The 72,089-nt window shown below is 38.0% G+C and overlaps 1 protein-coding gene across 1 annotated transcript; it reads left to right on the forward strand.

Moving 5' to 3' along the window:
- Positions 1–27,608: 27,608 nt before the first annotated feature.
- On the forward strand, positions 27,609–35,783 carry SLC10A2 (solute carrier family 10 member 2). Its single transcript, XM_053935752.1, has 6 exons — positions 27,609–28,030; positions 31,060–31,178; positions 32,312–32,400; positions 34,480–34,655; positions 35,230–35,387; positions 35,659–35,783. Exons 1-6 carry the CDS (start codon positions 27,609–27,611, stop codon positions 35,781–35,783), a joined length of 1,089 nt encoding a protein of 362 aa, XP_053791727.1.
- Positions 35,784–72,089: the final 36,306 nt, after the last annotated feature.

Raw genomic sequence — 72,089 nt, forward strand, 5'->3', positions numbered from 1 at the left:
CAAAAAAAATTAGTTTAACAAAATAAAAGTTTTTTCAATTTATATATACTTTAGAAAGTAACAAAAAATCTGAAAATTAAATATGGAATCTTTTTATTCAAAACCTTGCAAAGAATTTACATTTCTTTTAAATCTATAAAACCAGAGATGTATTTCAGTCCCTCCATTCCTTTGCTGTTTGAATTTGCTTCTTTTTGGTTTTAGTTCAGCAAAATGTTTTCTTTATGAGGGGAAAACTTCTCCTAGCTTTGCAAATTATATCTAGGTTTGAGTAGAGGAGAGCTATTTCTATTGATTTTGTAGGTACAGTGAGTTATAATATTGGACTGACTGTCAGCACAAATTTACTTCTACTGTGAAATACAGACTAAAACCGCTTAAGAACCAAATACCTCATATTCTCTTCATCCCATATTTCGGTAAAGGCAAGGAGGAGACAGAAGAGTATCACAGGTGGTATTTAGTCCAAAGAAATATTCCAAAGGTTGTTTATCATGGACTCTAAAAGTATATTTTAATTATAAGCATTTGTTAATATCCTCAAAGGTTTCTGCCATGACTTTGGTGTTCATATTTTTTGCAGCATCTAGTAGTCTGGTGTGTGTATGTTGTAATGAAAAATCAACCACAGCACCATGGCTTTACTCTACAAGAATACCTGTTCTACCTCTTACTGCTACAGCTGTGAACTGCAAGATATTAAGAGCAATCTCTCTTGAATTTCTAGTTCCTTATTCTCTTACACTTTAAAAGCCATGAACCAAATACATTTTCTCCTAGATCTTTCAGGCTTTTTTTTTCTCAATCTGACATTGCAATAGAGATAAATTAAAAAACAGAATATACAGTTTTAACTCTAATTTCCATTTTATTTGTTTGACGTTTGTGATTGGCCTTTTAATAAAAACACTCTTTAGAGTATCAATGAGTAGAGTCACCTTTATTAAGCATCCATATCCATTCTGTTCCATCATGGTTTTCAGACTTCATAAGAGGGAAGAAAAAAATATTCTCCCAGCCAAGAAAATTGTTGATGGGAAAGAGTTATGTTAATGTATATTATTCAAATGCCTCCACAGACCTTCAAAAGTGTTTTTCATGAAAGTGCTAACATTTCTGAATTAGAAATAGAGAATTAGGGACTCAATGTTCTCCCACATTGTTTCAGTTCAGAAAGAAAAGACTTCAGGTTATTCATGTGGATTCTGAAGATCAGTTTTAACAACTGTCTTTAGGCAAAATAAAGTTAAAAATTTAAGAGTAAGATGCGTAAGGCCCATTTTTTGCCCAAGAGTTATAAATTGCTTTAGTGATTCTGTTCCTTCAGTGAGGACTGAAAAACCCACTTAGGTCATTGGAGCAGTAGGATGACCACTTGCTTAGTAGCCAAGACCTTCTTTTCACATAATATTTGCTACTCTGAAAGAACATTTGAAGTTAATTAATCCTTCCATTTCCCTGATAATCACTCATTAAACCTGTCCTGATAATAATAATTTATGAGGTTTGTTATATAACTCACCTTGAAGGATTGCAAGAAGTGAAAATCACATGAGATTTCATGCTGCAGTGGCCGCTGATAGAAATTTGTAACATCTGGGCTGTCTTGGATCCTCACTTCTTAATTCTTTGAACAGGCTGCTAACATAAGACCCATATGCCTGTGAGCATGCTTCACATCTGTAATTGATGTCCTGCTGTCTACTGGAACACTCTTCTGTACCCATAAGATATTAAGATGAATGCTGCACTGATCTCCAGGAGAAAAAAATAAAAGTCAAAAATCTGTAATTTCTTCAGCAGCAAGAAAGCAGTTAAAATTACTATGCAGTAGCACACACTAGGTTTAGTTTGAACACGATTTTTCTATTTAGGTAGGAAAGAGAGCCATTAAAAACACATCAGAAGTTGTGATCAAAACCTTAAGGACAACATAAAAGGTAGGTAAGATATAATTAAGAAATTTTCCCAAATCTTTCGGTTTTGTGTATGGAAAATTGTACATTTTCCATGCATCTGCCAGTCTCATTAACACTGTACTTTCCAATAACAAAGTAAACTGTAATCAAAATTGACTTCAAATGGTCCAAACTCTTGGCCTTCCACCACAGTCAAAAACAGATCCTATGGAGAATCTGACAGAATTTGCACATGGAGCTTTCTCTCATTATGGGCACAAAAAACAGTGGCATAAAAAGATCCCATCTTTACAGGTATGATTTGAAACTCCAGTTTGTCTTCCTTGTCTTTATTTCCTAGAAAATGGTTGTCACAGTTATGAAATTAAAATTCAGTGTTTCAGTGTTCATTTTAATACAAATATACTATTTTATAGGTTTTAAAGCTTTGGTTTGGTTTTTCTTTGTTTGTTTGGTTTTTTTTTTTGTTGCTGTTGTTTTTTGGTTTTTGTTTGGTTTTTTGTTTGTTTTGTTTTGTTTTGTTTTGTTTTGTTTTATTGTGGAAACCACTTTGCGTATCTTATATACCCTATTCCCCTGCAGGTACATCAAGAAACTTTTACAGGTCTCCTGCTGTGCATAAGCAAGTAGTAAAATAAAAAGCACTAATGTAAACAGAGCATACAGGCAAACTTATGAAGAGCATAGGTGAACAGCACTGAACTCCAGTTAAGACAAGAGTTGACAGGGAACACAGTTGCTTTATTTTACAAATTATCTTACAAAATTAATCTTAAAAAATATTAAACTTAAATTCTGAACCCATTTCTACAAGAATCAAAGAACATCAGGAGAAATCTGCCTTTTAACAGCCACACAATTTCATGGCCAGAGTTTACAAACACTTTCATCCACAACAAAACAAAAATTAACAAAACAAATCACTGCCTTTCTGCATGTGCATCTTCCTGTTTTCTCCGGCACCGCTAATGAAAGCCTAATGGAACTATTAAGCCTTTTTAAAGCCATAAAAGCCATTAAGCCCCAAACATTACAGATAGGATACTCTAACACACTCATCTAAAAATTAATGTTAAATATGTTTTAATAAAATTATGTCAAGGTCTATCCATCTAATTTTACATATCCAGCCTTGGAGCCTGTTTTAGTAGATGGAAGTCTCGGGCTTTTAAAGAGCCCTCTTAAAATTTTGGCAGCCTGTGACTTGGAGTCATTCCATCCAACTCCAGACACCCAAGTGATGCACTGAAGTTGAAAATACAGTTATTTTAAGTTCTCTCTAGCATCCATGGTGTAAGTTGGTCTCTTCCAGATGTCCATTCAGATTTTCTATGCCCTGGATATTTTGTCTTTGTTTTGCCTACCAACAAGAAAATATTAGTAATTTAAGAGACCTTTATGATTGCAGCAGCACAGGAGGTCCATTTATGTTCCAAAGAGTCGACATTCTGGAAATTTTTGTTTCACTGAGCACTTTTGAAATTAATTATGTCCTCAGATTGAGCCAAGATAGGATCACTAAACCTGGTTGGTTATTGGTTATAAGAAAACACAGTCTACTAATAGAAAAATAAGGATAAGCATAAGTGTAAGCATAAGAATAAGAGGATGGTAAGTCCAGACAACTTTGCCCATAGGTAGGGCACTTGGAACAGCAACATTTTCCCCAGGAGCAGGAGAAAGAAGCCAGTCAGTACAGCTGGGGCTTTGAAACCACAGAGGCTATGGACATATCAACACAGAAGTAAAGTTTGAGGCAAAAAGCCTGAAGCAAATCACACTGTGACAGCTGCATCCAAACTTCACCTTGCGCTTCTGAGAGCATGAGAGAACATGCTGTGCATCAAGAGGAAGAGTACTTTCAAGCATGACAAATATAGCTGCCATTTGTTCAGGAGTCTACTGGCTACTGCTGCACTAAGATTACACTTCTGCTGGAGGTGTCCCCATCTCTTTAAAACACAAACAGCTAAACTTGCTGAGGATTAATTTTGATGTGTGTGTATATCCACTTAAAAGCTTGACAGGTAGGTCAAGAAGCCCAAAGGCAGGTAGTTCAAGCACAAAAGGAGGGAGATGTGCTTTACTGGCAGAGGAATCCCGTTTTAATTCTGCAGGTAGAGGCTGGGGCAAACAGTGCAAGCTCCAAGACTTAGAAGTCATCTATAAGAGAGAAAATTGAAACCACTCCAAAATGAAAAATGGGAAAAAAAAAAAAAAAAAAAAAAAAAAAAAAAAAAAAAGCATTAGGGTATTTTTAAGCCTTTAAAAGCATGAGAGAAGGCACTCAGTAAGAACCACTACAGCAAAGTGCTTGTGAGGCTGAGGCTTCTGGAAATGAGACACTTAGCCTACCAGGGTCTCTGAGAAGGCAGAATTGAACCTGAAGCAAAGCAAAGGCTTTCAGATGGCAGGCACCATTTCTGTAGCACATAATGCTCAAATCCTCCACACCCAAGTGTTCAGGGCTGCCTGAAGCACCTGAGAAAAGGAAAAGCTAATGCAGACACCTGATTAGGTTAGAATGTCCTCCAGGCTGCATATGAAAACTAACAAAATCTGAATGTATGTGATCTAATTATGAGGACACAGAAAACAAGCAGAGAGAAATAAAATTCAACAGACAGTGGGTGATCCAAAACTAAAGATTAATGACTTCTCTTCCTTAAGGATACAAAATCCAAGCATAAAAATACAGTTATATGAGCACAAATCCTCCCTGTGGTTTAAAAGTTTCTGTAGCCTTCCAGAATCTTATAACTTTAGAACTTTTCTAAAAGTGGAATCGCATAGAAACATTAAGTATACTTATATTCATATGTATTTTGAAAGGCCTTAATTGCTTTATCAAGTTCACTCCTAAAAGTCCTTGAAGAAATTTGATCAAACTTAAAAATCAACTTTTAGGCAGGACAGAATATGAAGGAGAAAAAGCAAGTTCACATAGCTATGATTTAAGACAATTATTGTACCTGCAAAATCTCTTTAAATAGCGATCACTTAGGTAACCATAACTATCCACACTCCACAGGAAAAAAATTCCCTAAAATTCTAAGAGATAAGATAAACAACCTTTAAAAACTTTTATGGTAGGACAGCTATTAGGATAAATAGGGTCAAGGTTGCCTCTGTTTAGCAATGCTTCTGCATCAGTAAGAGGGACAATATCTGCATCACTCAAACAGCTTCTTATAGAAAAGCTTGCCTCTGGTCCACACCAAATACTAGAGTCAAATGAAGCCAGCAAGACATTAATAAAAAAATAAATATTAATACTGTAATATAATGAGCTCATCATTCATTGTTCTATACTTACTGTTAAGAATGTAGATTGTGATTAATTAATCTACCTTAATCAAGCAGTTACAGTGATTCATAGAATTTCCAGTATAAAAATCATGTTTCATGCAAATCTATGTCAATTATATAAAATTACATAGTTTGCTAATTTAATTCAACAAAATCTAGGAACAATTATGAAACTGCCTTCAGCAAGTGACTAAAAAAGTTATATATGAGCTAGGAATGAATGAGCTACAATCAAACATGAAACATCTTTTAGATTCAATATTCAAGCACTCTCGTCCTCTGTAAACAAAGCTTTCCAGACTTAAATCTGGAAGACTTATGAAGGAGTCACAGAACAGAGCAACAGAAATCCTATAAGTGCATTTTGAGCAAGAACAGGATGGGTTACATCTTCCCTTCCTTCTTATTCTCTTTTTTCTCTTTTTTTTTTTTTTTCTACCAAAATGTACAGTCCTTTTGTACTCATAATTTAGTTTAAAATATATTAACCTCATTAGCTACAGTTAGAATGTTTCTCTATATTCTTGTGAGGCATGTACATTCAGAGGGTTTTCCTTCTCTAATAAAAAAAAAATCAAAACTAAAAATATATTCTTGCACGGGGAAAAGAATCAAAAGAAAAAAGGCCATTTCATGGTTACAATCAATGCCTCAACACAGGGTAAAAGTACCTGAGAAAGATTAGGTGTCCTTTGGGAGACATTTCCTGCAGAGCATCCACAATTCAATGCTCCTCTTCCACCACAACAAGCAGTTTGCAAGTTTTGTCAAAGTAGCAATACTCTGGAATTACTTCTCCCACCTCAAGCTCCCAAGCATTAATGTGTTATTTTCCTTACTAGAGATAGGGTTCCCCATGACCAAGAAAAATGCTGAAAAGATGCTGGACAAAATCTGCTTGATGCAAAGCAGATCAAAAATACCTACATTTACAAAGTCCATTGTAAAAGCAGGGATAACTGGTCTTGTCTTCCTGGGTGCACCCTGAGCTAAAAGATAACACTTAGGTAATAAAAAGAGACTAAAAAAATAGGATTTGACAAAATTCCATTTTGGGATGTAGTAGTTGACAGGCTCCTACAGATATAGATCTTCTGCTGGGGCAGCCACCTTTCCCAGGCCCTCTGAAACAAAACAGCAAGGTGCTGCTTCCCCCCGCCCCCGCCAGCTGTCATCTCAGCCTCTCTGCCTCTCTCCCTCTGGAATTAGGTATTCAGCAAAGCACCATGGGTGATAAATTTACAGTGAAGTCCTGGACTCTCTCTTTTGTCATAGTTAGGTTAATCTACAAGCCATATATGACAAAAAGAACAAAAACAGTCATAGCAGTTAATGTGATAAATCACTGTTCAAATCAGCAGGCCACTGGTAGTGGCCCTCCCAGTATTGCACTGGTAATGGGTCAGAATCTTGTCTCTGGAATGCAGCTAATGAACGTGATTAATGGCAGAAGGGTGTGACATACCGGGCATTCATTTTTCCTTAACTTTACAGTGTTAAGCAGTTTTACTCGCATCCTCAAAATGATAGATACACCTAATCAGTACTAGTAGAAGTCCCATTAAGTTCTCATTAAACTTCTATATCCTGTGTATAACCTTGAACAATGCATTAGACACTAATGAGTGCATTCTCCTTTCACTGTGCACTCCACTTCCAGAGCCATGAGTGTGGTGTAAATACCCACACAGAGATGGTTGGAGTGGGTTTTCTCTGCAAGCCTCAGAATAATTTCTTTGACTAGAGGAAGGGACAGTCTTAACACTAGCTGTACAGACAGTCTGTGTGTATTTGTTTGCATTGCACTTGAGCCCTAAAGCAGGCCAGGACTTCGCTATATTACATGTTGTAAAGCACACTCAGAGGACACCAGAACTAAGCATAAGCTAAAAATAGCAACACTACAATAGTCAGACTCCAGTTCTTTTATTGATAGGCTAGGTGCAAAATTGAAAGATGGCATGGGGGTGTTTTTTATACCACTCTTAAAATTACTTAGTACCTCTGTTAAGGCTATAATTAGTTATATGGTGTAATTTCAAGCAGCAATACACCAGCAGGCAAATAAAAATAAGTATTTTGCAAGCTGTTTCTCATCAAAAAAATGATAGTGTTAATGTTATGAAGCATCAGGAATGACTGAGAAATCTCAGTGCTGTCCAAAATAATGAGGTCAAGTTGGTAGATAGGGATTTCAGCAGTGATCTGGTGAATTATGTGCTCAAGAGCTCATGGAAAGCCTTATGGATTGCATTAAGTCAGTAAGTTGTGTTTCATTGAGCCACAGTGCTTGGGAAAACATTAATAACAGCTTTCCTGTTTTATTCTATGAAGAATTTCATTTTAATATAGACCATGAGACTGGCTTTCTTTTATTTTCTTTTTTGAAAATTTATACCCAAGTTTAAAAAATAACAAGGAAAGAATAACTTGTGTTCAAATGTATCACTTAAATCAGTTCAACAAAGCCATTAAGTATATTCTTAGATAAAAATGTATTCTGTTTAGAGAGGCAGTTTGAAATCTAATCACAGACTAGCAGTCAGCATTCACTTCAGTCAGTCCAGAGAGGCATTCACATCTCATGGTGATTCATACCATACACTGAGTAACCTTTCCCTTTCCAGAGGATAAAGGGGAGTTTAGCCCGACAGGTAAGCTAAGAAAATTGAAAAACTTCTTCAACATAGGTCTGGAAAGGTCTGGAAAGCAGCTGGAGGAGGATCACAAAATTTCAGGTGTTTAAACTAAATGGCGCTAATTAGGAAGTTGCTATTCTTCATTTACATTTACAATATCTTCATCTGGAATATGAGAACTAGCTGTATTTCTCTTCTAGCAGTAAACGAACTTTAGAAAGTGAGAGTGACTTCTACAATTAATTGCCAGTTGAAATATTTTGAGTACTTTCAAAAAGACATTTATCATTGCAAGAAAAAAGCTATATATAGTATATGGAACAGCAAAAGGTATTACGGGCAAAGCCAAAAGCCCTACTGCAGTGTTAAACAGGTGAACAAAAGAACAGTATCATATGGGAATATATCACTATCACAATCTGCATTTTTATATATATTTATATCACTATCTGCATTTTTTTCTGAAATACCTTTATTCCAGTTTGTCTTGAAACCATAACTTCTGAAATGTTCCTTCCTTCCTTCCTTCCTTCCTTCCTTCCTTCCTTCCTTCCTTCCTTCCTTCCTTCCTTCCTTCCTTCCTTCCTTCCTTCCTTCCTTCCTTCCTTCCTTCCTTCCTTCCTTCCTTCCTTCCTTCCTTCCTTCCTTCCTTCCTTCCTTCCTTCCTTCCTTCCTTCCTTCCTTCCTTCCTTCCTTCCTTCCTTCCTTCCTTCCTTCCTTCCTTCCTTCCTTCCTTCCTTCCTTCCTTCCTTCCTTCCTTCCTTCCTTCCTTCCTTCCTTCCTTCCTTCCTTCCTTCCTTCCTTCCTCCTTTGCTCCCTCCCTCCCTTGCTCCCTCTCTCCCTTCCTTCCTTGTCCCAAAAACCCTTCTGTGACTTTTCAGCCACATTTATGTCTCTTAAAGATGATTCTTGTCCATCAGAGATAACAGAAGCCTATTACTTTTTAAACCCAAGGAGATAATATATTGTCTACACAACACATTTCAATGTAACTTATCTGATTTTCACAGTGGACCATATGTACATTTTGACAACAAAGATTTATGATCATGACTTTCAATTTAATATAGCTATTCCATAAGATGACCTTCATTGAGCTAATAGAGAGTTAGGAGTAATTTTGGTTTGCATAATTCAATTTGCAATTCAGATTAAGAATGGAGCCTTTGCATGTTTTATATTTTTCTAACTCTTCTCTTTTTCTACCTTTACTGTAGCATATTTTTACTTCCACCACAGATTCAGTGTGATACTTTACATTATCTACAATTCTGAAAAAAAATACTAATGCTTTCAGGCTGAGTGTTAAATGGGTTTGGTATTTTATGTAGACCTATAGTATTTCTTGGATAGCTTCTCATTTTTCTTCAGCATTGTTAGAGAAATGTTTGTTTGTGCTCATCCACGGTTTATTGGAGAAATTGTATTACTGTGCTTCTGTGAATAATGTTGCCCAGCTTTGAATATGCTTTATTCTGTGCAGATAGATTCTGTGGACTTGAATTGTCTGAATGCATAATATACATATATATATATATATGTATGTATATATAAATGTATATATATATACATATACTTCACATGAATTAATTCATTCTAGAGCTAACTCTAACCAAGACCACAGGCTGATTTTGTACAAGTGAGTCATATCAGTTTTTTTGCCAAGCTTTGCCATTCCCCAGATGCTGAGCTGTGGTATGGACTAGCCCACAAAACCAGAGAGCAGCTACAGACAAAAGTGATGCTGATTCTTTTCTCCGCCAAAATATTATAATTCATATAATTCTTGCTTTTAAAAATTACCTTATTTATTTAAGTTCCTAATGACTTTTACATAAGTAAGATAAGTTAAAGTTATGAACTCTATCCCAAATGAGTTCTATTACAAAGGTCTTTGTTGGGTGCAAATTAGGCCTACATTCATCCCAGGCTTCATTTTGGTAGGCTGTAATCAGTGCAGTTACAGATAGAATACCGGTAACTAAGCACAAATCTCTAGCCTAAGTTATCTAGAAGGAGACCTTCCTTTCCTTAGGGGCTTATGATCTGAATCCACTGTCTCCTCTTCCCACTGCCTGGAATGAGCAGTCTGACATGATGCATGTGGTAAGTGCAAAAAGAAGTGGTAAAAACCTTGCTGTGAACCATCTCCTAAAAGTGCTCAAGTACTTTGCTTTCAGTAGGTGAGAGTCCCTTCTGTTATACTTCTCTTGCTCACAGTGAAGGAAAGCTAGGAAACATGAATAACAATAGTCTGTTTCTGTGCCTCGGTCAGCCTGCACAAAGCATCTGTTCTACTTTAATATACTACAACCATAGAAATGAAAAGGTGTGAATAATACATATTAATTGTGATTTGAAGTGGAAAATTAAAATAAGATGGGATACATTTAACAAGGATGACTTCTTTCATATGCACTTTTCGATTACATAGTACTCTGCAACAAAGTCACAAAACACAAAGTATTGTGTTAATGGACTGCTTAGACGCCTCTAGGACAGACAACTGCAATGTTAATCTCCTTTGTTTTGATAGCAGTGTTACTTATTTTAATATTCAAGCACAAGTACCATTTCAGGCATTTAAAAGCTGTTTTAAATAACTATTTGAAGAGAGCTAGAGACTAGAGACATATAGGAACATTTGAGTTCAGGTCTAATCCTGCTGCAGCGCATTCAGGCAGCAGAGTCAAGGAGACAGCAGCTGTGGCTTTCCAAGAGCATTCTCTGTCTTAACTCTGTTACAGAGAGATCTCAGGAGCAAATAAACCCTTTTTCAGGCAAAAGCACTCTCTAGGACTTGTTTCATCCTGAGCTAAAGATCTAAAGAGATGAGCTGGATCTTACTCTGAAATTACTTAATTTTTGTTTGTGTTTATGAGTTAAGCTAGTGATGGCTCATCACTCACAACTATGTTAAGGTCCTAATCACGCTGTATATGAATTCAGGACAAATGAATTCTACATACATTCAAGAGCAAGTTTAACAATAACAAGCAGTTAGAAGAAAAACAAATATCAGGGAAATCTGGCAGCAAGCCATGAGGTAGCTGAAAGTCAAATGGAAATGTACTTTACTTTCAAAATACAGGAAAATAATCTTTAAATCTGTAGTGACAAAAAGAACAAAAGTTTAGCTGAGTAGTCATAAGTAAAAACTTTAAACACACAAGTACAACCGGAGAAGCCTTGTACATATGAGCAGATTTTGGATAAATTAAAATAGTTTATAGGCATCTTCATCTCCAGTGAAATATCATTGCTTTGGCTTGTTACCTGCTTATAGTACTGTATAAATCATCGGAGATTAAAATCAATAGAGGTACATAAATGAAGATGCACTAGCAATTAAGTGGATGGCTGAATAGGTCTGCCTGGGACTGAGTCCAAAACAGACTGCTTGGAGTTTTACTTCACTCAGAAATTTAGTTGATTCATTTGGGCAGCTAAGCAAAAGTTACCCAAAATAAAACTAAACCCATCCTTATTAATTTCCCAAGCATATGCTCCCTCAGCACCCCTCCCCTGTGTTAGCTGGAAGGAATCCTGAAAGCCTCTGTGCTATTGAGCTGAATGAGAGCAGAAAGACAAGTAGAGACTGCAGGTGGAAGTGTTTCTCAATCCTATCTCACCCCTCCACAGAGAGAGGGTTTTAAAAGTTTTATCAGCATACAGTGATAGCCCAAAATTCCTGACAGGATACCTGGAAAGGAGAGCATTAATTTGGGGCATTTCTAAATTACAATAAATAACAACAATAATAAGGACTTCTCAGCATGAAAACTTCTATTTAAAAAGCCGAAACAAACCAAAACCAACCCAGAAATCTGTGAGAAAAAAATTCAGAGATTTAGGGTATTTCTGTGCCAAATTTAAACAGTCTTTAGCAAACCCTTCTCAAGAATGTGGCTCCAATGGTAACTCTGAAATAATGCCAGATACACCTCATGGCTGATGGGAAGTAAAATTACTATTTCAATATAGGCATTGCAATGTCACAGGCATTAAACAACTTTCTAGGCTGAAATATATGTATTTTAACTCATATCAAAAACTGTTGGAGCAGACAATATCCACACACTTTTGAAGAAAAGGAAAATTTAAAGGTCTCTGTTTCTTGCATCAATGTTAGAAAAATTTAGAGACTTAAGCTGTATCATCAACCAGACAGTTTCAACATTGGTATTTTTCACTGTTTCAAGTTTCTGTAGGAAATCTCTGTGCTGATTAGTAAATAAAAGCTGAATCTGTCCAGGAACGTGGTAACCACTGGCCTGTGCAATACTACATAACTTGTACGAAACAACATGCATCCAGTTCACTGTACACATTTGTGTTATAAAGCAATTTTCACCAAATAAGTATTTTTAAAAAGGGGCATAAACCACCATGTCTTTAAGTGTAGTAACTGAACAGAGCTGCAGCAAAATCCAGTTCTCTCCTTTGTCAAATTTAACAATAGAAGGAACATCCATTTATTTCTTCTCAGCAAGCAGGTCTTAAAAACTGATCATGTTGCCAAGGATTTTCTGTGATGGGATGTCACAAATTATTTTCACATGGAAATCAGACAGCCTAATTCAAAGGCACTACAAAAGAAATCTATAAGGAAGTGGAACAAAAATAAAAGTAGCCAAATAATTCCATGACCAAGACAAATTCAAAAACAAAGAAGAAAGTTTTGCATTCCAGTCTTCTAATTTGTAACACAACATAGAGAAATTACAGTAGCACTCCTGCATTTAGCAAATGAGAAATGTCAAAACAAGGAAGGCACTAAATCCATATAGGAGCATGACAAATTGATTTTGAAATCATGTTTTCTGCAATCAGATGTTGTTTCCATGATTGATTGTTTCAAAATTTTATACGCGTGCAACGTCTTAGGCTTATGTTTTTGAGAAGGACAAAGCAATTCAGCAATTCAAGAGAGCACTTGACATAAATTTGCATTAGTTTTTCTTTTTGTCATCATTACCAAAATTATGATACTTCATGGAGCCAGACAGAATTGTTAATAGACCTAAATTGTTATTTGCCAGGTTGCTTTATGCTTTTGATTTCTCTTGCAAATAAATGGATTTTTTTTCCAACTGGTTATCTATTCCATAATTGATACCTCTGAGAGCAATATTGCTTTCTTTATTTGTTATGACTGGCAGCTGTTTGACAGTCTTTTAACATATTGTTGGATAATAGAATAGAAACCAAAAAAGTAAAACTTCTACCTTCCATAAAACTAAGTTGCCTTTCATGTGTCCTTCAGCTCTTAAATTCAGTCATTTTATATAAGGAGAGCAGTCAAGTGTAAATGTGTAGGACTATGAGGTTAATTCTTCAGTAATAAGAACTGTAAGAACAGAAAATATCAATGGAATATTTTTTACAGTTAGACATTCCTAATCTATACAGAAGAAAAAATTAAAAATCAGTAACATAATTCACACCATAACAAAAGTCAAGATGAAGTGTCCAGTCACTATGCAGATTTGGCCACAAGCAAATATTTACAAAATTAGCATAATGTTGCAGAAATAATGGAGTTCAAAAATTGAAAACCAGATTGAATAATTTCCCTGAAACTTTTTTCATAGCACTTGGAATCAAAATTATCGTATGCAGAAACTGATGCCAGAAATTAAATGGAAACACATTCTCCAGGAATCCCTCTTTCATCTCAGAGTCCATAGTATAAGCATGTTTTTCTAACACTTTAAATTTCACCAGGATGTAAGACAAAGGGATAGAACTGTAGAGAGCAGTAATACAGTGTGGGAAAATTTCAGAAGAGAGTGATATTTTTTATTTGGATTCAAGACAGTATTACAGTTTTACCTCCATAACAAAATGTTGATTTGGTATTAGAAGTGACACAAAAAACCAACTAGCTTCTGCAAAGCTGTATAGCACTGGTGATGAGAGGGTTCTTGTTTGTGCCCTTGGGAGGTGTCACTTTCATGCACTGCTGAACACCTTGGAGGAGTGTGGAGGTGGAGTACTGGGATGAGAAGTTCCAAAAGGTCAGTATCCCTAATTTTCCAGAAAACCATCTTTTCTCACAAGACAAAAGGTTTAGGTTTTTTAACAACCAAAAGGCATGATCAGTTAAATTCACTTTTACTCATTTCATTTCCTGAACTAAAATTTTGAGACAATGATTTAGAAGTCTCTGGTGAACAGGCAGACTCTTCTTGCTGTACCAGATGGGAAGGGAAAGTATCTAGGCTAGAAGTTAGACAGAAAACAGCACCCCACACAGTTTAAAAATAACTTTTAAGTGCTTAGAACTAACTGACTATTAGGTTCATAAATAACATCAATGGGACAAAAGTAATAAAAAATAAAAAGGACAAACACCCACTTGGACAGACCACAAAAACCAAGAGCTACTAGCTTATCTATGTCAGTATACAAGATGCAACAAATAGCCTCCAGATAAGATCTCCTTAGTTTCCTTCTCCTCCTCCACAACTCGGTGACACCGGTCACACAACGCCTTCACACTGCCTCTGGTGCCCACATAATCCAAGATGAAAAAAGCCCTAGCCAAGCTTTTACATTTTCTATTTCTACAAATTCCATTTCCTTGTAAAGTAGTTATCTTGAACTAATTGGTTTCCTGATCATCATCCACAGTTGCAAAAATGTGGATTTGTGATTCTCTCAGGAGGTAAAGTGCTTTGAGACACAGATGACTTTGCCACAGAGCAGTGGTTTCAGTCTGACATTGGGTCGGTGAACTGCTTTGGAGATTGAAAGAAGCTACTTGAACAAGATAAACTACTAGATAATGTTGCCATTACCTTTTTATGACAAGTGTAAAAGAAGGCTGCTAAAGTGTTTATCTTTTTCAGCCTAAGCATTTGCTTAGGATGTCTTCCTTCCTACAGCTGACAACTTTCTAAATTTTATCACAAGACCAGTTGGCTGCTTTTGGTGTCACATGTCTCTTACCACAAGATATGAATGTAATATGTTCAAGTGGTCCAGACTTACAGCCTAGTTATCCCAGTCACAGAAAATGTACAACCACCATGCGGATTTAACAAAATATTATTGAACCTGCCATTAAAGACTGCAATGTAATCTGCAAGTTATACCTATGGACGTTTGGCCAACACATTTTACCAACAGACTCAATGTTGGTAAACGAAAACCTGGAATTTCTACATGTTAGAAGTGTTCATCTGGATACATATAGAGTCCTACCACATGTGCCCCCACAAGGTCTAAGCCTCCTGGGGCAGTCAGGAGGCCTTGAGATTGAACAGTGTCTCTTTCACTGTGTTGTTTGATTTCCATTTCTTGCTGTCCAGTATTGCTCAATGTGAAAACTAAATGTCAAACTATTCCTGGTAATCAGCTGCACCTTTAGGTTTGATGGGCTGTTGCAGACGTCATGGTGCTTAATTCAAACATCATTTAATCAGGACATTTGTGTCACTTACAGTGATTACAGGGGCCAATAATAATAAATATATATTCGAAAGCGAAATAAGTGATCTTGCCCTGCCCTAGAAGTAATTAAGTACTGTATTGCCAAGTTTCAAAATAGGTAATGGATAATTACCTATGGGAATGCTGTTTACTTATCCTTACCTACAATTTAGCAGATTAAGTCTGAGTCTCCTAAGGTTGACGGTGCCAATATATTAACAAATGCTTTTTATTTTCTTCCCCTAGTTTGTGAATATTTCCACTCTCCATATAAGTTCCTTGCACAGCTTTGGTCTAAGTAGTTTCTCACACAGGTAAAGGCTGAGCACACCCATGGTTTGAGCTGAACAGGGTAACAGATCATTAACAGCTCTCCTCAGTTATTGCCCTTCCATACGCTCCATGTAACTTTCTGAGGAATTTAAAGTCTATTTCTTTAATTTCTTGTAAGCTAATCAGGCTAGGTTGAAGGCACAAGGCCATCACAGTTCTGAAAGTTTAACAGCAATTTGGAAAAATTAACAGACCTGCAAGTCTGAACTTTGTAAAAAGATCTAGTGTTACTGCTGAAATCAGAAAAACAAAGGGGCTTCAGGGGTCTGAGTAAAACATGAGCAAGCACTAAGCATCAGAAGGTATGGATAATGACAAGCTAATAGGGAGCTTTTCAATATACTCCATTCTTTAACCTGAGGTAAAAATTACTCTCCCTGGAGACATATTCCTGAATAATGACAGCATGGATAGACATACCGATTTAAGTTGAAGAATCAATGAATGTGGTATGAACTGGCTGTTCATACTAAAGTGTCTGCACTGGAGAAGGAAGTCTCAAGCCAGAAGAAATAACTAACTGAATCAGATTATTTTATTTTAAAAATGTTTGCTGTTACTTGTGTAGGGTAAAAAGTATTTACAAAAGGAAATCCTGGGCATTATCAGTTTATTTATCTTGCTTACTCTTTATGCTCTCCTTCAAGCCTAAAAAGGAAAGCTTCCACATCTCTTGAGAAAACCCCTCTGTAATTATCTTCTCCTGGTCAGTTCAACTTCACCAATATTTTCATTGGTAACTCCTCAGCTCTAGCTGGATCTTACCCACTGTGCTTACAGCACATTGTTGCCAGTGCCAGAGATACCCCTCCCATGCAAAAAGAGTAAATAAAAAATTTCAAAAAAATAAGGTAAAGGACAAGACAGCATACCAGGTTTCTCATTAAACTGACAAAACCCAAGGCTTAAACTGTCCACCTTATGTAGTTTGCAGTAATGAACTGAAAAGCTTGTAGCGGAGACCAGCCAGCCTCCAGCTCAGACAGCTGCCTGGCCAGCAAGCAGTTAAATGTGTGAGGAGCTGCAGCTACTCAGGGAGGGTCTCAGTTCTGGGAGCCGGAAAGGGGAAACTTCTCATTCAGATGTAAAGTAATTCCTTCCTATCTTGCCCCCACTCTCTTCTCTGTGCAAAAATATCCCAGGCCAGAGACAACGGGGAACTTCAGAGGGAAAAAGGGCTCAGGGGATGAGGCATCAATCATTGTCTGTGTGTCTTTGTCACTGTTGTCCCACCAAGGGCACTCACAGAGGGCAACAGTAGGACCATTGGATTCCTGGAAAGTTCTGCCTATCAAACATCTTAGTGAGCCCCATTTGCTCAGGTGTGTTCAGTGCTGATAACACAAGTGCAAGCAGCTCTGAAAAGAAAAGAAGGCCTTCAGACTACTCTTTCACTCTATCACAGAATCAGGAGACAATTAATATTGTATAAGAACTGCTGATGACATGGTGGATGTGAAGAAAGGAGGCTTCTTTACGAAAGAGTATTTTATCTTTCAGTTAAATAAATATTCCTCAATTTCCACATAATGCTGTTGCTAGCAAGTCTCTTATTTGGCATGCCGTGGTCTCTTGTCATACCCAGGCTTAATTGAACATAGGTGCTCTCATGCAGACAGAAACATTTTGTCCCTGAAGCATGTATAAACATTATCTACCTCTTACTTCAGAGACTGCTTTTAAAAGATTTCTTTCTAAAAATCTATAAAACTAATGAGAAGTATTCTTCATTCTTGCTAGTGATCAAAGGAGGAGTTAGATCCCAAAGATAAAGCAAGTTAAAGAGATAAAGGTCTATCTGCCTCACATGCTCAGCATATATCAAATTTCGAGGTCAATGTGTAGCTAACAAATAACACACACAGAAACTCAGCCAAAGAAAGCTTTGAGCTGTGAGATTTGTGAATTACTTTAGTGAGCTCATTATTGTCTTGGTCAGAGCACAGTCTGGTCCACCATCATCACTGCAGAATGTACTTCCCTCAGAAAGCATCACCCGTGCCTGGCCTTGTACCTCTGTCCCTATAAAGGGACCAGGGCAAGACATCTCCTCCAGGGAACACACATGTTAGATGCATAAAGTGGCCATCTGACAGAAGTTTTCCTCCACATAAAAGCTACAGAAATAGCAGCTGTTCTCAAGAGAGGAAAAATAAAGGCATTGGTTCAGATGCTGGTACTAAACCTGAAGTTTTCCTTTTTTTTTCCCTGACTATATTCTTGAGTGACCTAAAAAATTGAGACTTTTTGCTTTCATTTACTGTAGAGGATTTTTTTCCTATTTAAAAAAATATGTACTTCTGAGAAATATTTTATAATGTAAATGGACTCCAGCAGGCTGCGTGCTTAAATTGGACTTGCTTTTCTATTTCATCTTGTCCACTAATGGTATTACTAAGTCTCCAAGGATCTACTTTGAACTCTTAAGTCCTCTTTTTCTTTGAATATTTGGATTTCTACTTCAAGATACCTTCAGGTCACATTGGTCAAAAAAAAGGAAAAAAAAAAAAAAAACTGTGGGAAAGCTGAACCCACACATTTAGAGATGCAGATGAAAACTTGGACCATAACTTTGTTATTTGATATAAAGTACATGAACTACTTTAAAAGAAGGTTAATAAATTTTTTAAATTTTAATACATTGGTATGGTGCTGTCCCATTTTTTTGTAATGAGTCCCACTCATCAATTTTATATTCCTGACTGTTGCAAAAGCCACATCTACATTAGTATTTTGTGCCCATGCACTCTTGTTTAAAACTCATTTGAAAGGTTTTCGGAGATAACACTGCAAACAGATAACTGGGTTTTGTCACCAACTTATTAATTTCATTGAAGTCCCAACTTGATGTCTTTTTCCATGCATGAGAATTCTAATTCTCATTTTAACGGCATTTCCAAACCTCAAAAATGAGAGTTCAAAACCACTAAAGCATAGTCTAAGAGTCCAGGCATCGGAATGCAAGGAGAATAAGTTCCTCCAGTTAATACCTGGACCTTTTAAAAGCACCTTTTCAAAGCTGGAACTTCAAAGGTGTTTCAAACATTTTGAACTGGAATAGTATGTATGTAAATAATCATACATTTAAATTTGCAAACAGAGTCACACAAGAATCACTAAGAACACTGAAACAAAGTTTAGAGATTACATGTCCTCATTTCTGATAAAGTATTAAAAGTTATGTGTCGCTTTTTTCCTAGTTAATGCTACTTGACCATAGGTCACCAGGTTTTTGTCTGATCACAGAAACCTCATGAAGAGGAAACAGACGTTACTGAAATATCTTGAAATGATCTTGATGCACAAAAATCTAATACTGCCTAAACTTATTTCAGCAGCAGAAAAAAAAAAATGCTTAAGTATGTAGTCATTTACTGAAGGAGGAGGCTAGGAAAGTTTTTAGAGCAGTCACTTCATTTACATGGAAATTCTCAGATAGCACAGGCGCTCTCACCAGAAATCCCAAACTACCTCCACACCTATATTTAATAATTGTTCTTGTTGTATATACTTTATATACAAATATATATGCTTTATATGTGTTTATTTTTACATATTCATATATAAATAACTTTTCTTGTAAGGATGAAATCAATACACCTTTTTGATATATTATGTTCCAAATAAGAGACATTCAGCTGTGTCCGAAATGAAAGCAACCAGACGCAGATTATATTTTCAAGGAAATAATTCCAGAACAGAACTGATGGAAATAATTCTGACAAGCATTTTCAGAGCAGATATGTGCACTAGCAAGCTTCAAGAAGAGCTGCGGGTCCTGTACTAACAGGTTGCTGCTGCAGGAGACTGATGCCAGGTGAGATCCTCAGGCTTTCTCTGAGCTGTCATTTACGCCTGACTGTGCCCCAGCTCCTGACATTACCAAAAGGCAGAAAGCACAGCCAAGGTGCAGGAGCATGCAGAAAGTGTGTCTGGCATCTCTGCTTTTATTTCTTTCACCCACTGGTTAAAAAACTGATGTGAGCTGAGGGGGTAGCAGATTTAAAATTGCTGTTTCTGCCCAGAGGGACCCGAGCGTGCATCAACCAGGTCCCAGCCAAATCATCTGCAAAATTCTCTGAGCACAGCCAACAGGCTGCTCCAGGCCATCACTCCCTCAGCCAGTCCACAGAAAAAAATGTGACATAATCAAGTACTGACTAGGATAGAGAGAGGTCATGAGCAAACAGGTTTCAGGGAAAAAGGAACCTGGGCTCCAGATCCTCTTCTAGTTCTTGTATTTCAGGAGGCACTGTGAAGGGGAGCGGGTGCAGGTCACAGATCTATCCCCTGGCATTTTTGACCAATTGCTGTGCACAACTCCCACCCTGTTGCATTGCTTTTGTGAGATCACCCATTTTAAATGATGTTGCATGAGGACATCAAGCATCTAAGACTGGATTCTCCTAGCTCCCAAAGGACACAGGTTCAGTGTTATCAACCATAAGTTGTTAACTCAGAGGGCTTACTGAAAATCCAAAATGTTACTCTGGTTCTATTAAATAATGAAACTTCAGTACTACCATATATTCTATTTGTATAGCTCCAAGCATTAGTTAAGAATTATACTCTCATTTACACAAGCCCATGACACAGATGATTTTCTTAGAGGTCTTTTCCAAACTTAACTCTTCTGTGAGCAATTCTATGACACAGACACTCACACAGAGGCTTTACCTGTCCAATCATCCTCAGCACTACAATATACCAGAACCAGGGCACTTTCATCCTCAGTACTTTCAACTCCTACAACCAGAGAGCCATCTGTCTGGATTTTCAAAACTGTGTCACTAAAGTTTCTGTTATGCAGGCAGGTGGCCCAAATTTCCCAAGTCCTAAGAACCCAGGAGCTCCCAGATAAAGTTGCACCTATACAGCACTCTTGAATGCTTTATCATCATGTTTCATCTTATACACAGCAAGTTAAATCTCAAATAACTCTAAAATGGTGTGTAATGGTATCCTGAAAGTAAATAACCAAACAAGATCTGAAATTGGTCTTATCAAAGCCAAAAATTTAAAAGTCCTAGAAACCTTATGCAGTCCCAACAGGTATTGTCCACTGTAAAAAAGATGGATGTCCTAAGCAAATTAAAATTCTGTCAAGAAGATGGACATGCAGATAACATTTCTTCTCTGAGAAGAGGACAATAGGTTTAAACTGGCTTTTCAGAACTAGTGTCTCATATATAATTTATACATGTAAAGGGTATTCTTTTGCATTTTTATTTTTCTTCATTTCTGAAGTGCCTATAGTGCTGGCATATTCCATATATTGAAGGAAGATGAGAAATGTTACCAAAAAAAAAAATAAAAACAAAAAACACAGAATTGGAGGGAAGCAGTGCTCACTATGGCCCTGCACAGCATCTAGCAGAAGTTAAACTTGTCTTAAACAAGTCAAACAAGTCTTAAATTTGTAATCACTGCCATTATCCAATTCCCCTCCCTCACACCTCACCACACTTCAATGTAGGCAATCAGAAAGCTTTAGAGTCAGCATTAGTTAAATCTTGCTGGCTTTTGCTTCAGGTATACCCCAGTTAGTTTTAATGAAGAAATTATTCTTTTATATTAAAGAGAAAATTGTATTCCTACATGACTCAAAACTTTCTGTGAATCTGTAGAATGTGAAAATAGTAGCTTGTCATTAGGGTGCCAAAGAAAGAGATGGTATATAGGGTTCCCAGCTCAGACCTCCGAAGGTGCTCACCTGAAGACAGTCTGAGATCAGCAGCTCCCAATATGGTCTGTGGAAGTCCTTAGTTCAAATCTCTGCTGTAAGTAAGAAAAAGAGATGCTAAGGAACTGCCTGTGTGATGTTCACAGAGATCAGCCCAGTTTTGAGAAGGGGGCCTACCTAACCTTGTCACTTAATGAATCTGTTTGTGTTCATTAAGAAAGCCTGAACTCAAGGCAAAACAGCTGTTAAATAATGGAGAGAAAAAGAGCAAAACAAAGAAAGAAAACAAAAAAACAAATTTAAAAAATCTAAACCAAAACCCAAAAAATAGCAGTACCACACAACTTTACTTTTGCATTTCCTCCCCTTTACATCTTTTTCTCATTCCCAGAAGTGCTGGTCAGCACTTACCTGAAAAAATTCCAGCCACTTGACTTTCTGTTCTTTCTCAAATTTCTAGACAAACTAAAAGCAGGAATTCAGTAACACTTCTTGTCCACAAATTCTTTGGTTTGTGTTTATTAAAGGATGTGCTCTATAAAACCTGGCCCTCAACATTCCCAGTGTGGCTGTCTGATTCAGAGCTGTTCACATGAGCCTTAACTTATTCTCAGCAGAGGACATCAGGAACATCAGGCACAATTCACCTTCTTCAGCACAGCTATCCAGGCTGGGACTCAGCTGTTTAAATGTAGGTATCTAATGATATTTTTAATGCCCCTAGGATATCCCCTCCAGCCATGTCCCTGCAGGAAACATAACTCCCACAAACAGCCCACAGCCCACCAGCCAGCCCAGTGCAGATGACATGGATAACCTAAGGCTGCAGCATCCCCTTTGTAGTTTTGGTCTGGAGCACAAGAACAATGTTGAAATAAATTCCCCTTTACTATGTGCCAGGTTGTTTAGCAGAGAGCTTTTGGGGTGTGCTGACTTGTTTTGTTTAATGGTTTATAACTGAGCCAAAAGTCCACTGCACATTTGCAGACGTGATCCACTACCAGGGATGTATGGGTTCATACCCATGACTGATCTTTCAGAGCATTTCAAAGTACACATGTTAGGGACACCTAAATGAGGGAAGACTAAACCATGCTGAAGTAACATACCCAGTTTACATGTAGGGAAATTTTCAAGTCCCCAGCACCAAATGCTTTAATCTACTGATCTGCTCCTGTCAGCTTTATTCCTTGATAAGCCATGTCCCATCCATTAGCAGGTGAATTAATTCATGAGCATTGTTCACTTATTATCAATTGTATTCTACTGTAATTCTCTGCTTTCTCTGCTCTACCTTTATCTCTCAAAACAACAGAGAGAACCATTAGAGGATTTTATAATTACCATTTCAGTCAAAAAAAAAATCAAATTAATTTATCAATTATCTAAATAAAAATTTTAAAAGGTGCAGCCAGGTTCCAGAGTTGGACAGTGGTGGGAAAGGCCATTGGGACTGCAGGTGAAAGACTGGTTTCCTACTACTTGTCAGGAGTTAAATGTCATAAACCAACACAAAAACAAAGAAGAAACAGTATAAGTGGTTTCCCCTTCTGATGAAAATTAAAAGAACCAATTTTGGTTCCAAGAAAATAAAATTCCTATAATAATTTTATTTTTCTTTAACCTTGTAGAATTAAAATCAATCAGATCTTTGATCTAAAATTTATACATCTATATTTTTTTGGCCACTTATCCCAATTAAGCCTTACTACTAATTAAAATCACAACTTTAAAAGGACAGGTACTGAAATATTTCTGTCATATGTTAGCCCTCAAAGACCAAAGGCAGTCCTTGGTGAGGAACATGAAAATATGCTTTTATTATGGGATTCCAATCTAATAGAATCATTCAAAAACCTACACTTTTATACCTGGTAGCATGACTCATTTCTTTGATTTGTTATGAAATTATCTACTTTCAGCTTTTTTAATCAATGTCAGAAGTCACTCTTACAGTTTGGCAGTCAAAAGGCTACCTTATGCTTTTGGCAGACTGTTGCTGTTTGAGTCACAGCAGACAGGCCTTGCTGAACATGTGAAATGCAGATTTCCCCTCCTACATCTATCAGAAAAGAACAAAGCCTAAGACCTTTGTATTATCTTCCATGCATTTGTGTAGTAATTAGGCACTTTTGTTATGTTCTGCTAAAACTCTCACATTTGGCTACTTAAGACGGGTACACTAAAACATGATTTGGATTGGGAAGTCTGAATTGTGTCATAAAATGCAAAAGCACTATGGATTTATCTTTGCACAAAAATTAGAGTTCTGACAAATCGTATCAGAACCCAATCCCTCCAGCCAATTACTTATTCTGTGCAGGAACCCAGCCATGATGTATGTAATACATCAGGCTTTTTTTCCCAGCTGAGCTCAATACCTGTGTCCCCAATGTTTCATTTGAAACTCAGCTGAAGAGTCTAACAGGCAGAGTCTAGATGTCTGCACCACTCAGTGAAATGTAAAAATGTAAATGTAAAGATTCTGTAAGTAAGCTTTGCAGAAGACTTTGATAGGAAGCTATCCCAACCTAGATGTATTTTAATGTCATCACTTTCTCTCCTGCTATTGCATGGAGATTTTCTTTTCTTAATGCCTGTTATAAGCTTCCAGTGTGGTAAACGTTTAACAAATGAAAACAATCTTCCAACTATAGCTGGAACTATATACTAAAGTTTAAAGTTATAAACAAGGTCAGCAGTACTAGGTATAGAGGCTGTCACTCTTTTAAAGATGGTGGTTGTCCTGTTTTAGGGCAAATGTGGGAGAAATAACATATATTTAAAAAAACAAATATATATATAATATCCAGCATAAACAGAACAGAGGACTGGGGGTACAAGCATCATAAAATCACCCTAGGACAGTGGTGAAAAGCAGGTAATTGACTTTAGGTAATCAATTATCTGAAAAAAAAAAAAAGATTCTTCTAACCAAGACATAAATATACTAAGAAGCATCTCAGAGTCTGAATTAAGCAGACAGGGAAGATTCATAAGTCTCATTACAAGAAACATCACAGGAATAAGCACCAGACAGCCATAAAAGACAAACAGTTAAATAGCCTCTCCCATTGCAGGGTTCTGCATGCACTTACTGCTATTGTTGTTTTATAACTGCCTGAGTTAATGGATAAATCAATTACCTAATTGTCAGTACAGGAACAGATCCTTACAAGTTCTACCTACCTAGATTTGTTTGCTGAAGTGACACTAAACTCACTTGAATAAGCTGGTAGCCTCATCACTGCAAAAATTCAAGAAGACACATCACATTATTGCTGTTTGTGATGCAAATATACATTTAGTTTGGTATTTCTCTATTTCAGCATTGATTTTTCTCATTTTTGATGTACGCTGACAGTGTCAAGAATCAGTCTGGGTATGTTAATCATCACCGAAATGCCACCAGGTTCACTGCACTGCTCCTTCCTTCTGTGAATGTCAATGGCAAATGCTTAAAATCACCCTGACTAACACGTGCAACATGTACAGGCAAAAGATGCCAGCTAAGTTCACAGAGCAGTACATAGTCCATCTTACCAGTTAAGCACCATAACTTGAGTGGAAAACAGGCAGTGAAACAGAAGGCATATAGCTAAGTATCTCTGAAAACCATCTCTGAATTGCTGCTTTCCTTGAGGATGTCTCCCGCTATCCTGCATTTAATCCATGCAAATGGATTAAATCCCAGAAGCACATTTTAAAAAGCAAAACAGACTTAGAGGAATGTTTGAAATCCAGCACTCCTGAGAGACCCACCTGCCTACTCAATAATACTGTACCTCCTGCAACATGCCAAGTTTTTAACTGTGCCTGTAAATATTTCAATATCTTGGATAAGGTTTTAGTTCCCTAACACATGAGGAATTCTTGATACAGATATTCTCATCTGTGCTATATCGTGGCAATGTCAGCCTAATAATAAGTTGAATTCAGAAGGGGTCTCTTCTGTTTCCAGACAGCATTTTTGTGACCTAAGGTTTTATACAGCTAGCTGCTGAAATAATGACTCACAGTCATCCCTTTTTAAATAGAGGGGAAAAAACAAAGGCAAAGCTAGCAGTTAAATACAGGTAAATTTTACACAACTTGCTACTCCACAAGGCCACACAGGTGAGTAGCTGATGTGCTGTTTGTCCTTAAATAAGCACAAAACCTGAGCATGAAGGTCTCCCCCTACACACTGTTCCCAGAAATCAAACTCCAAAATGACAGCTGCACTGTCTAGTCCCTTAGCAGAGGCTGGAGACCCAAACCAGGGATATTTCATCTGTGCTGTCTCTGAGGGTTCAGCATCAAGCACCCCTGCAGCGCCCAGACAAAAGGTCAGAAGGAGATGGAAGAGGTAAAAGCAAGACCCTGCATGAGGCTCTGCTGAGAAACAGCCACTCTAAGCCTCAGGTCCCCTCCCAAACTACTCACTCTGGGTTTCCACAGCATACCAAATATTTACAGGACTAGGAAAGTTGCCCCCAGCCCCAAGTTTTGCTGGAGATTTCAAGACACTTCTTGTAAAAAAATTTTAGTTTCAACAAGAAGCAAGTTCAAGTGCAAATCAGGACTCTGATAGAGGTTTTATAGAAAATATTAATACAGCATTATTAATATGGCTTTAAAAACCTTACTAGCACCTTAAAAGATTTGGATTGAAAAGTAAAATCTCCTAAAACATTCTGTTTGAAAGCAAGCATAAAAAGGAGAATAAGTTTTTCTGCCAAACTGAGATCTTGTGGCTTTCTCTTCCTTTCATCTACTTCTTATTACCTTACTTGTTGTTCTGTTAGACATATCCTAGTCACACAGATGTGGCACTAATCACAGGGTAGGAGTTGCCAACTGCCTGGGAGGATAAAGCTACTCTGACATTATCCCATCAGGCACCCAACAGTGACTTAGGAGATACAGCCTTTAGCTGACCCCTTTGTAAGGAAACAGGTGCCATCTGAGCATGCTGGGAAATCCTTTCTAATGCAAGCAACTCCCCCTACGCGATTCAAGGTTTAAAGTATAAAAAAAAAAGCAACTCCTATCATTCCTATCATTTCACACATTTATGTTAGGAACAAAAGTGCTGGGACTTCCAGTGAGAGTCTTGCTCGCTGACGATAATTATGGCTTAGCACGTTACCCTAATAAAAAATATTTCTGTGTTGAAAATTAAAGATTATTGGGGGGCAACAATTGCACTTTACATGTCAGACTTGATTTTTGTCTAAGATCTATACTTGAAGATACTTCTTCCACAAAGCTTGGCACAGGTAAAGAATAATTAAGATTCTTCCTCTGAAAACCATCCACATTTCCAGATTTTCACGGAAGCCCAAGGGGTAAATCTTTAAAAGTTTTTCAGTATTTGCGACTTATTTTGAGCCATGGAGATGACAGAGCACAACAAGCCATACCAAAGTCAGGCACAAGAAATCTATCTCATAACCTTTGTGCTGCACCTTGTAAAAAAAGATGACCTGCACTGTCATCCCTGGTGTGGATGCTGAGCATGTTGTGGCAGGGAAGGGGACGTGGTCAATTTGCTGGGTGCCAGCTCCACAGTCGTATGCCAGCCTCACTGCCCTGATCTCTGCTCCCCACGCTTGACTCAGAGAGTATATCTCCTTCCTCCTCTGCCCTTGCCACCCCACTCTCCTTCTCTCACTGTCCAGCACTTCCATTCCAAGCTGGATCAAAGTGTGACTGCACCCGCTGCACCTGGCAGAAGGTGTCAGGAGGACGCTGAATCTCCATGCTGCCAGAAACTAAGATTCCATGTCATTCAAATGTGTGTTGTGCTGAGTGTTGCATCCATTAGCAAGAGTTGCAGATTCAAATCATATTTTAGGACTTCTACTCATTGTTTCTTGTGTCTCAGTTACTCACCACACAGACCCCTGTACTTCCAGCAACATTGCATGCATGAGCAGGTCTCCCAAAGGCATGCAAGAAACTCAAAGAATGAAGTCTAAACTTTCTCTTCTTCCTGTGAGTCTCATTTCATGGGCTTAGCAGCACTACAAGCCTCCTTTATGCCCTTAAATATTAACATGCTTTTCTCTTGATGTGGGATCCCTCATTACCATATGAATAAATGATTAATGGTCACTGTACCAAACAAGTGCAACTTTTATAACTATATGAATCAGTGCTGAGCCAAACCCTTCAAGAGTAGTAAGAGTTTTCTGGCATTTATTGCACTTTATTGCTTCCTGGATCATTTAAAAGAAGTCACTGACGAACAACCGTAGGCTTGAAAGTTTACTGCGGATGTAGTGAGCAGTTCTGTATTTCAAAATGCAGACAAACTTTCTTTCCCAGCAATTTAATGCTGGTTCTTTGGCAGAAAACTCCACGGCTTGTCCAGCAAATGCTACTATTTGTGATGGCACCTCTTGTATATTGACAGGAGATAATTTTAATCAAACTTTGAGCGTAGTTTTAAGTACTGTTCTAACAATCATGCTGGCTTTGGTGATGTTCTCCATGGGCTGCAATGTGGAAATTAAGAATTTCTTGGGCCACATAAAAAGACCCTGGGGTATATTTGTGGGTTTCCTTTGCCAGTTTGGAATTATGCCTCTCACAGCCTTCTTGCTCTCTTTGGCCTTTAACGTCCTTCCTATTCAAGCTGTCGTGGTGATGATCATGGGATGCTGTCCGGGGGGCACAGCCTCGAATGTCATTGCCTACTGGGTGGATGGAGACATGGACTTAAGGTAAGAGCAGCCATTCTCTAAGTACTTCATGTGGCTCTTTTACATGTAAATTGTAAATTTTACATTGAAAAGGACTGTCTGATCTGTTTGATGTTTTTCTTAGCTTCCTGGCACATGCATGGTGGTTTCTCCTTGTAAAGATGGTTAGTTACTGTAATTGAAATAAATATAAGCAGAATAGCAAATATCCTTGATTCATTGGGAATTCACGAGGAAGATATCACAACAGAATTGTGTACATTAGAAAATATCTTTATTGTTAAACTTCAGATCTTGGAGCAAATATTATCTATGAAGACAATTAAAATAATATACATTATGAAAACTTTGCCCAAGTTAAAATTACTTTTCTTTCTCCCAAGATCTTTAGTAGTAAAAATATTTTAAAAAATAGGATTTTGGGACCAGAATCCTCTCAAAAAAATAGTGGCTATGAAACTTTTCTTGAAGTAATGTTTCTTGAAAAAGAGCTCCTGTGAAAAAATATTTTCCCTCCTTTTGTGTTCTATACAATAAAAAGACAGGTATTTATTTTCTCAATGAATACTAGTTCTAACAAATACTTGTGATAATTCTTTCTGCTCCTGGAACCTTATGCAAAGTCTTCAAACTGAGAGAATATTTTACAGGCTAGAAACCACTTCTTAAGGCAGTCCTGCATATCAGGGGCATTGAAAACCTTCCTTCGTGCAAGTGTGATGGTCTCAATGACAAAGTGCTATGAACTCAGAAACAGATGTGTAAGGCACCTGACCTGGCCTAGGACATCAAACACACAGGAGAAGTGAACCCTACTCTTGATGCAAATTCCATGGGGGGTTCATCAACTCTAAGAGCTTCTAAAAATAAGTCGTCTTTTTATTTTCATGTCCTGATTACTTTGGTCTAAAATAAGCAGGATCATTTCTCTCTTTCCAACAGAGTAAAATAAATTGGAGCATTCATCCAATTTATCATATGCCAGTCTTAACTAGAAATGGAAAAAGATAGTAGAAGTAAGAAAGATGTGGAGCTAGAGTAAATAGTCTAAGAATGTTAACATCTGCAGCTTTAGTGCAACATTTTTTTCCATCCTTTGAAAATATTGAACTTTTCTGTCACATACAGGTATTAATGTAAAAATAGCTTTCAAATTATAAATGAGGTTAGCTCTGCTAATACTTGACTTCCTCATTGTAGAGGAAAAATCTGTGATATTAAGAACTGTAAGACTCTTAATTTCAATTAATAGAGGTCTAAGAAATCACAGATGAGAAGATTGAGTACAAGGCTGAAATTTTGTTCCAATCTCTCCCTGAAAGAATAAACTGAGCTAAACTATGCTTGGTCAGCTCTGTATGTTCAGGATTGCTCCAATGAAATCAGTGGTAAAAATTCAAATTTATAATGCTATAAACATGAACAGGATTTCTAGCCCATGATGTTGACAAAGGGTGAAGTTAATTGAAAATGCCTTTACAAGGTTATTCTTCAGGTAAAGACCTCTACCTTAGGTCAAAGGCTTTTGGTCAGTACCTTTGCAACAAAGATGCAGGGACCACAGGATACAGGAGGTACAGCAGATTGTCAAGGCAAGCATCTTCTCTTCTCAATAGAAGAATAACATTAGAGGTTGTGTGGATGGTTTCTGGAGCTATCACAGTATTATAGAAACCTGTCCATCATATCAGAAATGTTTTGGTTTTAACTGTAATAATTTATGATTATACATTACAACCCTTGGTCATTGTCTATACTTTTGTTTCAAAACCTCTCTGCAAATAGACCACAAGTTAGAGAAGGAATTAGTTTTATAATTAGCATTAAAATCATAATCAGGTGAAGTATGATATTTCATATCTTTCTTAGTAAATCAAACGCAGCCGATATCCTCTAATCATTCCCCAAAGAGATATCTCTTGATATTTCACAAAAACAACTGCTTCTGTGGAAACAGGGACTGGGGTTAGGGGATGGCCAGACTTTGGGGAAGGAGGTACATTCAGGGACAGTATAAAGATACAGGAAGTACAGAGGTAGGAAACATGAGGGTTTGTTTTGTTTTGTTTTTTTTTTTTCCATTTGGGTCTTCATCAAAGCTTAATTGTAGCCCATAACTCTTTTTCTCTGTAGGAGACTTCTATAGGAACTCTTTTGCCAGAGGCCCCTGCAAAAACTTATTCAATGACTCTAAAGCAGAGAATGACTGGAACCAAAATGAATGCAGATATTCCCGTAGTTTCTGCATTAATTTTTCTAGATTTCTCTGGATCTGCTCAGTTTGTGGGCCAGGATCAGTAGTCCCTTTTCTGAGGACAAGCAACAATAAAGAGAAATCTGAAGTGAGGCTCAGAAGAAAGCTTCCAAAATGTCTTGACTAGAACCCTCTCTCATTATTTTTATACCAGAAAAATTAGATTTGTATGCATAATTTTATCCATTGTATTCCAATTCCAATGCCTTTCTCCATTCCTTCACTCCTGTGGCAGAATGCACCTTTTTGTACAACAGAAAAGAGAAATACCTTTGTAAAATGCAGCAACAATACTTATGCTAAGCCTCACTGAGCAATTCTTAGCACCTACTTTTTGGCCTAGAGCAAAACAAGCCAGAAAAGGAAATTTGATTATATCACAAATTATAAACAATTTGAGTTCAATTTTAACACTCTAGAACTGCTGATATAATGGAAAGCTCCATTTGATGTCCATCTCTGCCCCTGTTCCCTGCTTGCCGTCCTCTCTGAAGCCAGCCAGACAGGCAGCATGGAGACAGATTTGCCAACAGACCTTTCTGCTGGCCACCTGTCTGACTACCTCCTTTGCACCAAAAGTTATGGTTCTGTAGCTGCAGAACACCTTGATTTTTCATATTCTTTTCTTTTCAGCAGAAGCCATTCTTTTCATTTAGCTTTTCTCTAACCTGATAAATTGTCTGTAGCCAGCAACATTTCTTGCACAACCTTTCACAAGGTGTGAAATGGTAATAAGAAAATGAGAGACTATGGGCTAGCATGAGATGAACTGTCACTGTAACCAATTTCTTTGCAGCATCAGCATGACAACTTGCTCCACGCTGCTTGCAATGGGAATGATGCCACTTTGTCTCTTTATTTACACCAAAATGTGGACTGATGCTGATGCAATTGTACTCCCCTATAACAGCATTGGTGAGTCCAGTGAAACAGCACTTTCTCTTCTGTCTATCCTCCATTCAGGGACAACCACCTCTATAACATCGTCCTGCAATCAGGAAGAAATTACCTCAGATTTTTACATATATTCCTCTTTCTACTTTTTAATAACCTCCATGGGCATTAGGCACCAAAAATCACTTCACATCATCCACAGCTCTGCCAAAGAAAGACTTGAAGCTGCTATAAATATTGTACAGATAATTATGACAAGATTGTGCATGTTTTTCTTTCCAAATGGCTTTGAGACCTACGTGGTAGCGGGATAAGAATATAGAATAATTCATGTAGGAATAGCTGCTTCTCCTGGATGAAAGTGTTTATAACAGCTTTAAGACACAATCCTGCAAAGTGCTAAATGCTGAGGCCACAATCTGGCAAAATACTTAAGCGCACATGGATAATTAAGCAAGTGATTAAAGCTGCTGAGTCTCTTTGAAAAGCTGCAATCTACACTGCCAGGAGTGGCTTCATTTGACTTCCTGTCAAAAATCTCATCCAGCTACAAAGAGAAAATAGTTAAAGTATTTAGAAATACATGCTCCAGTGCTTTGCAGAGCTGTGGCCCTAGTGCTTATCAAGTGCAGTTCCATGTTGTGCTAATCTTAAAAGCCAGCAGAATCACTTTCACATTCTTCAACTTCACTTCCCGTTGTCCTTGGGGAAAAACAAAAATCCAATAGGTTGATTGTGCTTTCAAAATAAATACTGGAGGAGGAAGGCCAAAACAAAAGAAGCCCTAAACCGGTTGCTGATATGGTACAGTAGCGAAACACCTGCAGACAAAATGAACATTTAATATAGCTACTCACATCACAGGATAGCAATGATTAGCACACTCAGATTTCTGTCTGCCTTTCTGATGCAGGTGAATGAGCATGTAGCTCAGCAGAATGGCAATTACTTCAACAGGCTGCCAAAGATAACAGAGTCTATAGAAAAGCAAATGGGCAGGTGTGGGTAGAGTGTGCATGCATGCTCCGGGGTGTGCACACCAGAAACTTCCCCTGAAAGGCTGCTTCAGGCCCACAGTCACTCGTCATGATGTCTGTCCTGTCGTGAGCTCTTGCACCATACAGGGTCTTGACTTCTCTTTTCTTTTTTTACAGGACTTTCTCTGGTAGCTCTTGTAATTCCTGTTTCGGTTGGAATATTTGTCAACCACAAATGGCCTAGTAAAGCGAAAATCATACTTAAGGTAGGATATATAAGTCTGAAGTATAAGCAATTATGGACAAATTATGGAATCAGTGGGGCCACTGAAGCAGTACATTGCTATTCATAGTATTAGTATCTGACTTCATAAGACCTGGAAAGTTTTCAGCAGAAAACAAACGAGGTGCTGTGGAAACGTATTGCTTTTCCCCGCACAAACATGCATGAGTTGCATGCATTATTAGAGACCATCATTATCTAAAGAACTAGCTTTTGTCTTTGGCTGCAACTACGTTAGTAATTGAGTTCAGTGTATAATGTAAACTGAAATTGGAAGGAAAATCATTCAAAGCTGTTTTTCTCTGCAAAACAATAAAAAATAAAATCATTCTGGATCAAAATGCCTTTCTCCTTTTAAGAGAGTTTCCTGATTTTTGTGAGCCAATTTTTGAGTGTGAAGCCAATTTTTATTAAAAAATAATAACAGAATAAAACAGAAAATATTCCAACTCCTATATGAACCTTGAAAAACTATTCACAAAATACAGCTATCTTTGCAAGATGGTTTCATATACATCAAAAATACTGGGATTTTGGCAAAAAACTGTTCTCATCAAAATAATAATCCAGCCATATATAGGGTGACAGCAAATTAACCATTCTGTACATTTGATTTAGGTTTAAAGAGATTTTCAGATGTGCTGAGAATTCTTGGCCTTTGTTAACCATTTTTACATAACAAATATATTATCTAAATTTTCTTAACGAAAACTAGTCTGGTCACTTGTTTTTCTACCTATATTTGTTATCACTCCTTTGCTATTGGCTCAGACAGCATAGAGCGCAAGTAAGGTCTTTTTAAGTCAATCCATTTTCATTAAACTGCTAGCTTATCATGTTGCATTTTTAAATGCATTCACATCTTGCTATTTCTATTTAATCAGCTGAGGGGAAAGCATGGACTTGTACTCACATGTAAAGAAACTCTACTTGATCTCTCAGCAAAGGCCCATTTCATTCCTTCTTACTGAGTGGGTGAGCAGCCCACAGCCTTGAGAGTTTGCTTTGTGTAGGACAGTGAAGCATCAAGTGAATATTGAGTCATAGCTGTCGGAAAAAGGACTATATAGTGAGAAATTCAGACAAGAGAACAAAGACAGTGTGCCAGGTGAAAGAAGAGCTTGTCATGGCCAGACCATGTTTCTTCTTCCTAAGTGTATGTGGTTAATAGCTTGGCCAAACAAAAGCAGTTGTTCACTCAGTGCTCTTAAAAATGCTTCAGCCAAAGACTGATGAAACCACTTCAATGGCAATACATGTTTTAGCTGAGGAATAGATTCTCCTAAGCTTAGACTAAGTGTGTCTCCGAGATCCCTGGCAACACAGGCTATAATGACAGACGTTCCACTTGGGGATTGAAAAGAGAGTGAGCTATAACTTTTTTTAGGCAAGCAGTGGTAAAGATCTCAGTACATTCAGTCACAGGAAATAAAATCAACTGCAGTGCTTAGGTATGTATGGAAAGGCTATACAAGCTCATAACCAGTTTTCAAACATTAATTTTTAGCCTCATTAAAGATTTACCCCTGCAGTTGGCAAATAATTTCCTAGCACTAGCTCACTAGCAATCTAGTGTGTAATTACCACACACTGTACTAAGCCTCAGAGTGTGATTCACCAAGGAGGGGAGGAAAATGCAGTATTCTACCTACTAGGCTATCAGTTTCTCAACAACTCTGGGGAAATTTTTCCAATGCGTGCACCATTCCTCACTCATATCACATCTGTGAAATTATTTTTAATCTCCAGCCCTAAGTACAATTATAGTCAAGGCTTCAAAAAACTAGTTTTACAGTAATCTGCTATTACAGCTCTGTCTTTAACTGTAGTCACTCCTTGAAGTACATCATACATCTCCTGTTTGTTAAAGTGGCAACTATCTCATCTCTCTGCCTGCTTTGAATTGTATTGCTGTAAACATTAGGTTTCATGTTTAACATGACATTTCAGTGACTCATGTTTGACACCGTATTTATTGCCATTAAACTTCATTGAGGTCTCATTTGTGCAGCATTCTGTGATTCTGTGACTCTGACTCAGTTCCTCTTCTTTTGCTTCACAGGTAGGTTCCATTGTGGGAGCAGTGCTCATCGTGCTCATTGCTGTGGTTGGGGGAATACTCTACAAAGGCTCCTGGATTATCACACCAAAATTATGGATCATTGGCACCATATTTCCAGCGGCTGGCTATACTTTAGGATTCTTTCTGGCTCGTCTAGCTGGTCTGTCTTGGAACAGGTAATGCATAGCCTTTATTCAACTGCGTAAAAAGATTTTATTTAGCAATTAATCAATGCTGAGAATGCTCCCTAAACATTAATTATGTTACAGAGTCATTCATTCACTAAGCCTATTTTTTTTGTGATGCTATGTGGAGACAAAACTTTTTTTGTGCACATTTATTTACAGATTCTGATTATAGCATTTCCTCCAACCCTTCATATGTTTTCACTTTCTGTGCCAATGTCTTGTACTTCAAGCAAGTGAAACAGACCTGACTTGTAAGTGGTTTGGAACTGCAGTAAAACCCCTCATGTAGATGCAGCAGTCTGCAATTTAGAACATCACTGCAAGAGAGGGAGACAGTGAGTGCCACATATGTGCCTTGAAGGTGGTTCACAGTCTTCTACAGCTGCTGTACTGCCAGTAATTGGTGGTACCAGCCACAGATGGAGTGTTTTGCTGACTATGTCAGCTGAAGGATACAATTTTCTTAGTTATCCTTTACATTTTTTTGCTTATCCAGATTAGTAAAAAGTATAAGGACCCACTGGATGCTATTTCCCAACTGTCTTTGTATTATTCCCTTTAGGTGTCGTACCGTGTCTCTGGAAACAGGCATGCAAAACACTCAGCTATGTTCCACTATAGTACAGCTCTCATTCACTCCTGAACAACTTGAACTGATGTTTACTTTCCCACTCATCTACAGCATTTTCCAGCTGTTGTTTGCACTACTAATTTTAGGAGGTAAAGTATAGTAATTTTTTATTATAGCACTATAATTATCATTATTATTACCAGTTTAACTTTTCATGTATATTGAGAAAACAAGAAGGGATAAAAATAATCACATGGATTTCAAAATCAAAACATAGCTTTAAAAATCTTTCTGGAGGTGTTGAAATGATTTAGCAATATAAGGAAAGGAAGTGTTGCATGGATATATGTTACTACAACATCTTTTTCAGGCAATTTTTATAATTCTTTTATTTAATACTGCCCATATATTGATCCTCAGGCTACCGTCTTTACAGAAGACACCATGTCAAAACAAAGACAGATGTTGAGAAAACTGCACAAAAAGAGGATTCAAAATCAAGTGCTAAAATAAATGGAGGATTTGTATCAGATGAGATGAAATAGACAATTACATCTGCTCTCACCAGCTGTGAAGATAAAGAATATACGGTTTATTTAAAACTTTTATTTTTTCACATGCTGTTTTTTCATGGAAATATTTAACAAAAGAAGAAGTTCTGCTGACATTGTACAGCGAGACTTTAAAGTGATTAACTTAAGAAATAGGTACTTTGATTTTTAATATGGTTTTTGCCACAATTGTAGAATCTGGTTTTGGGGCTAATTCCCTAAATTATGGATTATTTTACATTTTATTATTATGGATTATTTAACAAAAAGCAGAATAACGGTGGGCTATTGCTAAAAAGAAGCAGATATCTGCAACTCCAGCCCATGATCCTGCAAATCCATCTGCTAGTCTCAGCCCCACACAAAACAAAAAGAAATCTTGTGGAAGTGTCTGAGCGAGAGCAGGAGTTGATATGGAAGATCTGGTAAGGCTGAATATGAATCAAGCATGAAATTGGACCAAGCCAATAATGAAATAAAAGTTTCATTTAGGTCAGTCTGGGCAGACTAAAGCACTGTATTAATTGCTTGAAGCATTAATTTATTCTAAAGCTATAATTTTAGCAAGTGCAAGGCACCTTATAACTCCATTATTTTTCCCAAAGTAATGGAAAGTAATAGAATGTAGCAGTCTTACATCTTTGGTCTGGGTCTTTTAGGTCCTGGAAACAGGAACAGAGAGACAAAGGTGAGGTCTTAAGCCTTGAGCAATTTTAGTGACAGCAGCGACAGCTGCATACAAAGGAGCAAGCAGAGGTTCTGGAAGTATAAGAAATTATCATCTTCTGAACTAAAAGGAAGGCATTTGAAAATGGAACAAAAATGTCCCTGATTAATCCAGGACTACTTCCACCAATCTTAACATAAGACAGTAGTGCTTGGAGAGAGCTATATATTTTTGCTATTTTATGAGGTAAATAAATTTGAAACTGCCAGATGTCTATGACATGTAGACATTGGTATAGTTGACAATTTTAAGATTTTATTTATATAAACCACAAATAGAAATAATTGGATGTACACATACATTATATATTGTTTGTTTCTGAAAAGTCAAGAGTTCATGTGGAAATCTCTCCTAATTGTGTGGAGAAAATAAGTACAATTCTAGGAGAAACAGTGCAGTAAACTCCTTGCAGCTGTAATTTTTTAAGGAAACACTGAGTAATATTGGTCCTGTAGCTGTTATGTAAAGAGAATATCCAGAGAACTTCAGGTAAATGAGTGAGAGGTTGGCTGACCAAAAAATTCAAGAGTGAACCAACCATCAGTACATGGAAGCAATATACCTTTCTGTCATATTCAAGTGGACCTTTCAAGGTATGGTGAGTTAATGTGTCAGGATTTTACAAACACAACTGAAATTGTGGAATTTAAGTTCCCAACTTGCAGCTTTCCACTGCTGCAGAAACATGCCCAGTACTAAACAAAGAAGAAATTATTATTGTCTACTGTATATTAGGGAAAGGGTCTCAAAATGTTCCTGAGTACTGTGAGGCTTGAAGCTGCTTTACTTTTGGCAGGGAGATCAGAATGATCATAACTTCCAAGGAGGAGCTCAACACTGAGTGGGAGTTAGTACACAACGAGGTGTTCTGTGTTTTATAGAACAAAGATTAGACAAAACAATGTAGCAAAGACTGTTATGGAGAAATCATAAATTGTGAAATAACATATTCATCAAGAAAAGGATAAGTTGTCATTTGTAACATCTGTACTAAAATTGTTATTGTCTTGCTCCTGCATCCGTCAAAAAAATGGACAGTGGAACTTACTTAGGATCATGTCTTTCTTACACACAAAGCTGCTTCTCTTCCCCCATGCTTGCTGAACTTCAATGTTTCTGTGTATATTTCAAGCAGATCTTGAAAATGTATTGAAGAATAATAGTTTGTCTTGCTTATACTCTGTGTGTGTGTCTGTGTGTCTACGTGTGTATTTAACACAACTGTATAAATTATTGAACTAAATAAAGTCAGAAACTATTTATAATTTTGCCCACTGGAGTAATTTAAAGTGAAAAAAGAATTGAGACTGAAACTGAACACGCAGACAGAGTTTATAGCTTTGAGATCTAACAAAAACATCTCATGTTATGGGTCAAATGGATATGTTAAATAATCCTAGAACCATAGAACAGTTTGGGTTGGAAGGGACCTGGAAATGTCATGTAGTCCAACCTTCCTGCAATAAGCAGGGACATCCTCAACTAGATCAGGTTGCTCAGAGCCCCATCCTACCTGATCTTGAATGTTTTCTTCTCAATCTCCAGCTGTAGAAGTGAAGTCTGGACAACACCAGTATCAGATCACTTGTGGAGCTGTGGTGGACTATCTCACAGTAGTGAGAACCATTGGGGAAGATGTGTCCTCTCCCCAGAGGTGTCCAAAAAGATGTTTGCATATATAGAGACCTATAAATGCTGGGATATGGGCTGTTCAGTTGCTGGGGTCTAGTGGCCTCCAACCTTGCAGTTATTGTCAAAATATTGGTATTGTCAAAAGGAAAACCCTGGACTGCTGAGATCAGCTTGTTTAACCTGCTCAGTGTCAGCTCCTCACATTCCATAGTATGAAAATCCTTTCAATGAAAGGCAGTATCACTGAGTCACCACGGCTTTTTAAGCAATCTTTTATGCGTGGAAAGAACCTGTGGATGGGACATTGCAGCTTGTGCAACTTAAAAGCATCATGCAGTGTTGTTCAGGCTAATAAATGTCCATTCTAACTAACTCTTACACATACTGGCAATCAGGAATTTAGTTCACTTCTAAGTCTTACAGGCTCTAAGCTTCCACTGCTACTTTACATTTAGTCATTCATGTCCAGAGTGCCTAGGTAGTCCATGCTGCTTTCAAATATTTTGCTGCAGTGCTGGTTCTCAAGTTGTTGCAGTCAAAATGAGATGAAGCATGTCTAAGGACAGGCACCCTAAAAGTTAAAATGACAGTTGAATTAATGCCTCACTCATCCCAAGGTCTGTAGTATAAGGCCTACAAAGATGCAAAAATCACACTTGCCAAGCCAATCTGTCACCATGAATCTGGATATAAATATGCATTCTCCGGTCAGCAGAGAGAAGGAGACGCAACACCACAGAATTAAACATGCCCACCATCTCAGAATTGTCCATCTCATCTCTATAAAGTAGATTTAGATGGCCTGACTTAGCTCAAATATCTAAATTTTTAGTCTCAGACAGAGAAAAAAAGAAAGTTGAAATTATATCTTTTCATATTTCTTTCTGTTTCTGCATAAGGTCTCTGAGCATCCAGAGATGCTCAATCTGTCTCCTTTAACCAGGAAGATAGGCTTTGTAGTTGAGAAAATAAAAACTAGACAAAATAAAAGACTGTATGGTGATTCTAACCTCTTATTATATAACTTCTACTATAACTAATTTCTCATCTGACTTAAAGGCAGGTAGAAGACCTGGTTCAGTCATGTAGTGTGCTGTGTTAGTCAGAAGAAGGGTTATTTGAGTAGAATTAACAAGTAAATTTATTTGCCATTTACATTAAATGAGTTTCTTGTTTCAAACTGTCATGGTTTAATGTAGTTTAGATTTTAGTTAAGGAAAAAATCCACAAGCTACATTAGTGATTCCCTGTAAGTACCTTGGCAGCTTCATTCGGACCTAATGGAACAAAAAAGTTGTCTAGTTTTGAATATTGACAACCTGTTAAACCACTTAAGAGAGCTGAATATGCCTCTGTGAAATCACATTTAAAGATGAACAAGCCCCAGGAAAAGCTCTCTTGCTTCTGGCCTTTGAACAGGTAACTGGACGTTGGCTGGGCCAGGTCCTGCTCCGCCGCGCAGCCCATGCAGACTGGCGGAGCAACACCCATGTTGAACCAAGCAAATGTTAAAGTAGCTGTGATCCAATGAGAAACTTGAAGAGAGAGAAAGACATGAGAGAGATGAGAAACCTCACCCCAGGGGTAGAAGAAGAAAACCTCTGTTCCCAGAGATAAAAGAAGAGAACATTTGTTTCTATACTAGAACAGCTCATCCTTAAAATTGAACACCAATAAGCTGAAATGACCCATGGTGGTAGTTGAGGGAAGACTACCAAACCATGGGAAGGACTTCATGATTGCAGATTTCTAGGTGGCTGCTATTCATGAAAATTAAAACCACTAGAGAACTGTTTCTTGTGGAAAAGTCTCCATGACATGGCAGGAGAGACTCATCTCCTCAAGTGAAATGAAGAAAGATTATTATTTTAGAAGTGGTAAACTGACTGAAAATATCAAATTTTGTCTCTTTACGTTGTCAGTGGGAAAAGAAAGAGGAGTTGCGGACAGGAGAAGTGTTCTGAAGGTTTACTCTAATTTCTCAGTATTTTCCTTTTAGTTCTGTTAATAAAGTTTTTTTTATACCCTTCAAAGTTTTTAGCCTGCTTTTCTCTCATCCTAATCCTTATCTCACAGCAGAAAATGAGTAAATAATTCTAGTGGATGCACTGGCATTTGGCCAGCACTAAACCCACTACATTAATTGGTGCATCGGCCAGGAAACTCAGATTGGTGAACCAAAACCACTACACTTAATTGGTGTTTCTGCCCAGCTGAACTGAAACTGCCACACAAACTAATAAGGTTTTGATGTTCAAAACCTGCTTTTATAATATCTGCCAGTCAGTACAATTTTTGTCAGCCACAGAAAAGAGAAATGAGATTATCTTTTTTTGTGGTCCAACCAATTAGCATACAGTACACTTGATGAAAATCTAAAAGAATAATCAGTATTCCTGAGTTCCCACGGTACAGACCTTCACTTCTTGGTATCTGACCAGAATCTGCTCTCCAGAGATTAACTGTGCTTGCTTACATCCAGAATTAAAGCAAATATAATGTAATAGTTCCATAACCAAATAGTAATCAACCAGGCCTGACTGGATCTTTCAAGCCAGAACTGAACAATATAGAATGCTTCTATCTCTTAAGAAATATTAATTCTGCTCCAAAACATCTCAATTAAACTGAACACTAAATTAACTTAAAATATCAAATGTAAAAATAACTTTTACTTGCCAGAATATCTTCCAGTCTTCAAACTAGAATTGCATAATATGGATAGTTGAAGGTTCTGAAGAAGTCCTAATTTGTTTTCATGAATAGATATGTGCTGTGGAATTATATCACCCTCTCCCTTTAATTTCCATTAAATTGAGCCATCTACAAGTTTCCAGTAACAACCTTTCCCCCTTCCCTAGAAAAAAAGCAGTCAGTACTATCAGTAGGAAAAGATAGATATCTCTGGAGAACAAGCCATCACACTCTTCAGACATCTGATTTAGGACAGGGAGAATTCTGGAAGGGGACGTAGACATTGTGCAGAATCAAGCACAAAATTCAGTTGCCTGAACAGAGGGTCTAGCGCAATGTGAGATGCCCTGGGTTGTTCTGCCTGGATTGCCACTGCCAGTCCAGGAAGTCACAAGTATTCTGCAAGTCCTGTGTCCTGCCTGTACCTACCACGGCCCTACAGCAACTAAAATGGCACCACACACTTGTGTAATTAACCCAATCCTCCTTGTGACTTGTAATTCGTCCTTATTTGTAGGGTTTCCTGTGATATATATGAATTCTTCCACAGTCAGATGAAAGGTCAGCACTTTACATGGTATAATTGTAGGGCTATAAGAAGACCCTTGAGATATATTGTAAAATATTTCAGAATTTTGGGTTAAGAAATCTTTTGCAATCACAGCAAATACTTTAAAACTCCAAAGAAAGGGAAGGGAAAGCTCAACGCTGAAGAAACCTCTTGTTGACTGCAGCAGGGAGTGGATCAGCTGCTTTAAGTGGTTCACTTCCAGGTTACTACATATTCTAGATATTGTTATGAAAAGGTTCCTGTTCCAGGCAAATAGAACCCAGTTAATTTCCCTTAGAGCACGCAAGGCTCATGCACAGTTCCTCATTCGCTGCTATTGTTCCTGGCTAAGAGAAATATTAGCAATTACACACCCAGTGTTTCTACTCACACAAATTTAACATTGCTTCATATCTTATAGATGTAACTTAATTGCTTCAGATATACTGATTAGGTCTGCTGATCAGGTATCATTAAGGTAATTTGATACATTCTTTCAAATATGACTGCAGACCTTCTGTCTCCTTCTTCTGCAATGAGTTCAAGTATTACTCATTTGGGAGATTTCATCACAGTTTTAAAATGTGCTTTCCCCCATCTGAATTCAAACTAGAAGTGAGGAGGTCATATTGAGATGTTAAGGCCCTGATTAAATAATTTGATGGTACAATTAATTCCCCACAAGTGGAATTAACTGCAGGGGATTAATGAAAATGTCAGGGTTACAGGTTGTGCTGGTGATGTGTTTCTAATGTCAGTAGTAAATCTGCTGTAGGTAAAGCACAAATTCTTTCCATTAAAGGCTTTTTCTTTAAAAATATAACCTGAACTCATAAAATAAACCACAGCTAGTACAGAACAATTTTCCATAAAAGTGCACCTACTGAGGAAACAGACAAAACATACAGCTTGCCTAGAAGAACACATATTTCAGGCTTAAGCTATCCAATAATTGCTAAAAAGAAAAAAAAAAAAAAGATAAAATTAATGTATAATATCTAAAAAATGGGCTTAAGTAAAAGGTGGAAAAAACTGATTTATAGACCATGAATTCATTGCTAGCAATTTAATATGGTGTGCAAGGTAAAGATCATAGGATAGTCTTTATTAATTGTTTGCTGGAAGCTGCAGAGATATGTGCCCATACCTCTTACACCCTTTTCTAAAGCACCTACTTGTGTCATTGCCAAGTTAACTGAAGATTTGAGGTTCTTGTGTTTGTTTGTACAGTCATCTCCAGTAAACATTAAATCCAAGGAAAAACATAGTCTGCTTTCAAATATTTTGCCTGTTGAAAGGGAAAGAACATCTAAGTAGAAGGACAGAAGAGTCTATACCAAAATGAACAATGTAATGATGGCAGGAAAGGAGAATATTCAGGTAAAATTATTTTGTGAAGACATACCTAGCTGTCTATAGAGGAACCAATCATCACATAAATTACTTTCTCTCTATTCTGTATCACTTCACCTGTTCTGTTGTATTTTTCAGAAATCTTCCACAGAAATACACAAATGAAAACCTGCCACAATCAGAAAATATGAAATAGCCAGAATATTTACAATATCAAAATCACAAAGGATATTTGGATATCCACTGGAATATGGTCAGACTAGTTAGCAATTGAAGAGAACAGATCCTGCTCGATGTCTTTGCAGTCACCCAGCAACACGGTGATGCTACAAAATGTGTAGAGGGTTCAGCTGCATGAGCTGGGATGTGCAGAATCAGGGATGGCTGGGAGAGGAATCTGTGCTCAGGCAGTGGTGAGCAGAGAGCACTATTTCACCCCTTGTGTTCCAGCCAGCTGACCTTGTACCTTACACCAGTTGTACTTGTATGTGGGCAGTGGAGAAGGATAAAGCAGTCACACTCTCTGTGCTTACTTTTCTCCACTTGGTTCCCTACAGACCAGAGCCAGACAGCAAGCCACTACTCAGGCTTGTATGAACAAGAGAATAGGCTGGGCTCAGGCACAGATCCAAGCTAACCTGACAGTAAAGATGAAAGTTTAGGCTACCCCTTTTCTAGTAAATAAATTGGGGAGCAGTGTCTGACCCCAAAGCCAAGCAACACCATCTCATTCACATGCACAAAGCTCTGCTCTCTTTCCCCACAAGCAGGAAAAACACATTTCTGGCTCCCTTCTGGGAACATTCCCCTCCATCAGCCCTAGCCTGGCGCCACTCAAGAGTGCCAGGTCCCAAGAGCTGAAGCTGTGCCAGGAAGGGTGCAAACAGTCATGAGACAGCCCTCAAACCTATGCCCTCCTCTTGGCTTATTTACTGATGTAGATGTAACAATACATGCCCAAACCCATTTTTTGTTTTTAAACATTCAAACTTGTCTGGCTTTAGAGGGGCCAGAGAATTCTGGGTAAAGACCATGTATTTTCCCCTCTTGTTTCCTTGTAGACTTCTGGCAGCTCTGACTAATGTTGTTAATGATACATTAAGCTTTAACTAACAGTTAAAGCACTTTCTGCTTCTGTGGAAAAGAGCCTCCATTTATACAAAAAAAAAAAAAATTTAACATGTTAATTCCAAAAGAATACTATATCTTTGATGTAGTGTTGGGTTGTAGTTTTTTACAGTTTAGTCATGGTGCCATTTACACTGCACTTTGAACATTACATATTTTTATTGTTAAATAAATTAATGGCTATGAGAGGGAATTAAAGTTTTAATTAAGTTTTCAAAGGAGAATTTCTCCTTTTTTACTGTGTTATGAAGGCTAATTGTATTGCATGAGCTATTTATGTTTAACTGCAGAGAACTACAGGGCCAGGTTCAGAGATGATGTGCAGGTTTTTCAAAAAATCTGTGACTCACATGTCTACATTGATATTTACTCCTGCATGTGCTGTAAGTTCACCCCAGCCAGCAACTAAGTTCCATGCAGCTCGTTGCTCACTTTCCCCCTCTTAGTGGGATGGGGGGAAGAATCGGAGAAAGGTAAAATTCTTGAGCTAAGAACAGTTTAATTGAAATAAAGCGTATTAATAATAATGCTAAAAATCATTATTATTATTTTGTTTTATTTTTATTGTTATTGTCATGAAAATGGGGGAGAGAGAGAGAGAGAGGTGAATAAAATTCAAGCAAAACAAGTGATGCACCCTATAATTGCTCGCCACCCACTGGCTGATGCCCAGCCCGTCCCTGAGCAGTGATCATCCCTTCCCAGCCAGTTCTCCCCAGTTCATATACTGAGTGTGACATTCTATTGTATGACATATTCATTTGGCTGGCTTGGGCCAGCTGTAGCAGCCATGCTCCTTCCCTCCCAGCTTCTTGTGCATCTCCTCAGATGCACAAGAGAACGGGAAACTGAGAAGTCCTTGACCCAGGGTAAGCACTACTTAGTAACAACTGAAACATCAGTGTGTTAACAATGTTATACTGAATCCAAAACATAGCACAGCTCCTAAGAAGAAAATTAACTCTTTCCCAGACAAACCAGGACAATATTATAAGAAAGGACACTCTTGACAGTGGAGTTGGAAGATCAATGTTGTGAGACTACTCAGTCAGATACATAAATACCATTACAAAAGTGCAAAACAGTTTGTTGTACTTAATGTTAAACTCTTCAGAAAAGGTACCTGAATTCCAGAGACATATTACAGTTTTATCTAGGAGTTCCTCAGTTAAGTAATACAAGCATGCAGACTCTGAAAGTGCTTATAGCATGATTCAGGCCAGAAACAAGTTTACCCCAAAGCCCAGCAAGGACATAGAAATGAGGACTTCCATCACCATTTGCTCCTGAGGTCTCAGTCTCAGGCATGTTCTTAGCAAACCTACTTGAGTCCCAGAGCAACAGGGAGTTTCTGCTGTTTCTTTTGCATGCAGTTTTTATTGATGACCCATTTCCTACTTCCTTGTCCTCCTTCTCTCAGTGTACACCAGCCAAATCACCTTTGCTTTGGAAGAGTAGGGGAGCAGAGGGACAGAGTTCCATTTCCTCTTCCATGTAAGGAGATTTAAATCACATTTTTCAATTCCCTAAAGAAAGCTCAACCACTTAATTATTTTTTTACATTTTGCTCAGCATATATCAGCACCCTTAGCACAGAGCCTTTGAGCCAAGATGTCCTTGTAGTTCTGCTCTCAACTAGCTTCCACTGTGTGCCTTCTCTGAGGGACTGTGAATTCTCAAAGCAGAAGTCCTGTGTTCCTAGCAGCATGGAAAGTTTCCCTAGAGGTACTATAACTGCTTACATTCCTGAAAATGATGCAAGAGCACAAAGAATAGTGTGTAGGCACCCAGGGAAATGTACAGAGCACTGTATGGTACTGCTCCCAGACTCCACCAGACTGAGCAAGCAACCCATGCAGATTTTGATTTATTCACAAAATTTGATATGGAGGCATTTGTTGAGGCCTCTGTTTTGTCCGCTTAGAAGAGAGCAATGACTCTGACAATGCAGTAACACAGGACTGACTGCAAGATGCCTGAGAGACAGGACAGACACCTCCCCCTGCCTCGGGCTGCCCTCCAGAGAACCTCTTCAGCCAGAGGGAAAGCAACCATGAGCACAGCTCAGCTGGTGGACTGTAGGAGAATGACCAACACAGCTGCATCCCAGAGCTGTGTGTGTCACCAGCAACCCGTGTCAGCCATGGCACCTCAACTCCTTACACACTCCCGTCTGTGGGAGGAGATTATCCTGTGCACAAGGAATTGTTGCTGAATGACAAGGTGGCCAGGAAAAAAGTCTTGCACACAGAGTTGCAGTTCATGCCCACTGCTAGCTGGTTTTGCAGTACTTGCCAGTATTGGCAAAGGCCAGCCCCCAGAACTATGGGCTTGAATCAGGCTCTGTCCTCTGCTTTATTGGTGTATACATATATATAGTGAGACAATCTTCCTCCTGGCTGTGTGGGGGTACCTGGGCCTCCATCTGAGATGAGCCTAAGCATGTGCCAGACCCATCACAGATAGCTCTGGTGTCCTCAGGAGATAAATCTTCCATCCAGAACGGCACTGTTGTACACACCAGCTCTTTACCAGCAATTGATAGATAATGTCATGTATTGCATGGCACTTAACAAAGGATAAAACTAGACACAGCCAGAGAGGTGCAGAGAACACCTCTGTCATACTTCATGCAGATTGGTCAGATCACTAGCAGGGAGGTGGATAAAAAAGGTTTATCTATTCCAGAAATACATATATGAGTAGGTATAACCATAGAGGACAGTATAAGGAGAGAAAAGAAATGAGGATTACAGATATCAGCAGAAGTGTGAGAAGTTGAGCAACTAGATTAACTATTAATGGAAGTAAAGTCTGAGCAGATAGAAACAGAATGGATATAACACAAGGAAACCCAGGAATGTTGATTGCAATACTGTAATCCAACCAAGAAGACTTTTGACATAAAACTGAGAAAGGGGCTCAGAATTAGCAAGAACAGTTTTTAGACAAAAACATCATGTGAAATATTTCACATTGACACCAAGAACTGCCAAAGAATTAACATTTTTCAATATTTCTCTTTTTCTCTATGAAAACATACCTTCAAAATTTAGAGACCAAAACAGATGACAAAGTAACAGTCCCAGGTTTAATATTCCTTCTGTCTTTAACTACATGCTGAATCAAGTAGGGTGTGCCACACACTTTTACCAGTGAGTCTCATCTTTACAACCTCAGAGATAAAAATGTCTTTTCTTATCAGATAAATTTCAAGAGATATGAGATGAGAGCTCATCTAAAAGATGCACTTTGGATTAGAAAGTGAGCAACAGACAACTGCTAAACGGCGAAGAATCAAAAGAAAATAATATATTTTCCCCTTCATGCTGTACCCTGGTAATTAAACAAAGATCTGTCTAATTTTCTTCTTTTAAACAGCTGACTGATGGAGTTCAGTCAGTTTTTCTCTGCAACTTTCAAGCAGAATTCAGTTTTACTGGCTGCAGTGCAGGCCCTCTCTCCTCAGGCCACTTTAATTTGTCTGGTTAGTTTACATCAGAAAAAGTGAGATCCATGTTAAGCAGTTTCATATAGTGCACTGTTTCACTGAATTTGTGACACAGACACAGAAGAACAGTGTACTGTAGCAAATATAATCTATTCTTAGGAAAAAGCTTAGCAAGCAGCCTAAGCAAATATAAAATATTTTCCTATAATTTTACTGTGCACTCATTAAGTAGTAGACTGCACAAATTGGTTTTCTCTTTCCTCCCTAACTCTGATATTAAACTTATGGAGGTTGATCTGACTTGTGTGGAGAAAGGTTTTGCACAGACGATTGGAATTTGTGAATTCATATTTTAGACTAATTTTGGATCTCAACACAGATAATTGAAACCCTTTATTGCAGTTTAATCAATCCCTTGAAATTTTGGCCTAAGTGATAGTGAATACTCCATCTCTTGAAGCACTATACCAAAACTCACTTTCTTTTCAGGACAAGTGTAGATTTTGGCTGAAGAAATTTTGATGTGAATTCCCCATTCTATCCTATGCCACCGAACTAAACAACCTCAATAGTGTTTAAAAAGTAAGTAACTGTGGAGTTAAACTCATAGGTCATCTCACAGCTGTCACTTGCTATTTCAATTGGGAAACAAATTACTATATTGCTGCATTTGTTTTTCCTTCCTTCCAACTAGCTTACGTTATTTTGTCTTGTCTCCTATTTTCATTCTATGTCCTGAAGCTAAACTTTTGAAATCATGTGACATATTTACACAGATATCAGAAAATATCAGCATTTAACATGACATATGATGGGAGTGGGAAAACTGAGCTCCAGTTTCATTTTGCATAATCAGTTCCTGAGATCAGATGGTTTCACTGCCCAGCAGGATGTACCAGCACAGTGTGTTCAAATAAAAAGAATTAGAAGACCAGAAATATTATCTACAGCAAAATGTGTGAAAAATGTTATTACTTCTTTGCATATCTTGTTCTTGAAAACTGGTATTAGAGATATGAGATAGCAAGGTGGAGTACAAATCCAGGCACTAATTGGTTTAATTTTTAGCTCTGAATGACATAGGTGTAGGGTATGCTGATAGTGTACTGTCAAGATGCATCTGCTTCTACTAAGGCATCTTTATTTACCCAACTCAATGAAACACCAACCCAGATAACCCAAGAGGAAACAGATGTTCAGTTAGTCTCATGAACATGTCCTTGGCCAGTCTGCCATGGTGAACAAAAGTTCCTTCCATCACTGGCTTTGCCTGCACAGCAAGATTGCACCCTGCTTGTTCACCAGGCATGATCATCCCACATGGCCAAGAGTCACAGGATCACAGAATCATTTAGGTTGGAAAAGACCTCTAAGATCAAGTCCAGCTGTGGACCCGGCAGTGCCAAGTCCACCATTGTTTCCTGAAGAGCAGATACATCCCAGGTACTGGGAAAGGTTCTCCTCTTATGGAAGACACCACTTCCTTAGGCTTAGCTGTAAACAGCTGGATGTTTATATAGCCTGGCTATATGATATTAAATTTGTTGATGTGGGGCCAATTGTCAGAACAGTATGAAGAGTGATGTTCAATCTGTGTAATTACACAGTTACTATCACAAAGAAGATGGATGACATACTCATTCCCTTTTCCTACCACCAATAAATCCATCTTTATCCACCCCAGTTCCCGGGGGCCGTTTGAACCCTCTTTGCTCCCCCTGCATCTCCGTCCATGTATCACCTTGAATGGAGAGGTTTTATTGCACGGACTGGAATGTCATGCCAGATCGGAGGATGGTACGACACCATGTATGTGATGACATACACATCTCAGAGAAGTCATTTTGTCTTCTTTATATCTAATCTAAATGCTTGTACTGCAGGCATTATTATGACTTCCAAGTGTTTAATTATCTTAGGTAATATTCTACAAAGATTGCAACACAATATTTCCATCAGATTCCATTGCCATTTCTTCTGGTTTTGCTGACTCAAATGACAGAAGACTCCTGGGAGTGTCTTTAATTATGCATGATCTGCAATCTGAAGAAGTTTGGTTTCCCATGCCCTGTATGGCAACAGCATTTTAATGTCAAAAATAAATTCCTTTCTTTGCCAAATTCTCTCTTCACTGATATTGATACTTCACAACTGATACTTTTCCACAGGAATCCAGTACTCCAATTTAGTGTCTTTCATGCTTTTATTTACCAAAAGAATCAAGATCTGAACCTTTGTGCACTTTTAACACTACCATCTAGCCCTATTGCATGTATGCCCTGACATATCTACTGCAGAAGTCTTTAGTCACACACCAACTTTCCTCTCCATTTCCTTCTGCAATTGCACCCAACCCTGATTGCCTTTCAGAGCAGGTGCCTGCTTCTTTTAGAGCAATGCATGAGCTCTGCAGAAGTGTACAAAAGATTCAACTCCCAGGCTTTGGGGAAATTTACTTGTAGGGTGGCACAGACAAGAGGCAAAATCAGGCAGCTGGCACTTAATGTTCTCATGTTGAGCTAAGGCAAAAAGAATGGAAACAGGTCCATTTCCATCCAATTATGTTTTATGTTTGCAGACCTGTCCTTCAGAGGTTTTGTTTTTGTCTTTCATGTTAATTGGCCAAAACAGCATAAATTAGATCTGATCAAAAACACTCAGTGTGCACTAAAAGATGGAAAGCTGAGAGGGGAAGGTCAGTCATGTAAAGGTGTGATACAGTCAGTATGAGCCAAGTTGCTAAAGGGTTAGCCCTCTAAATGGCCAAGTTAAATAATATACAATTGGTGCTAAGTTAACTTCCAAGAGCTCCCAAGTGTAGGCTTATGAATGCCTGGAGGGACGCGTTTGCTTCAGTTGTGCTGTATTTAACTTGGCAATTCAAATGGCAAAAGTCTTTCCTAACTTGGCTCTTGATACAAATATCACACCTTTATATGGCTTAACATCTTTTGTAAAGTAGATTTTTTTTGTTCATGTTAATTAGATATTGCCATATGTGTGTACATAATAATCAGATATATAGACGCTCACATAAAATGCATGCATCTATTAGATATCAATGAAAATTCTCATGAGGTAGGTAAAATTTTCCTTCTTCTGTCATGCAATATATACTCATAGTATTAGTCTTGAGGAAACTGGTTTTTTTAAGTTCCTAAGGACCCAGATAGTCCAGGGAGAAAGGGAACTGTAATGAAGGCTTGTAGAAAGAGATCCTGTATAATTTGACTATTATCTGGTAGTCTGAGGGGGAGGAAGTGGGGAGTGAAATGTCTACTTAGAATTTCAAACGATTCACCAAATAAAGAGAACTGGATTTTCCAGTGATATACCTTTTCCTGATATCTCAATTAAAGATTGATGGGAGCAACTAAAGATTGAATGAGGTCACACTGCTGTGCTAAGGTGGGCATTGTACAGGTGTTCTCCATCACAGGAACCAAATTCAAGTGATTAAGGGCTAAAAGGGTGGTAGGATTAAATTCCTTTTTAGTAAATCCTTCCCTAGCATTGACATGACCGAGGCCAGAAGCTCTCTCTTTCTTACTTCATCTCTTAATTTTTACGGTGATATACAATGAACCTCCACTTCTATTTGCTGTTTGAGTAACCCAGGTGTTCTTCTTTAGCATAGCAATGAGAAAATAATTGGAGGTAAATTGATCCGTATTGATTTTTCTAGAATGCCAGCCTCATTCACCCTCAAACTTTAAATTGTACATCTTTAATTGTGTGAGCTTAAATTAAAGCACTTCAACCCTCTGATTTCTAAAGGAGCACTTTTCTCTCCTAACAACCATCCTTTTCAGATAATACAAATAAAAAATAATATAATTTTTTTCTTTTACCTTGCACTGATTTAAATGAAGGAGATACAAGAGAGGAGACATGGATTTATGGGCTGAGAAGGTATGTTTTCTGGGACAAACCAGATTTGTTTGGGCACCTTTGGTCTGGAAAGTATATGTTCCCTTCATGAGCTACTCCTCTATTATTTATCAGGTTTGAAAGTTAAATTTCACTTCCCCACCTTCTCTCAACAAAATTATTGAAGTTAGAAGGCAGATTACAGGTTGATGACTCTGCTACAGGCTGTAAAAGAAACTGATTTGAAATGAGATGCCTTGTTACATGCTCCACTTCTAGTCACTTTTATTTAACCACTGCATTCTTCAAAATAGGCTAGGAAAGCATAATCTCAAAATTACTTTTCTCCACAATATCAGTGGCATGTTTTTGGGTTGGGGCAGTATTCTTGTGCCAGTTCAAAAGGCATGTCATATTTGGGTGATATCACAACCTACAAACACTAGACTGGGCAGTTTGGGCTTCTAGTCTTGCTGAAGACATCAAAAGAAAGTAAGCAAATAAATCTGTTAAGACAAGGTACAGGATTTCTTTACCTTTCATTGTGTTTTATTGCATTGTCCATATCATCAGTTATAATCCTTGCTATCAGTAGAATGTCCAGTTACAGGAAGCTTCAGATACCAATTATTTGCTTAGGTGGGCCATTGCAGTTACCTAATGCACAGTATTTCAAATAGAAGCATGTATTTCAAATAGCACATAATATCCCCCTTTGATATTTAAGCAGTGATCACTGTTCCAAAGCCATAACTCTTTACAAAGCAGTTGATGTGGCAACATCGTCCGTGATATTTTATGCACAGACAAATAGACATTAGGAAAACAGTTTGAAGGACAGTTTAGGAGCTGGGTTCAGTTTACTGCTTAGTCAGGTGGTTTTGGGACAACCTGGCAAGTTATTTAGGACTACACCCAACAAACAAATGACAGGGTTCAGGGACATGAGCATGCCAAGGTCACTGCGTAAACTCCACATGTGACACAGAGGGAGAGGAAGGCAGTAGAAAGAGATTCACAGCAACAGTTTCTGGAGCCATGAAGGAAGTGGCAGGTTAACATAAGACAGTAAGCTTCAAATCAGTGGAGAAATTAACAAACCCAAAATTATTGAATTGAGGAAATAAGACTCTCAGACACAGATATCAGCATATTCAAAGTTATGTAATTGGATGTTAATGTACCCTACTTCAAAATATAGCCAAAAGAGGAGATGGTACTATTGCTGCCATTCGTCTTTTGCACAATAAGTGAAATAATTTTTTCCTGTAGTATTTCTTTCAGTTTCATGAAATCAGTGGAGGGAAAGGAATAAATAACAAACATTCCAAATAGTGCTTTGTGCTTTTCTTTTCTGCAGCACAAAACAATAGTGGTAACTTATAAATATTCTGCCTTTTTTACTAAGGTTTTGTGTGTAAAAGTACATCACAGCCGGGGAACTGTAATTTATGTATTGTGTTTATGAATGATCCATACTCAATCTTTTTGTGACTTAGGGTACTGAATGTTACAATTTAAGATAACATTAAGGCTCTAATTGACTTCTGTGTGGAAAACCAGTAGCATAAGTTTCCTTGAAACTAGATGAGGAAATTTTACTATATTATATTAACTTTAAACTGATGAAACTTTACTACTCATCTTTCACTTTCTTTTAAATCTTACTTTGTAAGTTAAAAAATAAAAACAAATTTCATTGTTGAAAAAAATAGGTATAGAAAGTATTATCTACATGCTGAAGAACGCTAATGAATGTCCTTCATTCATTAAGAACCTCCAAAATTAGTAACACACAGTTTGGAGAACCAGGAGGTAGTAAAGAAACAGCAAATTCATAAAATAATTAAAAAAAAAATAACCTGTGGAGTTTCTTAGGTTCATTAATCCAACATTTATTTTTTCTAATCCTCCAAGTTTTTTTCTCTTAGGCTAAATTATCCTCTATGTGATTCAGCAAAAATGGGTAAATGTGAGCTTTAGATAGGCAAGCTAAGTTATCTGAATCTGTCTAGAGCTATCCAGAGAAAAATTAGGTCCTCCTACATGATTTTGCTCTCTCTAGCAGAAAGGGATCATGAACAAGGATGGTACTCTGATCTATTCAGTTGAGTCAGAGAGGTCAAATAAAGATGGTTCTTCCTTTTTGACATTCACTTGTCATGAATGGGCAGCCAGGCAATACAGATGTACAACAGGTGTAAGGCGCAGTATTCTCCGTAATAATCACTGGACATTTTTTTCATTTATACCTACTACATCATAAAGCAACCATAGCCTAAGGAGCTGTTCTGAACTAGTGCCTTGTAGCATCCCTAAATATCTTCAAGATATGGAATATGTGTTAAAGCAGGGAGCGGTGCCCTTGCATGTGTCAAATTCAAACACTGGAGATACTTCACATCAAATGGTAACAGCCATGAAGCATGGAGAGAGCCATCTGTTTCCCATACTTGAAAGAGGTGTTGAAAAGGAAGCTTTTTTTTCTTTTCACTTAGCTAAGATTATGATTTTCATGAGGCCAGAGTGTATGCCGAAAACAAGCAAAACCGAGATGCCCTGTCCCTCCGAAGGTAAAAATTTGAACTCTAATATTACTCTAATGAGACCAGAGGAAAGAGAATATAGGTAGGTGAGATAAACCTCCTGAATTCTATAGTTTTATATCAGAAAATTAGGTGTGGGCCTTGTTGTTAATCTCTAGATCCTCACCATCCAGTGTTTGTGGGAAATGTGCAGCTTGGAGCATTGCCATGGTCCTGCGGTGACAGTGAGAGACTGCTGATGCCAGGCCACGAAGGAGTGCTAGAAATAACACCTGCTCTCCTTCAGATGGAGATAATTCTGTGAGAAAACTGTGACAGCTGTTAGAGATATGGGACACAGCTCTGATGGATAAGAGCATTCAGAGGGCAAAATTTGCTCTAGCAGTTCTGAGAGCACTTGATAACTTCCATAGCACAGTATGGCAGGAGATCAAAGGCAAGTATCTTCCAGAAGTCCTTTTCTGTCAACAATGCACTTGGATAGTTTCAGCCTTCTGTAAAGAAACTGAAAATAAAACAGAACCTAAATTATCTGTTCCCATTGCTTGGCAAAGGTCCCCATGAGAGATTCCCATGGATCTGGAGTGAATGTTTGCTCTACCATTCTGCCTCCCTAAAAGAAAGGCATCAAGTCAGCATTGGTGGTCTTCCTTTTTTCATATTAGAAATATATGCATATTTTAAAGTATCTTACAACAAAATACTCACAAAGGGAGTTAAAAAAAAATAAACCAAAGGGTTGTAAGGGGCAACAGATCTTTAGGGATACTTTACACAATTACAATAGCAGAGATACTTGTATATACTTACAAACAATCTTTACACAGCTTACAGATAGAAAGAAGAAACTTCTTTCATGCAGCCATTTCTAGACCTCAGTGACCAAGTCAACATGTCATTAGTATCAGTATGGTTTTGTACAGCCACTTTTCCCAGTTTTATGTATAGAGAAAAGTTTGCTGTCTTCAGCAACCCTGAAGACCTTTGTGACTTCAAAATAAGTAGAGGATAAGGCCGTACTTTCATGGAACATTTTTTCAATTTTTAAAAGAAAGAACATTTTTTCAAAGAATCATTCTCTAGCAGTAATGGGAAAACACCTTTATTATTTCCTAAGTATTGACAGATCATGGCTTAATGTAAAGATCTGTAAATATAGAATATATTGTTAGCTTTCCAGGAAACTTTCCTTTTTTCCTTCCACTTGTAGGAAATGAGTATCTAATCTGCTGAACTCTGAGGTTAAGGACATCAGAAAGCATGTTAAACATTAAGCGTCTGATGACGTATGAAAACCATGGTCACTAGTAAGAGCTATAAAAGGATTCCATAAAACCAGATTTTAAAGGAAACTTGAGTTGAAGCCAGGTGAAGAAGCAAATTATTGCTTGTGGCTTCAACACAACCATTTGCATTGTTTCAGACACAAAGAAATGAATAATCATACAAAGAAGATGATGACGATGTCCTAAGACCACATGGTCCCATCAGATACCCAAAGCTAAGCCCAAGCCACGGTGGATGAGAGAAGCACACCCTGGGTAGGGTGAGCCTAAAGGCACAGGGCCATGAGTCATGGAGTGTGCACCAACCAACGAGACCAATGCAGATGGAGCTACAGAAACTGCAAAACATAATGCTGGCTGTCTACATGTCTCTGTAAATATAATACTTGGAATTTATTACCCAATAAACCCTGACCAAAAGGTTACTATTTGAAGGACAACTTTGCAAAAAGAATACCTACATCAGATACAACTTTTATTTCCAGTATTTTCTCCTTGTTTATATTATAGGATTTTATAAAGTAATGTTTTCACTGTAGGTCCTAACATAAAAATAAAGACTTTATAGGATTCTCAACCAGCTGGTATGAATTCCCACTCCTGTTTTGTACTAGTTAGTTCATTGTAATGATGGCCATTCTTCCCAGTTTGTGCCTCTTATGTTGAAGACAGAATTAAGGCAGGAAGGCTGCAGAGATCCCACTGTGATAATTATTCACCACCCATGGAGCTGTGTTGAGAGAATCCCACTCTCAGGCGGGATTCACTGTATAAAGCAAATCAGCTATATGGCTGTGTTTTTTCATGGTGCTTCTCCTCTACAAATAGCACATGGAAGAAAAGAAATTCAGGATCTGGTCATTATGTGGAAAATCTAGATGGCATATTTTTAGGGAGGAAAAAAGAAAGAAAAAAATTCAGCAATAAAGGTTTCTATGAGGACGAGGCAACAAAAGGATGTCTAATGAGACTGAGATTGCCATGTTTTAACTGCAGAAACTATGCACCATGTAGTATCTCACCTCACTCAATCCCCAGTGGGATAGGGAGGAGAATCAGGGAAAAAAGGCAAGGCCCATAAGTTGAGATAAGAACAGTTTAGTAATTGAAATAAAGTAAAATATAATAATGAGGCTAGAAGAAAATTAAGAAGAAGAAGATTGAAAAGTGAGACAACAAAAGAGAGAGGGAGGAATAAAACCCAAGAGAAACAACAGAAACAAGAGATGCACAACAGAGCTGCTCACCACCCACTGACCAACACCCACCCCATCTACCAGCAGCTCCTATCTCCCCTTAGTTTATATACCAAGAATGACATTAAATTGTAAGGAATATCCCCTTGGCCAGTTTGGATCATCTGTTCTAGGCATGCTCCCTCCGGCTTCTTGTTCATCCTCTCACTATCAGAGTATGGGAAACTGAAAAGCCCTTGATTTGGTGTAAGCACTACTGAGCAAATACCAAAACATCAGTGTATTGTCAACATTATTCTTATACTGAATACAAAAAAAACAACACTGTACCAGCTAGTAGGAATAAAATTATCTTTATCCCAGTTGAAACCAGGACAGCCAAAACAGTCCAACGCACCCAGAGGTGCATCAGGCACGGCATCACCAGCTCACCAAGGGAGGTGCTTGCTCCACTCTGCACTGCACAGTGCAACCCCACCTTGAGTCCTGTGTTCATTTTAGGGCGCTTCAACACGAGCAGAATATCAAATTATGAGAGCATCCAGAGCTGTGCAAACAAGTTGGTGAAAGGCCTCGAGGGCAAGACTTTTGAGAAGTGGCTGAGGTCACTCAACACATTCAGCTTGGAGAAGAGAAGGCTGAGGGGGGACCTCATCACAGCCAGCAGCTTCCTCAAGGGGGGCAGTGGAGGGCAGGTGCTGATCTCTCTGCTGATCAGTGACAGGACACAAGGAAATGGGATGAAGCAGGGGGAGTCCAGATTGGACATTAGGAAGAGGTTCTTCACTGAGAGAGTGACTGGTCACTGGAACAGGTACCCCAGGGAAGTGGTCATGGCTCCAAGCCTGTCAGAGATTGAGGAGAGTCTGGGCAATGCTCAGTATAATGGGTTAGTTTTAGGCACTCCTGTGAGAAGCAGGGTGTTGGACGTCATGATCCTTATGTGTCCATTCCAACTGAAGAAATTCTATGACAAGGAAATGCAAAGTCCTGCATCTCGAATGGCAACAACTCCATGAGATAGTGCAGGATACAGGGCACCCATTTAGGAAGCAGCTCTGCAGAAATGGACTTCAGGGGCCTGATGGACAAATGGCAAAATCATCAGGAGCTGCAGCAAAGACCATCAGTATCCTGGCTGTAAAAGTGCAGACAACAGATCTAAGGAAGGACTTTTTTGGTATTTTTGAAACTGCATTTGGAATATATATTCTGAGGTGCTACCACTGCAAAAAAAGAGAAGGACGTACTGGAGCAAGTCCAGTGGACTTAGTGATTAGAGGGAGAGAGGGATGATTGCTATCTCACTGCCCCTAATTATTATCCCTGAACACATAAGCTGTAGGAGAGGAAGTCACATGAATTCATCTACTGCAAGTACCTCAGGTGAGGCTCATTTACTGATTTTTTCAGTGGAAAAGCATGGAGACACAGCCTGAAGCATGATTCAAGGCAGAAATCTTTTATTAGAATCTGAAGGATATGCGATGGTCCCTTGTGCTCCTATTGCCTATACAAGCCAAGGTACTTCAGCACATAAGATAGTGGTAACCTCCCTGAACCTTCATTCTTTTTTCTTAACTGTCAAGAAAAAGTGTGCAATTAAGTTTTATCACAGTTTAGCAGCTTTTGGGTTATGCAGGACTCTGCGCTTCTACTGTGACACCTGTGTGAGTTTTAGGAAGTTTCCCACTCAGTCTTATTTGTCTGCAATGAGACAAGTTTTTGGTAGGCAGCTTTCTGCTGCAGTACTGGTGTCAGAATTCCAATGGAAAGGGTTCCCCCACTTGTGATTACCTGAATAGCTGAAGGTCTTACACAATTAAAGTAGGGGTATTTTAAATATAGAGGCTCCATATCTTTGATTTACCCTCTACTGTGGCCTGAGCCACAGAAACTCTGCTAGACACAGCTGATAGTGCTGTCAGAGCAAGGAAGTTGTAATAGAATACATAGTCATACTATAAATATTTTATTTCATTTTATTAATTTATTCTATTTTATATCAATATTTTAATGTCTTTTAATGATGCTACAGAGCATCATTATCTTTTTCTTTTTTTTTTTTTTTGTCTACAAGGAGATTTAAAGACCCCCAAATCCACTAAACTTTTATATGTTTAATTCTGTGTTGGATACATCAGAAATGAGGACTTAAACAGCACCTACTCTGTCCTGTATTTCTTATAGTGACAAGTAGTCAGGCTTTGCTCTCCCTGCACATTCAGTGAGACTCCAGTCCCTCAGTATCCCTGAGCTGCCAGTGTCTAAAACAGACATCTATTGACACTCCAGGTATTTTCTACCTGGTTAACTCAACAGCATGGCAAGTGTCAGGACTCAATGCAAAACTCCCAGAGGATGCTGATTGTCTCATAGAGACACTTGCAAGGGAATTTTGTCTCTCCATTCCTCACCTGTCAGAAATACTGTTCTCATTCCCCATTGCACTCAGTCAAATCCCTAGTTCAGCTGCAAATGTATGCAATTGCTACTGCTGCAGTGTTATTGGTGCAAAGCCTAAGGGATGGGAGGTGGAGAGCTTACATATCAATAATCACTCCTAAATGTCTGCACAAGTGTGGAGCTGGGAGCATATTAAGGAATATTAATATAAGAAGCTGAACCTCCATATGTTTGAAAATACATGTTTAAAATTAAAGTTGTTAAAATAATAAGCCACTTTTGCAATAAATAAATTTAATTTAACCTTTTTCTTTCTTTGAGGACTTGAAGTTTAGCCTAACCAATACATGAACAGTCATATGATGTGCTGGAGTGGGTCTGAGTCCAAAGGCCTATCATCAGAGACACCAAGAGCTCTGAGTTTTTTCAAAATCACCTGCAACTGTCCATATGCAAGACAGACATCTTTCGTTCTTAATCTCCCTAAAATGCAATTGTTATACAAAAAAAGGACACATTCTCATCTTAAAGGCATCCTAACCACATCAATGTACCTACAAAGCTTGCATATGTTCAATTAACAGAAATCATTCTGTTCCCTTCTGCCAAATTTATTGATGATCCTTGACCAGTGACAATCCAATAAAATTATCCTATGAACTGTGTAAGGAAATTCCCAAGAACAAAAAAGAAAATATAAGCATACTTTATTGTATGTTATAAAATGAGTGAGAAAGACTTAACTAGTGCAGCTTATCACAATTTTATCTGCTTAGATAATCAGCTGGCCCGGCTTTCCCTTAGAACAGCAACAGAAAGCACTGAGGAGCACAGAAATAAGTTCTTTTCTAGATGAAGAATTTGCTTTATAAATCTGTAGAAAACTCAAAATTTTGAAACCTGAATATCTGAAATCAAGGGCCCACATAAATACATAAGCCTGAAGAAGTGGCCCGGCTTTTAACTGATACTGAGCATCCACTTCTTCCTTTTGTTTCTTTGAGCAGAAATTCAACACATACCATGAAATTTGGTGCACCATGCACATATTAAAGGTACCTGAAAATCTGACCACTTACACTTAAAAACATAAACTTTTGCCCTGAGATAGGAAAATCATCTTTCACAGGTACATTTCTCTCATATTCTTAACAGTGTGCAGGGTATGAACGGTGATGCTACAAACTCCTCTCTGTAAAGGAATTCTTCCTACATTCCTTCTGCTAATTTACCTTATAATAATTTTACAAGGCACAGTTTCTTTTTTGCTTTAAACTTATTCCAAGATAAGTCACATATAAAAAACATCATCATCTTTTTTGTAACACAACTGTTGCATTTTGGGGGTTTGTTTCTGTGGGGTTTTTTAAATGGAAATCAAATTAATCAGTACCCAAGATGGAGAAGATGTAAAAATGAAAACTTTCTGTGTTTTTTTTTTTTTTTTTTTACATATGATATCCAATTAAAGAATTCCAACAGTTCTTGTTTTCAGTAAGAAATTTCTCTTTCATCAATTGTTAGAAAATTTTTCCTCACTTATTCTCAATCAAATACTATGGCTTTCTTACAACACCGCTTTTTTTCTTCTCTACAACACTCCCCATGCAGCTGACTGTGAATTTCCCACACAGAGCTGTGCTGGAATGTCCAGGATCTTTTGCTCCCAGCAACCATGGGGACAGTTTGTCACCTTTGCCAAAACATTCTCTCTGACTTCAAAAAAAAAGAGAGACAATGACACTGCTGGTAGTGTTCAAGTGTTTACACTTCCTTCTACAAGAGTGTCCCCTTTCCTTCCAGTATAGTTAGTAAGGCTATAGCATATAAACTTAAGATAGAGGAAACAATGTTCTTTTCTTAGGAGGTACCAGCATATTCATTTTCAAAGCCCACATTTTCTCCCTTTTTCAAAAAGAAATGACTGGGCAGCATTCTTGTCAAAGCATTTTCCTGACCCACTCTTCTTTTTATAACTTCTACAGGGCTAATTGTCTCTGTGTCACAAGGCTTTCAAGGTGTCAGTACTGAAGTTTTTATCTTTCTGCCCATAAGCCTTAGAACTGGTGATCCTAATAAATCATCCTGAATTGCGCTGCAGTACTCTCACAATGCTATATATAGTTCTTTTGAAACTTGCAGAACATTTTTAAGTCAAGTTCATTGTACTGAGTTGTTTAAAATACAGTTTAGCTTTTCACACTGTAACCTTGAAACAAGTCCAAATAATACTTTAAAATAATCTCCCAGATTAGTTACCTAATTATTACAATTTCACCACAGATTTCATACCAAGTGCAATATAATGTAAAGTGTTCAAATATATAGCTTTTAATGCAATGAAAAATGTTTCAATCGATAACAGCTTGAAAATATAGAGTGGTTCAAGTACACCACTCTTGAAATATGAACAATGAGAATTCCAAAATTATTTAATTAATTTCTTCATTTTTTTGCTATTTTATTTATTTTTTTTAAATGATTGATTGGAATAATTTATGTATTGCAAAAGTAAAATATCTTTGTCCTTCAGATGAAAATAGGAGTTATGCTTATGTTTTCTGATCACAATTTCAACACTTTCCATAGAATCTTTTACTTTTACCCATGTAGTCAAGAAAAAGTTGTTATGCTTGAAAACCTGGGGTATTTTTCTGCTGGTCATTCATCTGGAGTATTGCCTTTATGTTTTGACACAATGAGCTCATTTTTTATTTCCACCTGAAGAATTTCAAAATAATTTTTAGAAATTCATATTACTTGTGTCTTACATTCTTCAAATCACTTTTCCTTAGCTCTGGAAATTTTCTGTTACAAAGTATCTTTAAAATTCTGTGTCCATCACAAGAATCATCATGTCTAGTCTGCATTTCTTATTTAATGAGCAACCATTTTTTATTTCTATTTTTCAATTGTTGGTCCAATATTAATTATGGTCTTTTTCTACTCTAGCTCTTCCTTCATGCCTCTTTCTGCCTATGGATAGTGTAAAAACTAACCCACGAAAAAAAACTATAGAAGTAAAAAGTATCAAAATAATTCTCATAAATTATTCAAGTCTAAATCCAGTGCTTTTCTGCCACTAAAAAGTTTTACCACTCAACTACTGGCATTAAGATGGTACATTATCAACCTAAAAATCACTAGTAATTTTTAAAAATATGCTGCTTATATATAAACAGGCATTTACACATGTAAATATAAGTTGAATTCTCAAACAACAAGAAATAGAAACACCAATTTATGCAATGTAGACAATAGAGTTAAAATTTCTGCTATTGGGTCTAAAACAACAAAAACAAACAAACAAAACAAAAAATAAACTACTGAAAGGGAGAAGTTCCGCTCAGAGTGAAAGTTTTTATCTGAAAGGAAGGCCACCGCAACCTTCCTGCAAGGATGGATGGAAGCTGGTACTAGCTCTGGACAGAGCCAGGGTAGGCTGCTGGACAGCTGCCCCCAGCAACCAGCCTGTGGCTCCTGGGGGCTCTGTGACCTTCTCCATCCCACTCAGAGGGATCACACCAGAGCTGGAACTCTGTGACAGGATGGAGAGGAAAGCCCCAGGGGACTTCAATGTGAGGGGCTGGCTACAGCCTCACTGCACAAAGGGCAGGGGATGCCTCCAGAGCCTGCTGTCACACAAGAACCCACCAGATGTTTCTGAGTGAACCTCTGAATTGTGAGTAGCATTTTTTATGGTTTTTAATTGTCAGGAAAGCAAATAACTGGTTTTTTATGTTGTAGTGGCATTTCAAAAGAAGCAAAATCATCAATTGCCACATTTCCACACCCTAGACTAGAGGACAAATTGTATGTGTGTGAATCAGCACACTGCTGACCTACTACATTTAAACATCTCAGATTCTTATGATTCCCAGTCTAGCAGAAACTTTCCTTTCCCTCTAGCATGTTCTGGCACTCTTCCACTTGTGTATCTTCTTCCATGCATTGAAATTTGCTGATGTCATATCAGGAGAGATCGGAAGATATTTGCATATGACTCAGTGCAAAAGGTTGCCTTTCCCATAAATCTTCCTCTTTCCTGTACTTTTCTGAAACTGACCTCCTTAACTAGTAGTGAAGCTGACAGTTATAAAACTTAGAAGAAAGTTCTAGAACTAAATCTTTCAACTTGATAATAATTTTGTGAAAACATATTCACTTTCAAATGAAATATAAAAGGGCTAAAGACTTTTAGTGTACTATTAGTATATGCATGTGTTCCAAGAAAAGGAAAATTGAATAGCAGTATTAATGTAGAGAAAGCATGCCAGATTGAATCTTGATCTCCTACTGGTATGAGAGAGAAACCTCTGTAACTGATAAAACTAAAACCTTCATCTGCTATACCTCTGTCTCACAGTAACTGTAGCAGTTTACATCATCCCCCAAAATATTCCACAAGACAGAGAAGGATCTTTTGATATATACATCTAGTTTTCTACAAAAACAGAAGGAAGGGTGATTGCAAAGGCTGCAGTTTCACTCAGTAAATATTGTCACTCCTTTTAAAACATGTACAGGGACACATGAAACATCAGATACTAGCAATACAGACATAGTACAAACATTTTTCTTGTCATTCTGGAAAATCATTGACCAACAATGAACATGGTGGACAGCTTTCCCACCACCTGCTTTTGGGCACTCAGTATTTCAAATAAGCCTGTTTTTTCTAAGTTCCCTTTATACATAAGGGGATAAAATTATTAAATTTTTAATACAATAAAATTATCACCACTTTGAAACTCATCCAGCTTCACTCCAGAGCTCCAGTCAGTGGGAGCAATACTTGCATTGCTGACTGACACAGGCTTTGCTTTTGTTCATGCCGAACGTCCCTCCTGCTGAGGAAACAAGCCATGGCAGGATACCGCAAGACAGGTGCATTTCTGTATGCAGCTTCAGAGCCCTCACAATTATATTTCTGCTTTCAATCACTCCCTAGCCTCTCTCTCTAAAGGGAGTCTATATTTAGACTAAGAGGGAGACTACTTCTTAAGCTAGACTGAGTACCTAAAGTTTTAGCACCCAAAGTCAGAACATGTGAACTATCCCTGAGCTTCAAGAAAGGTTTTCAGAACCCAGTGAGAAAATATAGAGAGAAAGTATAGAATTAATTTGAAGCTTCATTTCACAGAGTAATTATTTACTTATTACTTCATCCTCTCATGGATGCATGAAGAAAGATAAAAATTTGGGATAAATTTCTTTCGTTCACTTTAAGGATATGTTGTCAAGCTAATCATTACACAAGTTTCAGCAATACAGCCTGCACTGTGCTATCCTGATTTCATCAACTGTTAACTCTATAAAATCAAAGCAGGATAAAGTTCAAGATATTCACTGATAAATGCATAAAATAGTACTATAGCTACTGTTCATTGGAATTTAGAGAATTTAGAGGTCAGAGCTGTCCAAGGTTTACATTCTCAAACACATTACAAGCATAGCTTTTGACACAAACACAGCTCCTATAGACTGTATCTGTCTGTACTGTTCACAGTGGTGAGAAGTTAAAAGGAATGCAAAACTTAATTTAGCTTCACTGCGCATCTCGTTGTTACAAACGCAGCACCACAGTGCCCTAACCTCATCAAAAAGTGCTTCAAATGAGCTACTTCAAAAGAACAGTCCTACGTCATTTGTTGGCTTTCATACCCATGAGATCTGGAACTTGATGCATGAGCCCCTGGGATAAAAACTAACATTTGTTGTGTGTATTCTTTTAGACACAATATCAGCTACTTGATATTACATACTCACAGCTAATTCAGGATAAGTGTTAAGGACTAACAGATTTGTGTACAAAAAATATTAATATCCTGTAAGATTTAGCCATTATCGAGAAGTATGATGTTAAGCAATTAATTTAGTGAAGTTACATTTAAATGTTTAAAGCTGACCTAATTTTTCAGCCTTCCAAACATTCCTATCACAGTGACCATTAGTTTCCTAATGGGTTTGTGTTCATTTGCAACGCTGTCTGGCTTTATCTCATACCTTAAAGTAGGCAGAATTGTTATCATTAAATTAAATGAAAGCAGATCCAAAGTTCACTGTCTAATATGTTTGGAAATAGTCACTTTTCCTTTACTTTACCCATCTTCTATCTTTCTCTCACATACTGATTCTCATATGGCTTTTTCCCCACCATTGGAAAGGATGATATTTTTCTCTCACTGAAGCAAAAGAATTTCTCTACTTCTCTTTTATTTTTGTTGTGAACATATATTCTTTACGAAAGGCTAAAAAGAAGTCACCCGTACAGGTGAGTACATTGATGACTTTTACTTAGCCAGAGATCCCATAGAAACATGAGGTTGGAGTGCAAGCACCAGCCAAGATATCTAAACCAGCAGAGATGAATTACACTGTGAAAGTGGCTATTTCTCTTCATTAACTGGAAAAAGAATTCAGGCACTTAACTTTGAGGTGATTCAAGCTGGCAAAACAAGTGCTGCCCAGAGCAAAGAACTGACGAACATTGCTTCATAATGTTGTCAGGAGTTCAAGGCCACTGTTTAAGTGCAGGATAATGCAGGAACCAGAGTGAGCTGCACAGGCATATGATGGATCTCTTCATTTTGTCATGAAATTTCTTCCTTCTGGGAAATACTGGACACTTGAGCTTTGGAGTCCTCACATAATTGGAGCTGGAAAATATGAGACACTGAGACTGACAGATTTCATGGGACTGCTGACAAATAGCATGAAACAAAATTCTTTCCTATTAGCTGAAAATGTCCTGATGTCTTGTATGCAACAAAAATTGACTAAGCCATATAATCTTTTTATCATTGCTTGAGAAATGCATCTGAATAGTTTTGAGACCACTCTGTTTTCATTACAAAGAGATTTCTGTATTGTTATGAAAAATGCATGTCTTTGTAGGAGAAGGGTCTAAACCTTCTGATAGGGTTGTATATTGCCTCCTCTAATAATATTCCTGTAGCTTTCCACAAACCCACGTTTCACTTGACTTGAGAAGCTAAGAAGTCTCAGTAATCTTCAGACATTTTTTTTCCCTCTAAAGATGTAGAAATGCATATCCAGCTCAGCAAAGCAGTAATCAGTAAAGCATTTGGGTACCTGAAAAACAGTAAGGTAGGTAAACTAATTTCTCTTTTTCTCCTTCAGCAGCATAAAGACAGCAAACGTGGTATATGGCTTCCATTGAAATGCTAAATCATCACATATTTCATGACCTTCAACTCTGCATAAAGTATGCTCTATAAAACAAGTTTTTGCTGATACACACATCTAGAAGTGTCATGAAATGAAAATCTACACTGTATGCTCAGTTCTCTCCTCAAGGAAAATGACAAATTTGAGTGCAGTAAGGGACAACACTGGGATGGTACAACATTTATCTATTTAAAGTAGACTCAGAACAGCAAAGCTACATGTATGCTTACCTCAGCAGAAAATACAGGGCCAGAAGGAAATAACTTTTGGGACTGATCAAAAGCACCTAGAGCAATAAATGTTGCCATAATATACTTTTTCTGAAAAATGAGGATTCAGACACAGAGGAATTCACCCGTACCTGATGTTTCCAACGCCTACATTCTACATCTAAGTTAGTCATCCCATTGGCCTGGTTAGAGGGTGTATTTTCAGATACAGTTTGTCCATTCTACACTTAACTTCATATTTAGGATGGGAGGTGCTGGTTTCTCCGTTGTTTAGACTGGAGATGTGTGTTCCTCCCTGTGGCCTATAAAGGAAGCTGACCTGAGGAACCCATCCAAAGATGTCTCTGCATTACACACACCCAATCCTTTACTGATGCTGAATTTAGGTTACTCTGCACATTGTGATTTGTCGCTCTTACCTTCTCCCAGGCAGTGTTCTTGAAACTGTGCAAGGCACAGAGAGAACAGGAATTTGGGAAGATATTTAATCTTGGGTCATGGGTGACAATTTGCCAGTGACACTGTCTGTCAGTACGGAGTAGCTTACAGGGTCACAAATATCAGCTTTACCTATACTGCCCTCCAAGGGCAGTGGAAAATCTGGAGCTCAGTGATGCTTCCCACATGTTCACACAAACTGAAGTTCAGAAAAACCATAAAAGTATCCTGCCCTGTTTGGTGTTACCACCATGCTAAAAATTACCACCATGCTGAGTTTCATGTTAATACATAAATATTTATAAACATTTCATCAGAATTTTTGTCCCATGTGAAACTTTCTTTAAGTGGCTTTTAGGTCACTTTTAAATAGAGCGTCACATTTTAAGGGCTGTCTAATATTGCAAACACATTACCAAACTGAGTGCTGTCTCTTCCACTGGGACTAGGTGAGAATTAATCTATTAATGCACAATACATGAAGCCAAATTTAACTTCCAATTTGCCTTGTTCCTTAACATAGGAACAAGGTAGGAAAAAAAACACTTTGGAAGTGCCTGCTAATTGATACATTGTATGTTCACCAACAAAACCAAGAATGCATAGAGCAATGGATTGTTTGGTTTCTGGAATTAATGTTGGCACTCAGAGCTTCCAAGCTCTAAGAATTGTTTTGTAGACGTGAAGTTCATGACTTCATCCTAGGTACTTGCTACTACTGGTCCTGCTTACTACTAATAGTACAACTACCTAGGTACTACTTGCTGCAGATGACAACTGCAGAAAACCAGGGGAGGTAACAACTGCTTTACCCAGATCAGAGAGATGGAAAATAAGTGGCATTTTGCAAGAGCCTCTTAGAAATTGCTCTGAGAAGAATCTGGGAAAGGTCTGATCATCACATTGTGTTGTTAAGTCTGGAGAATGACAGTGGAGATTTTGTCTGGGAGTTCCATTTTCTTTGCACAGAAGCTCCGCAGGTTATTGCCCATAGAGCTTGTGTTTGTGGGGGTGACATCAAAGCAAAGTCTTAGACAAGAAAGTATGGCTTGCTGGGATGAAATTTCCAACACACGAAGAAGTGAGACAGAGGAAAGGGTTCCTCAGCAGTCATTCTCCTTTTACACACTCCAAGTAGCCTTTTTTGCTATTCACATTTTTTTCATGTTTTTGCTTGGCTTGTTTGGAGGCGTTTTCTAATTTAATGAAGAGACTATGAACTGAAGCATCTGTCTGCATTTTGCTAGTGCTACTGTGTCTAGACTCCCAAGAGGGAAGGGAGTGCCAAAAGTTAATTTATGCAAGTTCATTAGCCCTTGTGTGCACAGGACTGACCTTTCCCAGAAGCTGCCTTGACTTGTGCCTGGCCTGTTGTCACTACCTCCTTGATTTTCTAGTTTTTCATGCTGCGGATGTGTTTTTCCCCACATTTCTGGCACCAGTAGCAGACTCACACCCTGCATTAAATTCACAAGCAGCATCTTAGCATTCAGAAAGGTAAAGCATGAGCATCAGTTTGTCAGATAAAGTCAATACATGCTTGTGATTCAGCAACAAAGGCCAGTCATGTAAACAGAATCCCAGTAGGTGATGCCTGCTGTAACACCTTTCATCCCAGGATCATGTCAGGCCAGGAAAAAGCTCTGCCTCCAGAATACTGCAGTCACAAATATGCTGCTTGCTGGAACATAAGAGTTTTCCCTTTCCAGGACACCATGGTAAAGGAGCATTAGTTTGCACATGCCCATCAATCACTGTGCAATCAGGATATAACAAACCCACATGTTGGCTAATAACACCACAAACACAGGAAACAACCTGATGAAAGTGTTCAAAGAAAAATATGTTTATATCATGGGTCACCATGAAACAGCTCCCAAGCAGAGTTCACCAACACCTTATAACTCCAGCTAAAGGAGATCTTCAGAGCCCAAGTTAGTGAGCTGGAACTAGCTCAAGGTTGCCTTTAAAGTTATCTTTTCAGTGCTGTTTTATCCCAGCCACAACCTTAAAGAAAAGTGGGTTAAAATGTCAAAGGTGGCACTCTAGACCTGCTGCAAGCAAAAAACTTTCTGAACAGCTGCTGGAAGTTTCCACAATGAAATGCAGAGGAAAAAGAGAGGCAGAACAAATTCCTTAAGAAAAATAGAGTATTTTGAAAAATGAGGACACTGTGTGGTAGGACTGTTTTTCTCTTCAAACTCCTCTCTCTCTCTCACATGAACTTCTTACATATGCTTATGAATTTATGTCTGAAATTATGCATCAAATATTCTACATCTTATTTCCCCTTACTTTTAAGTATCTGTCCCTCTCCTAGTTGCTGAACACGTGTTAACAGTAACATATAATTTTGTAAATATCATTTTAATGTAGACATTTAAATATCTGATTATTCTTCAGCTATAAAACCCCCAAATAGCTTTTTCAACTTTCCAAAAAATTGAGTTTTACTGTCCATAATTATATATATATAAATGTCTGTACATCTATTTGCCATTTCAGGTTATGAATATGTACATTAATAAAAACATTATAAAAATACTTCAAAACCAAGAGCAATTCACAAGTAATAGTGAAGTAATAATAAAAACATTATAAAAATAATTCAAAACCAAGAGCAATTCACAAGTAATAGGTGTTTCTTAGTAATTAAATATCAACTGCATCAAATTTAATAATACGGAAATTGTTAAAATACAGTAATAAAGGGATGTGTACATCAAAGTTAGAAGCTGACAGACTAGAAATTATTGAATATCTAAAATTAAAATGTCAAAGCTGGATCTGTTAAATAATGAGAAACCGATTGACTCAGTTACCTCAGAGGAAATTAGTTCAGCAGTATAGAAATTAGCAATCAGGTCAATGGGTATCAAATAGAATATTTTATAATTTTTTTTTTTTTTTTGAGATACCAGTCTTTCAGATGAGGAATACATCATGGAGTAATGCATAGCCAATGAGATGAACTCTTACAGCTATGATTCGTAAGATGAGTGAGCTAGAACCTCATTCAGAGTGACAACATTTGCCCTGTTCAATTAAATAATTAATTAATTCTGCATCTAAATCTTATCAAGTATCTTAAAACAGGTCACAGATAAAGATAGAGATCAGATTGATTCACTCCATGACCAATTTATGACTGATAATTTCTGTAAATTATCTAATTTATTACAGCAAGTAAATAAATTAAACATCTCCTACAGAAATCCTGGCTGATACACAGAAAACCTTTAAAAGACAATTTATTCATGACCTGAAATGAACTGAATTTCCAAGATGTCTTACTAATTCTTTATTACTATATTCTAATGTCATTGCAACTGTTTTTAATACTCTTTGCCAATGCATCCAGTGAAGATGGAGGTAGAGCTTTCGGCCCTCTCCCCTTAGACACTTGTCTTGCAGCACAATAGGAGCAGCACTGAGGGGAGCAGTTCTTCCCACTTTGACTTGTTTATTTTTTCTTTAGCTGATGGAGAAAATGTGTGGGTATTCTCAGCTCAGTCAGAGAGAAAGAGAAAGGTTTTCTAACCAGGCAAGAGCCTAGGAAACAGTTGGGAAAGAATGTAAATAATTCCCTAATCTACCTTGTTATTCACATTGTTTATAGACATTTTCTGCCACTGTGCGTCATTCACTGCCCACCAATGGTGTGAGATGTTTTTACTCTAAGACCAATGAAATTAGTCTTCTCAATGTTCTCTATATATAGAGTGGTGCATTTGAAAGAAAGGAGAGAGTTCATTTTCTTAGCCTTCTGATCTGGAATTCTTTGTTCCTGTCCTGTTCAACAGTGTCAAAAATGAGGTGTTTAAAAAAGCCTCAGAAGTCCTGGCTGCTTAGGCTGAGTTATCTCAGGTTTCCCTTGCCTTTTCTGTGATGAGTTGGAATGCTCATTATGTCACACAGACACATTCACGGGGATGGAGCTGTGCTATGTGCCAATCCTTGTCAAAAAAAGCCAGAAAAACAATGCCCCTGAAAAATGTACTGTCATCCTGACATTTGCTCTCTAGAGGGAAAAAAAAAAAAAGGGGGAAATGCAATGGAAACAAAAGGCTAGTCTCACAAGCCTGCTGAAGGAGGCAGCACAGGTTGTGGGCAGCAGTCTGACAGTTACAGCATGCACATTATGGATGTGTGGGACCCACCTAAAGGATGTCCCTGCTCCAGAAGAGCTTCATAGCAACCAAGCTGTGGGCTGCTCTTTGATGGTGTTGTAATCCCTCCCCTTGATGCCTCTCTGTTTTGTGTAGTATTCTGAAATACTCCAAGTAGAATGAGAATGAGTCAATAAGAGGGAAACTTAAGCCCCAGTCCCCTTCCTCAGCCATTTCATTCTTGGCTTATATTTACTTATAAATAAAGTGTCAGGAGAAGAGGCTAAGGCAATGTTGTCAGAGGACATGTGTGTTCACCCCACATCCCTGGGAAAGACCAGAATGATCTTAAGCAGGAGAAGAAGATGAGCCTTTGACTGCAACAGCCTGAGGGAGGCAGAGGTGTAGCCTCAGGACAGGGAGGCCAGCCCTGCCTCCAGCAAGCTGACAGCTGCTCTGAGGCAGAGAGTGAATAAAAACAATCGAGCAGCTTGTAAAGCAGAGGTAAATGGCATGATAGCCTCCGTCTACCAACCAACCCACCACTTTTAAAGACTAACAGGCTTCCAATCAGAATTTGAAAAATAAAAAGGATAAGACATTGAATTACTATCAGCAGGCAAACCACAGTGGTCTGAGGAATAAGAGGCAGCATATTTCTTCTCTTCTGTCAATGTGGTTCCTGTCCCCTTTTTCTCTTGTCATTATAAGAACTTCACCCTGAAGACAAATGTGGGAACAACCATTTCAAAAAAGATCAAAGTAAACTCCTCTGACTTTTCCTCACAGCATGCTGTCATTTTTATGTAACCCAGTCTTTCAGCAAAACTGACACAAATATCATGAATTATTATCAGCCACCTTGAAACAGTAGGGGCTTTTTTGTAAATATGTTATTCAGAGAAAAACACTCTTTGCCTAGGTCTAATCAGAAACTAATTAGAATCAGCATATGCTTTTCTGCACAGTTACCCTGTCATCTGGAACACGAGATGTACAAATCCAGATCTAATCAAACTGGGATGCTTAACATTGGGAGCATTATCATCTGAAGAGCCTTCTGCAGTAAACAGAAAAAGAAATAGCAGCATGATTCAACATACCTAGTATCTTGAACAATCCTCTAGAATTTATTATTGTTCCTCCTTGACTACAGAAGGGGTCTGAGAGTGTGATTTATATGCATGAGTACTTGCAGCCAATACTGTTTTGGATGGTGCAGAGTATCCACCCAACCTGCACCTGCCCCTTTGGAAGACCACAGTCTCTCCTAAGTTTCATGGTATATCTGCCTGGCCCAGGCAGGTGTCTCAGGTACCCTGGAGAATCCCACATGGCAACCATGAGCTGCACCATAGCTACTTCTGCATGCCTCAGGTAGGGCCTGAAGTCATCAGTCATGAGCCTGGGCCACTGGGACACTGCGGTAGGCTTGAGTGAAGAGTATCAAAAGCTGAAGGAGTATGGCTTGGCTAAGAGAGAGTCAAGGAGCA

The sequence above is a fragment of the Vidua chalybeata genome, chromosome 2 (genome assembly GCF_026979565.1).
Source record: "Vidua chalybeata isolate OUT-0048 chromosome 2, bVidCha1 merged haplotype, whole genome shotgun sequence".
NCBI lineage: Eukaryota > Metazoa > Chordata > Aves > Passeriformes > Viduidae > Vidua > Vidua chalybeata.

Coding starts and splice junctions, on each gene's coding strand:
- SLC10A2 (XM_053935752.1), top strand. CDS start 27,609: ATGCAGACAAACTTTCTTTCCCAGCAATTTAATGCTGGTTCTTTGGCA. Junction 32,401..34,479: donor AAGCGAAAATCATACTTAAG/GTAGGATATATA, acceptor TTTGCTTCACAG/GTAGGTTCCATTGTGGGAGC. Junction 35,388..35,658: donor TGCACTACTAATTTTAGGAG/GTAAAGTATAGT, acceptor ATTGATCCTCAG/GCTACCGTCTTTACAGAAGA.